The sequence below is a fragment of the Peromyscus maniculatus genome, chromosome 13, assembly GCF_049852395.1.
Source record: "Peromyscus maniculatus bairdii isolate BWxNUB_F1_BW_parent chromosome 13, HU_Pman_BW_mat_3.1, whole genome shotgun sequence".
NCBI lineage: Eukaryota > Metazoa > Chordata > Mammalia > Rodentia > Cricetidae > Peromyscus > Peromyscus maniculatus.
The window spans coordinates 64,425,862-64,497,950 of record NC_134864.1 but is presented as its reverse complement, the minus strand read 5'-3'; the positions used below and the strand labels follow the sequence as shown (position 1 = coordinate 64,497,950).

At 44.6% G+C, this 72,089-nt stretch overlaps 1 long non-coding RNA gene across 2 annotated transcripts; it reads right to left on the bottom strand.

The window, feature by feature from the left end:
- Positions 1 to 38,794: 38,794 nt before the first annotated feature.
- LOC121821937 (uncharacterized) lies at positions 38,795 to 50,016 on the bottom strand. 2 transcript variants are annotated; one of them, XR_013044179.1, is made up of 3 exons: positions 47,495 to 50,016; positions 45,545 to 46,525; positions 38,795 to 40,885 (listed from the first exon to the last, which is right to left on the bottom strand). It is a non-coding gene; the product is annotated as an uncharacterized LOC121821937 (long non-coding RNA). The 2 variants fall into 2 exon arrangements; XR_006062804.2 differs by lacking the exon at positions 38,795 to 40,885 and having other exon boundaries at positions 45,544 to 46,525.
- Positions 50,017 to 72,089: the final 22,073 nt, after the last annotated feature.

The following is a 72,089-nucleotide window of genomic DNA, read 5'->3' as shown; positions in this document are numbered from 1 at the left end:
CCTGCCCCAACCATCTCAAGTTATACAAGGGCATGCTGAGTCCTAGACTCCCCAATACAGAGCCAGTAGCAGTTAGCTGGGGCTGGCACACGGTCCACTAAATCCTCCTGATGTCAGCAGTCACTGTCTTCAATGTTCTTGGACCGCAGTCAGGCTGAGATGAATGTGAGGCTCGGGCAGTTGATGTACTCACAAGGATGCCAGAGCGTGTTACTGCAAAGGGCTTCTTTTCCTTAGTCTGAAGTCTGCCCAATCCCCTTAGTGACCTCTGAGAGATACTCAAGAAGCAGGAAGAAGCCCCAGCCCAGAAACACTTGCAGGTTAAAAGAGGCAGGAGCCCAGCACTTCTGAGCTATTAATGTTGGTTTGAAAGGCAGGAAGGTGTCTTCACACTGTTTCCAGGGCTGTGATCCCATAAACTGACGCGATCCTCTGGAGTTGGCCTTTGTTTGGGAGTTTCAAACTCCTTTATTTGTGGCCCACCAGAAGCCGCCTGGCACACAGACTGCATTCACATGCAGACACTTTGATGGATCTGGTATTCTTCCTGAATGTACGTACCTGAATAGCTCTCAGGTAACCATTCACTATCTGTCCGCTCTCCATGTTTTTAAATAGCAGCTCAATTCACAGACCTTTGAGTTCTCTCCCGAGAGATTCGCTGGTAACTTTGTCAATGAGGAGGACAATGTGATTTTGTATTTTCTGTGAGACTTGCCAGCTTGCTTTGCGCTGTTGAGTGGGGGTGTCTCACTCAGGCACTTCAGATTCCTGCAGCTCTGTAGGCTGAAGTGGGAAATATTCCAAGTGGCGGGTTAACACCCATAACCCCATTTCTGCGGCTGTTTTCACGTGTTGGGCAATGGAATGGGGTCGATGCTGAGGCTTCTGAAGGCCGAGTCAAAGGACTCAGATTAGGAAATGTCAAACTGTAGACAAAAATCCTTGTCTCAATCTTTGCCTCCTGGTACACGCCCCTCCAGTCCATTAGAAGCACTTTTTTTTTTTTTTTTTTTTTTTTTTTACATTTTAAGTGGTTGGAAAAGCAGAAAAAAAATTTTATAGCATGTGAAGAATTAGATGGGCCTCAGGCCCCATTGCCAATCAGAAAGTGTCGCTGGAACACACCCTCCTTTACATGTGGCTCAAGCTCGTTTTTGCATTATTGAGTTGAGTGATTGCTATAGCTGTCCTATGGCTCACAGAGCCTAAAACAGGGGCGATTCATTCATCAAATACCCGCAGGTACTGTTTCTGTGCCAGATACTCTGCTAAGCATTGAAAGTGGAAGGCTATGAAAAACAACCCTTCCTGGAGGGCTCGATTTATCAGTGTGGAGTAAGGTAAATGGAAAGCCCATAATGAGATAAATAATATCGTTGAGACATATGAAAAGTGCCACCGAGAGGGGAGACAGCCTTTCCTGGGGGCAGGGACCGGACAGTCCCGTTGATGGACGTGGGGCTGTTAGTAGCTCTGGCATCTCACACACTGTGCACTTTGTGTTATTTCTCACCAATCTCCCTCCCTCTGCATGCTTTATCTGGTCGTATAGTAGTTAGTCTTACCTGGGGGGGGCAGATGTTCCAGACTCACAGCGGGTGCCTGAAAGACTGGGATATACTCAACTCTGTAGCTACAGCTATGTATCACCTCGTGACAGTGGGGATACTTCCTGGAACGTGTTGCTAGGCAACCTCATCATCATAATACCATTGCAGAGTGCACTTACATAGATTATGATGTCTCCAACACTACTAGGTAGTGTAATCTTTATAAAAAAAAAGATTTATTTGGATGTTATGTGGGTGAGCATTTGCCTGAATGTATGTGTACCACAGGTGTGCCTGGTATCTGTGGAGGATGGAGGAGGGCATTGGATCCCCTGGAAATGGAACTGCAGACAGTTCTGAGTCAGCATGTGGGAACAGGATCTGGGTCCTCTTTGAGAGGACCACTTGTTCTGGACTGCTGGTCCACTCTCTAGCAGCCCAGACTTGTGTGTGGTCTGCTCTGACTGCAGTACCAAATGGCACAGGACTCTGCCGCATTGTCCCTCTACATACTTACACGAAGCCTAGTGTATCAATTACGCACAATAAGAGATCAACAAAAGTAAGTGTAATAAACTAGAACACATAGAAAAACACACCGAATGAAAGTTACTTAAAACATGAACTTTTATTTCTCAATTTTCCCCGCTTAACTTTTTCAGATCGCAGTGGCTGGAACCGTGGAAAGAGGAACGCAGACAGCTGTGCTATGCCGTTCACAGCACAGATAACTTCCACGCTCCACTTGTTTCTCAGCGTTGTGAGTGGGGGGAGGGGTCGTGTTGATGTCAAGTGTCAGTGCTGGACTTGAGGGACTCGGACAGATGCTTCTCTCCTAAGCTTCACTTGCCGGTGCTGGACTTGAGGGACTCGGACAGACGCTTCTCTCCTAAGCTTCACTTGCTGGTGCTGGGCTTGAGGGACTCGGACAGACACTTCTCTCCTAAGCTTGCCTCAACTACGAGATAAGCAAAACCTGCCTGGGAGGGGTTTGAGAAGGTTCAGTGTGTCAAACACTCAATGAAGCCTAGTTAGTACTCAACCCCACAGGAAGACAGGCAGTAAGGGACCACTGACGTCGGCATCGCTCTCCTTCTCTATAGCTTGCTATCTCTTTCCTAGCTCTTCCCCCAGGCAACAATCCACCAGTTACAGGGACAGTGGGTAGAAGCAAAAGAGCCAGGAGCAAAGGTTGATGCTGCTTGGAACTACTTCCTAACACGTGGAGCATGTACAAGAGTACTGAGGCATTGGGTCACAAAGTGTCCCCCACACTGGGTAGATTTAGCAGACTTAGTTACATTTTATTCTATAAAAAGATTCAAGTCTGAATATGGAGGTTGGTCAAAATAGGTCAAAGTAGTTATGATGGTATAAAAGAATGAGGAGGGGCTGGAGAGCTGGCTCAGAGGTTAGGAGCACTGACTAGTCTTCCAGAGGTCTTGAGTTCAATTCCCAGCACCCACATGGTGGCTCACAACCATCTGTAATGAGATCTGGCACCCTCTTCTGTATACATAATAAATAAATAAATCTTTTTTAAAAAAGAAAAGGATGAGGAAAAGAAAGCTAAAACCACGTGACCGAGGCAGGGCTGGAACAGCGGACAGCAATGGTGCCTTCCTACCACGTTCCTGGAAAAAGGTCAGTTGTGTGCACTAACAGACGTGCAGTAACTGGCCCCTGAGTAGACACAGGGGCGATGCTCCAGGAGAGAGGTCAGGACGAGAGTGTTCAGCAAAGGTGCTAAACATCACGTTTGAGAAGGTTGTGTCCTACAGGCAATGATGACACAGAGGGAAAGATCTGAACACACAGCCGATCAGCAAGAGGTTTTATCCTAACAAATGTATTTCTTTGTGTGTGGGAGTGAGGTCGGTGTGTGTGTGTGTGTGTGTGTGTGTGTGTGTGTGTGTGTGTGTGCGCCACAGTGTGCATATGGAGGTCAGAGGACAACTTTTAGGATTTGGTCCTACCTTTCTCCTTGTGGACATAGAATTTTCTTGCCTCTGTTGCACAGAGTAGCCCAGGCTAGCTGCCTGGCAGCTTCCGGCCAGTTCTTCTTTCTCGGCTTCTAGCTTTAGGAGCGTTGGGATTACAGACGTATGCCACGGTATCTGGCATTCAATGGGTTCTGTGAATCAAACTCAGACCATCAGGGTTTTGTGACAAGCACATTTACTCACTGGGGCAGCTCTTCACCCCCAAATGAGATTTTAAAAGCCATGGGAAACAAACAGAAAAGAGAAACCCAGCACGAAGTTGCAGAAGAGCCCAGAGGAGAGATAATCAAGTGTAGAAGTAGAAAGTGCAAGGAAAGACAGAGGGCTGGACCTGAGGCCATTTTACTATTAAAGGAACGGGCAAACAGACACAAGAGATTTGGTGGAGTTTTCAAGATTGTAGCTTTTTTAAAACAAAACAAAACAAAAAAACCAGGATCTTACTATGTAGATGAGACTGGCCTTGAACTCACAGAGTTCTGCCTACCTCTGTCTCCCGAGTGCTAGGATTACAGGTGTGTGCCACCAGGCTGAGCAAGGGTGTAGCAACGTGACGAGCCGGATCCCGGAGCTCCCAGGGCTCATTATACACAGACAAAATGCACACAGAGGACGGATGAGAACAAGAGGCCAGGGGCAGAACCTGTGATCGTGCATATTCTGGTGCGCACAACGGACCATGAGCTAACGAGGAAGGGAGCTGTTCAAAAAGCCGAGGGTGGGTGAGGTGGTGCCGCACACTGTGATCCTGGCACTTGGGAGGTGGAGACAGGGGGATCATGAGTTCACAGCTATAGAAGAATCTGTCTCCAATGACAAACACACCAAGAAATCAACCCCAAACAGGGGCTCTTCAGAGACTGGATGGGTCAACAGAACCAGGGGAGGTAGCTTAGAGGGTGTGGAGAGGAAGAGGATAATTGACTTTCCGTTCATTGAGCACCTTTGAGTGTGAATGTCCTAGCAGAACATTAACATTCTGGTGCTTTTGCAGCTCAGTGGGTAAGAGGGAGGGGAACACCCCTCCAACACTTTCCGTGATCCCAGGGAGACACACTGTTCAGCCATGAACTTGGATTTAATAAGCACCAGCCTAGAGGAAGAACACGGCTTATCATAGTCCCCTCCTCTGGATCCTTGCTGGTTCATTTGCCCAAGGCCCTGGCTTCTTGTCTATTCCCGAGAGAGAAACCAGCTATTACCCTGTGAAGGAACACCTAAGATAAGCAGCTACAGCTATGAACTGTTAGTAAATCATGATCCCAACCAGCGGATGCTACGCCACCCAACTAAACAAAGAGGTAACAAATAGTGCCTCTGCTCTGTGCACCGTGCAGAGTTAAATGTCTTTCTGGCTGTACATAAGGCACCATGAACTAGATAGAATACCCCAGAGGCATTTTTTTTATTGGTTGGAACAGCAAGAAATAAAGACTAAGATAAATTTAATATTTAACTCTAAATCTTTAGTCTCCCTCATTAGCTGACTTGCCCGAAGCACACTGCTGTAAATTAAACTGCCTCCGCTGGTGTGTTGCCAGAACGCACATGCGATGAATGTATGAATGTTAGCCCTGCTCATTCTAACACCCGATCGCGTTAAAACCAAAAAGTAACCTGTTTGCCATCTGGAGAGGTCATTAGGAAGGGTGGTTAGAAAGGTAAGCTGTTCCCTTCTTCTGGAAGTCAGAGTTAGAAGGCCGGTGCTGCCGTCGGCCCCAGGCTGGGCTTCGTGGACTGTAATCCACAGAGCTGAAAGCAGAAAGTGTTCTTTGGACCTCATCTCGGGGAAGCTGGTGTCTGGTTCTCTGGTCAAAGCATCGCCAAAGTATCATTGTCCAGAGGATGAAGGAGATGCCTCTGCCAGGGGAAGCCACTGGAGGCACAGTAATGCCTTGTGTGGGATGCCACAGAAAAGGCCCCACAGGCTGAACTGCAGACAGGCGAGCCACTGTGCCTGGCCAGAGAAAGTCCTCATGTGAGCGAGCAGCTGGTGGAAATCAGGTTTGGTCCTCTCTTCACCTCTAAAACGTTTGCCACTGTTTGCATCTGTATGTGCGACAGAAAATCAGAGCTCTGAGTCTACAACCACTTCCTGGGCAGCGCAGACCGCTTATTATGCAAGAAGAAAACCCTTTGAACGGTACAAAGGGTTAGTTGCATGTACCCTTGTGGGGAATGTTTGTGCTTTGCATCCTGTGCACAGAATTCCTCTATTCAAAAAGAAAAAACAAAGCAAGTGAAAATGCAAACAGGGGGAGAAGTCACGTTGAATTACATCCGTGCTAGAGCGCAAACCAGGACATATTAAAATACCAGAGAGCTTATCTGCACTAATAGGAGGTCACAAGGGGCCAGATGCCATCTTTACCTCAGCTTTCCCACCTCTGTCAGAATGAGGGCACCAGCAACAGATGCTGCGTCCCTCCACCCGCCAACCTCACCTGACTCGATTCTGGAGGTATCAGTAGGCTGAAGTGTTTATCTAAATTGTTCTATTATTAATAAAAAAAAAACTTGGGAGTCAGATATTGGGGTAAAAAACCTGATAGGTCAAAAAAGCGGCAGAGGAGCAGCAGCTGACCTCACTCCAGCTTCCCATGAATCTTTCTAAGCCCCTCCCTATTCTTTCCTGTGCCTCTCTATCATCTCGTGTCCTGGATCCTCCAAAATCTCTATGGCTAATTCCAGTCAGCTAGTCATTGACTCCACCCCCTGATTCGAGGTTGACTTTATTAACAGTCTCGGGGTGTCACAGTAGGATCAAAGATCCTGCAACAGGAGGCTTGCTCTTACTTGAGCTCGGGGATGGTCTGGGCAGCACTAATGTCTCTTAGTGCCCCAGCAACACCCAGACCAAGTACAGCATTGTCTGTACGGCGGCGGTCAGGCATCGGTAGCTTTTAATGCTCCCCAAATGCTTCCAACAGGAACCAAGTACGAAATTCACTGCATTTTCCATCCTGCTCACTGCAGGATTCACCTGGGTGCTTAGAGGGGCCCCTGACCAAGGGAGTCAGAATAGTGTCCAAAAGCTCCCCCAGGTGATTCTCACATGCAAACAAACCCTCTGGCTTTAAACAGACCCTTCAAGTGTGGTTTCACAGCCACCATTAGGAATGGCCATGTCCCTCATTAAATCTCCAGACCTACTCAATCAGAAATGGGATTCCCCTGTGTTCATAAGTTCTCCAGGTGATTCATGTCCTCACAGTATTTGAGTCCCACATCCTAAAACTTCACCTCAGCTCCCACAGAGAGTCCTTTTCCCTGAGGAAGGTGGAGTTTACAGTCCCGTGCACATACAAACACCGTGATGTAATAGTCAGGTTACACTGGGCACAAAGAACATGATTTTGAACAGTTCACGGGCTGTTGGTGTGCGTGTGGTTTGTTTCATGTGCCCAGAATCCCTCTACTACAAAACCAAACCAACCAACTGAAAATGCTGAAGGCAGGGAGAGACACTAAACTGTATTTGGGCTGAAGTGTAAAGCAGGGCATGTTAAAATACAGAGTGGACTTGGACAAACAGCGATACACAAGTTGGGCAGCACCGCACTGCAGGTGGTCTGAGGCCCCTGCCCGAGGCGGGGGGGGGGGGGGGGGGGAGGAGAAGGCTTTCACAGGGGCAGATTGGATGGCTCCTGTGGGGCCATATTTGAATCCTGCCAATGTTCGCTGGCCGCTCTTGATCGGTGAGTCTTTTGCTCCTAGAATATGACTGTTTATGTTGGGATGGGTTTTGTCATGCTTATGTGGGAACCCAGGGCACTGGTGCCGCCTTAGTCTAATGCCAATTAGTTAATGCTAGATACTCTCTCCTAGATGTAATTATTTCATCAGAACCACCACCCATGCCTTTTAATGTCAGGAAGAGTAGGATATGTAAAAGTAGGAAGGAGTCATAGTACACCTAAGTGTTGGGAGTCAGCCTTTGCGCAGTTCGTATTTTCACTCGTGTTTAGTCTTGGAATGATGGAAGCCAATCGGCAGGTATGCCGCTGTCCAGACAGTGACGGTCAGAAAAGAGGCTCTTGCCCTGACCAGGAGCTCTGTAAGGATTCTTATTAAAGGCTCCTCTTGGTGCTCAGCAAGCTCCTGGGAGAAGCTGCTGCACACTCAGTGTGGCCACCAGGTGGCAGCAGCAATCCAGTGTGCGATCCAGTCCCTGTGAAGACTGAGACGGCTTTCCTTTGGTTAGCGTACTGGTCACAGGAAAATGGGCTGCTTTAGACAGCAATCAGCCTATCTTAAAAATCCTGACCACCACAGAGGTTTAAATGGAGGAAAAATAACACACATGTTAAGACTTGACAGTGAATGCAACAAATGTAATCTACAGAAGGGAGAGAAATGATAACATTTCCTGACCTACTGTGTGCTATCTCATTGGAACATTGACCAGGGCTGTGGGTGATGGATATTAATGTGTCCGTTTTGTAGTGGGGGAAGCTATCGTTACAGTTAGATTAGGAACTTGCCTGAAGTCCCAGGCAAACAGGTAGCAGAGACAGAGAATGAAAGAATAGGCAGGATTCAGCCACAGACATCTGTGATCATTGCGTCAGGCGCAGTGGAAATATACTTTGATGGATCACAGTGTAGTTAAGTGCATGTGTGGGAGCAGTAGCTGTCCAAATAGCAGAGTTTTGGAGAAAGAATGTTGTTATTTGCGGGCCTGTTTTGTGTCCCAGGGCTTCAGACGGTCATAAGAATCAAGGGTGCTTTCTGAACTCACGCCCTGTGGATACTCAAGGGGAGTTTCTTGGAGTAGGAGGGGTCTTAAGATAGAGAGCAAGTGTGTTTCTCCTACCACAGTATGAACCTGAAGTGACAGGTTGTGTCACAGAGAGTGTCAATAGGGACACCTTTTTATTTAGTTATTAATGCAAGCTTTCTCCATACTTGCTGCCTCCATATCCAAACTGTACACATGCACCTCTTCTTCGTGATACGGCTTCCCTCTCGCTGGGTAACATGGAATTCTCTCCCCTTAGCTTCCTGTCCTTTCCTTCCCCACACATTTCCGAATTTTGGCTGGCTAGTCTTTGAGTCTATGTCACCAAGGGTGGTTATTTGCATGGTGCCCCACAACTTTGAAAGGGGTAGTTGTGATATGATTGAAGAGGGTTTGCTACAAGCTGAGTGGTGTGACTCATCTTCGTGAACGGTCTTCCTGTGTGACTAACCCTGTGGCTTTGTAAGGTTAAAGGCATGTCATGCCAAGGTCAAGGATGCTTACCGCTAACATGCTCAAAGTCGGGGCCTGTTTGGTATATTTACAGCTGTGTACATCTTCCTTCTCTCCCACTCCCCACCCCCCACACAGGGTTCTATCCCCTTGCTTTGTTATTAGAAAAATATGGCTCTCGTGACGGCTACTCTTCTTCAGATTTAGAATCCTCTGGGAGACACAGCTCTAGGCATGTCTGTGAGGTGGTTCTAGAGAGATTCTAAGTGAGGATGGAAGAGCTGCCCTAAGAGTGGGCAGCACCATCTCACTGGCTGGAATCCAGAACTGAATAAATGGGGGGGGGGGGAAGAAAAGTCAATTAAACAACAGCATTCTTCCCCAGCAGCTTCCTGACTCTGTATGCGGCATGACCAGGTATATCATGCACTTCTTCTGTCTTGACTTCTTTGGCATTCTGCGCCCTGTCCCTTAAATTGCTTCTTGGTAGACGATTGGTCCCAACCCGCATTGCCATGTACTCTGATGTACCCAGCTGAACAGACTGTTGAGCGAACGGCGCACTGTGGACTCCATGACCTTGTCCACACCTGCCACCACATGCTTGCTTCCTTTGTGCTCTGCTTGGCTGGTTTCCTTGCTTGTTAAATCTCAGGTTTCTTTTTTAATTGGATTTGCCTTTTGTTTTGATAAAATACATCCTTAAGTGATTTCAGAAGGTACTGCATGGGGAGGGTATTTTCCAAAGGTTTTTGAGTCTGACTGTTTGTCTACCTGGACTGAAATTTCTCAAGGAACGTATTTTCTTCGTTTCCCTCTTAACTAGTCATAGTAATTTCTTGTTTTTAATTTAGTCATAAGCCATTGTGTGTATGTTATGTTAGTTTCACTGCGTAATTTCTATTTCAATTTAACTTTAATATAATTATTATGATTAGGTGATATTTTGGACAGAGTCTCTTTCTGTAGTCCAGGCTGAAACTCACTAAGTAGATCAGGCTGGCCTTGAACTCACAGCAACCCTCCTGTCCCAGTCTCCTGAGTGCTGGGGTTAAAGGCTAAGTCACCGCACTCTACACACCACACTGGCCAGCTTTCTTTCCTTCTGGGGGTGGTTGGGTTGAAGCGGGGTTCACAATGTAGCCTGAGCTAGCCTAGAACTTGCTGAATAGACCAGACCAGCCTTGAATTCACAAAGATCCTCCTGCCTCTGCCTAAGTGATGACGATACAGGCATGTGCTACCACACTCAGCTCATTCTTCTTAGCCTTATTTATTATTATTTTTAACAAAAGAGATTATGTGATTCAAAATTGTGGCTTAAGTGGGTCTTTTTTTTTTTAAAAAGCTATTTCCTGGAGGTAACACTAACCAGACATCTTTTTCTTAAACATTCTATTTTGTTACTGCAATGCCTTCTGGGATTGTTTTTAAAAGTATTATTCCTGGGCTAGCAAGATGGCAAGTGGGTAAAGGCATTTGCTGCCAAGCCTGGCGATTTGAATTCAGTCCCCAGAGCCTACATGGTGGAAGGAGAGAATCGACTCTTCAAAGCTGTCCTCTGGCCCCCACACACACCACAGCACATGAGCGTCCTCACACACTCCCAACATGCAAATCTGAAAAATGCTAAAAAAAAAAAACACAAAAAAAACCAAAAAAACACCAAACTATTATTTTAATATCAATGTTGAGTACCATTTTTACTATTAGTTTGGAGCAGAATAGTTGATATGAAACTGTGTGGGCTCAAACTGAGTGAAACTCTAGTCTTAGGGCAAGACTTAGAAAACAAAGTCTTCAGTAGACTTAGAAGCCAATCTGCATGGAGACCCTAGACTGACGTAAAGAGCTGGTTGGCTTCAGAACACTTCTTTGTCTCAATAAAAAGGAGAAGATGGTTAAGGTTTTATGGTCATCTTTATGACCTAGTGCATTGTTATTTATAGAATAAAAAGGCTGGTCTTTGCTGGGTGTGGAGGTGCATGTCTTTAGTTCCAGACACAGGAGAAGTCAGATTTCTATGAGGTTGAAGCCAGCCTGGTCTACATAGTGTGTTCTAGGCCAGTTAGAACTATGTAGTGAGCGTCTTAAAAAAGAAAACAAACAAACAAACAAACAAACAAACAAACAAAATTACGAAAACCCGATTCTTCAGCTGATAGAACTAACGATACTTTTTAACTAAAATGGAAAATTCTTCAGGTCATAACATTTTCTTTCCAGTGACTCCAGTGACTGCATCATCCCCTACTGGGCCTGGTGAGCAGAGCATCCCACCGCCCTCCCTGGACCTCCGTGCGCACGCGCACGCGCACACGCACACACACACACACACACACACACACACACACACACACACACACACGAGGGCAGCATAGCTCTGTGGTTAGGATGCGGCTCCAGGGTTGAGGACACAGCCCTATGGTAGAGCCCTTGCCTGGCGTATGTAAGGCCCCAGATTTGAACCCCATCCCTGTGACTTCCCCATTGCTTTCCGCCTCCAAGGATGTGGCTCCTAAGGCCAGACTTCCCGGGTTCAAATTTGGTCCTGGCGACTGCCTGAGTAGCACCGGGCCATGGGGGCGAAACTCCTTGCGTTTAAAGACACATTCCCTTGCTGAAGATGTCCACCTTTCGCGGTGAGGATAATAGCGCATCTATGCTGTAACACTACTGTACAAAATAAAGAGGTTCATCCTCTGCTGAGAGCCAAGAACACTGCGGGGGGGGGGGGGGGGAGGGGGCGACAAGCCCCCCTGTGCTGCAGACATCATTATCCCCTGTACGTATTGTCCCCTCTAGGCAGGCTCATGCCCAAAGAAAGATGTAGTCATTTAGGGTTTATGGAGAGGCATCTCAGGTCCTTTTCTAAAGTCTTGTTATGGGGTAGAGAAAATGGTTTTAAAATGAAAACAAGTGCTTTTGACATGGCCTAAGTGACTACAAAAATGAAAGGGGGAGCCAGGTAACATTTGAATCCACTCAGGTGTGTGATAGGGAAAGACAGGGGGACCTCAGAGAGGTGAAATCTGTATGTAGGGTTAAAAGGATACAAAAAGGAAACCTTAGTAGTCAAGGAACACTCCAGAAGGAAATTCGACTTTTCGCTGGCACATTAATTGTCTACCAGTGCTTTAAATGGACCGGTGCAGTAGTTAACTGGAAGGAAGAATTCAGATCAGCATTAAAGTTTCATCTTCAGAATAAGACATTGCTGTGTAGCAGTTTCCTTCCAGTTAAAATCTTCCCTCCTTAATGGAGGCGGAAGGACCACCAATCCCAGAAAGTTAGGGAAACTTACAAGGCTCAGGACACTTCTTGAAAATTACAGGATTCACAAGCCTTTGTATCCCCAAAGTCACACAAGCAATAAGGACTTTCTATGGCGAGGAGAGTACCTTTGGGCCACGCAGGGAGCTCCAGGAGTGGAACGTTTGTGAGTCATTGCCCATGCTGATGTGAGCTTTCTGGTAAGGCAACCTGTGAGTCACCCACGTTCCTGTAAGCAATCCTTTACCCATATGTAACTCCAGTAAGCTCACCCGTTCACTGAGACCTGGGAAGAGTTGTTCCTCTGGTCTGCTGTCAGTGCCCTATCTGGAGTGAATACATTTGTTCAGAGCTCCTTAGGAAAATTCACACAACAGGCACAGAGGAGATCGCCCGAGGGCTTCTGAAACTTGAGTAGAATTGATGCTGGCTTGATTGGTGGGTGGCTAAGAGTGAAGGGGTGTCCCTGGCTGGCACCAGTCCTTCACACCGGGCCCCAGTTTGCAGGCAGTAAAAACAGGAGTTTTGCTTAATGGACTGTCTGTGCTTTTCCATCATGGACCTCTGAGGTTCTAACAACAACAAGGCTCTCTCCTTTGCTTGTCAGTGTGTGAAAATTAAACAGAGACAGGTGTCTAAAGGAAGCTCAGGACTATGTCCCTGAAAAGATGTGTTCCTCTGTTTCCAGGTTTTAAAGGCTAGATGAAGGAGGGAAAGAGAGTTTAAGTACAGACCCAATCTAGTACCTAAAAAAGAAACTTGGAGGATGGAGAGATGGCTTACAGAGAACCCAGGTTTGCTTCCCAGTACTCATGTCAAAAAGCGTCATCCCCAGGGGATCTGATACCACTGGCCTTGGTAGGCACCTGCACACACACACACACACACACACATACACACACACACACACACACACACACACACACACACACACACACACAATTAAAATTAAACAAATCTTTTTAAAGGCTTAATACTAAGTGAATATCAAGGCACATTCTGCAATAAAGTCCAAGGAGGTCTTTGCATGTTGGTGTGATCACATTCAGAATAATTCCATACTTTAAGAAAGAAGTTCTTTGTTGCTCCATTTCTATCTGAGCGAATAGATTAAAGTTCTTAATACTGGCCTTCAAACTTCTCCTAAGATCCTAGACTTGACTTGTTATTACTTTGTGTTTAAGCAATTACTTTGGGGGATTATCCTAAATTCATTGACCATGAATTTTTATTTCATTAAATTGGCAAGTGACTCATAGACTGCGTATAGTAGACAGGTTTTGAGTAATTCCCTTGAAAACAAATATTTAAAAAGATTGCATTTTCTTTCCTGAACTGAAATGGGCTCAATGATGCATGGGCTTAGAACCATGAATATTAGTGAGGATGGCTTATCCTCAGTGAGATTCCAGCTCAATTAGCCGGCCTCTGGCACTCTTGGTGTGTACCCAGCCGGTTAACCGAAATTCTAGTACTCAGTTCTGCTAAACATAGTTGCCTTTTCATGTGATGATGGGAGAAAAATTAGTAGAAAAAACTACTTTTCTCAAGATCACCCCGTGCCAACAAAGGCTTTGGCAAGCATGGCGCATGACTTGTTCCCTGAAGTTGAATAGCAGAAACTCTGGTTTCTCTATGATTCAAACAATCAGGAAGCTAAGATAACGCCTTCTCTAGACTCTGTCTTTCCAAGAAAACCACAACTAAGGCTGCCCGTGGTCGGGCTATACAAAGACACACTAGGATCACTTTAACTTGAGCCCATTGCTAAATGTTGTCCATTTTGGATATCGTCTGGCGCCCAACGTGGGGCAAGAGTTTCTACCTAAAACCTGAGAAAAGATTCTAAAATGGAGCTAAAAACAGCTTCCTAATTGTGTCTCTCAAATGAGCGGCAGCTGCCGGTTTGAGCTACTTGTGCGTTCCTGGCGTGTGCGCTTAACCTGCAGTAAGGCGGAAATGAGGCCTCTGCAAGTGGCACATTAAGCTGCGTGGTGGATTTAGCCTTTGCTAGTTACAAAACAAAAAAGGTTTCTGGGCTACACGCTGCTTGGATAAAAGCATAGACTCATGATAGCTCCCAGAGCTGGCGGTAAACGTACCACCGCCATGTTGGGAAGCTGAGGTGGGCGGAGCCAGCAGCCATAGTGCTGTTTCAGTCTTACAAATGCTGCAGTTTAAGGCGGTGGATTCACAATAAGACAGATTCAGATGGAACAAGACTTTAAATGCTTTACAATGTGTGTAAAAATGTACATAGGCTTGGAAGAGAGAGGAAAAGGAACATAGACAGTTATATAAAGAAATAGAAAGTTTAAAAAAATAAAGTCTTTAAAGAGAAAGTAAAAGTAATATAAAAAATAAGCCACATAAAAATGGCTATCACACAGAGAATCTGGATTATGTTCTCTTTGATATTTGTAGCTGAAGAAAAACATTTGATTGCAAAGGCTGTTGAGTTATGCCAAAATGTATATTTTAAAGGTACCTTGACTTCAAAATTTAGATGTAAGGATATGTTGCTTTGGAAAAGAGGCTCTGTTTTTGTCTCTACAGAAAGCCAGAGGCTATGGATTTGTTCCAGATTAAGATACATCAGGTTTGACCAGCCAAGACCCCCTGAAAGGTCTCCGATGACACCATGGCCCAGATGATCCAACATCCAGAATCGTTTCAAGGCAACTGGCTCAGACGATACAGTCTCACGGACTACTCCATGAACCTAAAATTTTCTTTGTATCCCCATAAGATACTGCGTCCCCCTCCAGCAGGAAGTAGTAAGAGAAGCTACGCCCTAATTCCCAAATATACCAAGCTGGCTTTAAAGATGTGTGAAAGTTAAAACCTTCCTTTTTAAAAAAAGAAAAGGGGAAGTGCTGTGGGATGTTCTGTATGTCCTGTGGGAGCCCTTCTTCGGTTCTTTGTGGCGTTACCCAGCAGGTCCGCATAGAGGATGATTAGGACCATGGGCCTGAGTGCAGGTGTCTGAGATGGTCTGCACTTGGCTGTGCTGGGGGATGGTCTGTATGTCAAGTTGTTCTGATTGATCAATAAATAAAACCTGATCGGCTGTGGCTAGGCAGGAAGGATAGGCGGGACTAACAGAGAGGAGAAATAAAAGGACAGGAAGGCAGAAGGACTGGCTGCAGCCGCCGCCATGACCAGCAGCATGTGAAGTCACCGGGAAGCCACCAGCCACGTGGCAAGGTATAGATTTATGGAAATGGATTAATTTAAGATAAAAGAACAGTTAGCAAGAAGCCTGCCACGGCCATACAGTTTGTAAGCAATATAAGTCTCTGTGTTTACTTGGTTGGGTCTGAGCGGCTGTGGGACTGGCGGGTGACAAAGATTTGTCCTGACTGTGGGCAAGGCAGAAAAACTCAAGTTACAATCGTCGCTAGCAATATCCCCGAGCACCACAGTGACAGTACAGTAGTTGTGTGTCCCCAAACACTGAGCTGCACACAGGGCCACCTCCCTATCACATCACGCCACTGTCTTCACTTACATCCTCTATTAAAAGTGTTCGTAATGAGTTCCCGCATTCAAAATGGTCTTTATGTATGTAAAAGTTTTCCTTGAGAAAATACATGTTTTGCTCCATCCTGTTTTCCATAAACAACGTACCTTAAAAAAATAGACAAATATTTAGCTAGGCATTGATAAGACAAAATTATAAGAAAGAAGCTGAGTATTGAGATTTTTTACAGCTAATCATCCTCACTTGTGTTTCTAAATTTCATACAGAAGTTGCCAGATTTCTGTAAGCAGCCTGACTTTGTGAAGGCACCCTGACACACACACACACACACACACACACACACACACACACACACACAGTCACTGTGGAATACAGACACACACACACACACACACACACACACGTCACTGTGGAATACAGCCACACACACACACACACACACACAGTCACTGTGGAATACAGCCACACACACACACAAACACACAGTCACTGTGGAATACAGACACACACACACACACACACACACACACACAAACAGAGTCACTGTGGAATACAGCCTGACACACACACACACACACACACACACACACACAGTCACTGTGGAATCTTGCTGTAACTTAGGGGCAAAGGAATGAATGATAGTTCAAGGCTTGCCTATCATGATATATAGCTAGCATCCTTCAAATACTTCTTACATTCTAGCATTATAACTAGCCATTATATCCCTTTAAAACTCTCATTTAAATATACTTATCTCATTCTTTTAACCACATAGAGTCTTTCCTCAAGTATGTATTATTAGATGGCTAGTTGTTAGGAACCAAAGCCAGTGCTGGACCAGGAGGCACAGTGGTGAGCGACAATTCCAGATCCCACAGGACAATGAGTCTGGTGACAGGTAGTATCAGTGACACTGAAGACGTGTTTCCTCTGTAAGAAGGGCTGAAGTAAAAAATCTGTATGAAAGAAGGGGAAACCGAGTCAGAAAATGGCTTAGGGTAAATGAAAGGGAGCTGTGAGCATCTACCTGTACCTGCCTCTCTATAAGATCCAAAGCTGGCTTTAGTAGCAGCCTAGTGCCTTGTCTGGAGATCAAGGCAAGGACACCAGGCCTTCCTCACCCCTGGCTAAGTCCGGGGCATTGACGTCTTACAGATTGATGCCCAAACACAAGGAAAAAGAACAAAACAATAACCATAGAAAAGCCTCTAAGCTGAAGCAAAACAAAATGTCATGATTTGTGCAGTTTTCTGCAAAACCGATTTGTTCTGTGGTAGCAGATAGAGCCTGCATTTGATTTCTACAAGATATGCAGTAATGGGTTATGTACTCCAGGGAAAAACCATTCTTAAGGGAGCAAGAACGTGATGGATTCACTTCCTCGGTGAGGTTTATAATATGTGGCAGTTTTAGTGCGAGCAGGTATTTGGTCTATAAACTTGGAGAGCTTGGCATTAGTGGTAGCTCGTTTCCAAATGAAGAAGAATGCAGCTTTCCCTCTCCCCCTGGTTATTAATCCTTCTGGGGATAAGCAGGAAGATTAAGTGTTTTCCCGATGCCGAGTTTGCCTGTCATGGTAATGTGCACACGCCCCATGGCCAGCACCTGTGTGCAGCATCAGCCCTGATGCTTCTGTGGGTAAGGGAGCAGTTCACTGCAGGCCGGGGCCTCGTTCTCAGCTGAATGGAGTCAGGGTTATTTCCGCTGCTTGTTCAAATGCTCCCTCTCAATTAGATGCTCTACGATTAGCTGCCTTGCAATTAGACGCTGGATTTCTTATTTTGTGAACAGCCAGTTTCTCAGTCCCTTGAGGCCATTTCAAGTCCTCCCTCCTCAAAGCCCGGCTGTTCCGCTTGTTCTGGTTTAAATGGTGCTAAGGAGAAGCAGAGCTGGCAGCCAGCTGGCCTCCCAGAGGGCCTCGGGGACCACCCCCAGCACCGGGGGGCTCTGGGGACGTGGGTCTGGCCTCAGCTGGTCATGGTACCACATGGCATCACCTACATGGGAAGTGGTTCCCTTCTAGGGAGGATAACTCAAGTTAACAGATCTCATGGAGGACTGTCGGATAAAGCGAAATGCCTAATTATTTATTTACTATTAAAATATACTTGTTAAGCAATATATCGATGTCAGCCAGTCCATTCTCTTAACACAACCAAAGTCTGTTTGGGCAACCAAATTATAGATCATGATGTTTCTTGGTGGCAGACTGAATGACTCAGGCATACTGTTCATTCAGAGTCAATTGCTATGTTTCCTAGAAGACAATCTGCATTTTAAAGATAAATTTTATTTATATTTGTGTTTGTGTGTGTGTGTGCATGTGTACATGTGCCTTTGGAGGCTAGAAGAAGGCATTAGATCCCTTGGAGCTAGAGTTACAAGCATTTGTGAGCTACCCAACATGGGTATTGGGAACCAAACTCTTGTCCTCTGTAAGAAAAACAAGGGCTCTTAACTGCTGAGCCATGTCTCCAGAGCCGTGGAAGGCAATAATTTATAATGAAGGAATTTCACACTGATTAAGCATGATATTATTTTTATTCTCCTCTCTCTCTCTCTCTCTCTCTCTCTCTCTCTCTCTCTCTCTCTCTCTCTCTCCTCTAACTCTCCATGTAGCTGAGACTGGCCTTGAACTTCATGATCCTCCTGCCTCCGTCTCCCAAGTGCTGGGATTCCAGCCTGAGATGAGTTTTTGAAGAGTCTCCCATTGACAATGTATCTGGTGGAAGTTTTCCCGTTACACTGACTTAGCTGCTCTCTAATTTCTACCTCCTCTTTGGGAAGACCACACAGCCCAAGGTGTTGCTGCTGTGTCAGCCATTTACAAGTAAGGCTTCCCTCCTTTTTGTTCTTAAAGTCAGCCATAGATGGGCCACCATGACTCACAAAGAAGTTTTGCTTCCTTCTTCTCTAACTCTTCTCTTTCTGTATTTCTGCTTGATTGCATCTTCTGGCATCTTAGAGTATGGTGCACGACAAATGAGGAGGTTGCTAAGTGCAAAGTGAAGGCTACTCTGCTTCTGCTTCCCAAGGATGGAGCCTCACGGCATAGATTAGCTAAAGACACTGTCACCGATCCATTTTGTCTAAGCTCTCGGCCCTGCTGTACTCCTGCCTGATTCAAGGCTGGAGGACTAGTTTTAATTCCACCCTTGGAATTTTGAGTTCAGGTGCCCAACTTCAGTGTAGAAAATTTATTGCAGTTAATATACACGAGCATTAATTTTTTTGTGTGTTGGATTATTTACTCAGATTAAACTCCTGCAACAAGAACTGCTGTTTTTCATGTGTTGGCATAGAGTGAGATTGTGGGTTCTGGAGTATGTTTCTCTTTTCCTTTTTTGAGATAGGGTCTCCTATAGTCCAGACTGGCTCAAATTTGCTTTGTTGTCAAAGCTGGCCTGGAGTCCTGATCTTCCCTCCTGGGTCCTGGGATTAGAGGTATGGGCTACATGGCTTTGGAACTTATTGTTTCTATGCATCAGGGTTGAAACTATGTTTTAAACACCCTGCTATGTATGCATGGAGAGTCTTAAAAATGTTCATAGTACCAACAAAATGTGTGTTCAGCATTTTACCCCTGAAGTTGTTCCCAGAACACTCTGTATATTGCCTAATTTCTCAGCCATCCTATGAATAATATATTGTCACCATCTCCATTTTGCAGATAAAGATACCAAGTCAGAGAAAGACTAAACAATTTGGGGCCATGTAGGTGGAGTTTTTATTGGGACCAACGGCTCCAAAATAGACACATAGAGACTTAATATTAATTATAAATGCTTGGCCTATAGCTCAGGCTTGTTGCTAGCTAACACTTACATTTCAAGTTAACCCATTTATATTGATCTACATTCTGCCACATGGCATATCTCTTGTAGATGGAACATCTTATTAAATAAGAAACACAGAGCCAAATGCAGAGTTAAAAGCCCAAGAGGTCAGAGCAGTAGCTAAGAGCTGATACTAAAAATCCTTTCTTATCCTTCGTTGCCATTGCTGTCCTCCCCCTGAGAAAGAGACCTACTTCCTGTGTATCTGTCTTTTTATTGACTTTCTGTTCTGCCTTCTCATTGGTTGTAAACCCAACCACATGACCTCCTTGTCACTGCCTGTCTATACAGACCTCCAGGTCTTCTATGGTTGGTATTGAGATAAAGGCGTGTGTCTCCATGCTGGTGGTGTCGTTGAACACACAGAGATCTGCCTGTCATGTGATCAGGATTAAAGGTGTGTGCTACCACCGCCCGGCTTCTGCTATGGCTTGCTATCAGCTCTGACCCCCAGGTAACTTTATTTATTAACATACAAATAAAATCACATTTCAGTACAATTAAAATATCACCATAACCTCTCTTTCATCTTACATCTCCTGTTTCCTTTCTGGTTCTGGCTGGCGACTCCCCTGACTCCCCTCTTCTTCTTCTTCCCACTGCCCTTAGTCTGGTTCTCCTGCCTAACCTTATCCTGTCCAGCTATTGGCCAGTCAACTTCTTTATTAAACCAATCATAGTGACATATATTCACACAGTGTAAAGGAATGTTCCACAGGGCCAGGAGATGGCTCTGCTGGTAAAGAAAGCCCCCGATATGTGAACATGAGGACCGGAGTTAGGACATGAACATCCATGGAAGAGCTGGGTGCGGTGGCATGGCCTGTAATCTCAAGGCTAGGGAGGTTGAGGTAAAAGGCTCTCTGGAGCACTTTGGCCGGCCTGTCTTGCTGAGTCAGTATGCTGACTCAGTGTGAGTCACGTAAGGTGGGGTGACAGAGGAAGGCGCTCAACATTGACTTCTGGCCTCCACACATGGGCATGCATGTATGTCGGCATCCTCACACAAATGCACACACAAAATGTTCACATGTATATATCACACATACAAAGAATAAAACCAAAACGAAGCGGCAACACCAAGCCCTGTTTGTGTGGTCACATCACTAAGCAGCTCTAGGTCCAGAATTTAGGTCAGACAGTCTGACTCCGGCACCCACTGTGCTTATCAGGGCTTGTGAACAAACACAGGAGTTCTATGAACTTAGTCTGAGGAAATACAGATGAACATTCATGCCCCTGGGTAGGAGCTGCTGTGGTTTCTAATCATTAAAAAAAAAAAAAACCTCAAGTCTAAATAATATTCTTGGTACCAGGAAGTTACCTGAGGCTTGGCATAGTTACATTCTGGGACCAAGACACTTTAAACATGTTATTCATTTTTTATTTGTTTTTTGAGATGGGGTCTTGCTGTGTGTCCTCCTCTGGCCTCAAACGTACCTTCATCCTCCATCTGCCTTATGAATCTGGGGTTATAGGAGTGCATTTGTGGTTGGGGAAGCATGACTGGAAAAGAGAAACAGATACAATTTCTGCCCATCAGAAGGCAAAACCAAAAAGGAGCCACAAGGGGCAGTGACAGCATGATCACAAGAGTAGTCCCTTCCTCCAAGCGGACGGGAGTGTGACTCCTTCCAATGACACTGTAAATAATTTGAAAGAACCTTCTGAAATATTTTAAAGTTTAACATGTACAAGCTCTGTGAACAATGGTATTTCTGTGAGACTTTGTATTATAGAAAGTAAAAGTTGGACAGTAAACAAAAAATGTAAGAAAAACCATTTTTATAGTATACACACAGCAAGACCACATTTTGTGAAAACAAACAAGAATCTTCCTGTATTTGTATAAAAATTTTTGTAAGCATGGCGAAATGGATGGTTACAAACCAGAATGTTAACGTGAGTGGGGAGCTTATAGGAATGTATATGCAAATATGCACAAACATGAGTTCACACATCTTTTTATTGTTTTATTGGCTACATCAAGCATTTAACATTTAGAAATTAAATTTCATTAAAGAAAAACACTAGATTACAGTAAATAAATATGACCTATTGTCAAATAAAAAGAAGAATACACACACATCTTACATTTTAAAAATAACCTAAACATTTACACCATGGAATATCCCTCAGCAGTTAAAAACTGAAATCCACAGGTAAATGGATAGAGTTAGAAAAAAAAATTATCCTGAGTGAGGTAACCCAGACCCAGAAAGACAACCACGGTATGAATTTACTTATATGTGGATGCGAGCTGTTAAGTTTTTGGCAAGCAAACTACACAACATATAACCACAGAGGATAGGTAGAGAGTAAGCAACTAGGCAGCAGGGATGGACCTCCCTTGGAGTGGGAAATAGAATAGGTAGTTACAGATGGATGAGGTGGAGGCTGGAGAGGGGAGGACCAAACGGGGAAAGAGAGGGATGAAAAGGATGAGGAAGGAAATGTGGAGGATGGCTAAGGACCATTTGAGGGGTTGTATGGAAACCTAATACAGTAGACATTTCCTAAAATATACACATGTATGAGACGATCTAAATGAAAACTCCAAATAATGGGGGAGACCAAGTCCCCACTGGACATCTCTTGTCACCAAATGAAGCTCTCAGTACCGAGAATGGGTTATATCTAATCAAGTTGTTGGCCAAAGGGGCCCCATGGGAACCCCAAAACAACTTAAGCTGTCGCCAAGGCTGTTGGTTACTTTCCACAAACTGATGGTAAGGCCTGTTACTGAAGGCACCGTCTACGTGATTCACTGAACACGGAGAAGTTGAGCTAGTGTCTGCCTAGAGCCTTCACCCTGCACTGACATGGTTCATGGTCCTGGAAAGTACTCCGCAGGCTACCAAAGGAGAAAGGTAAACACCAACCCAGCTACAAACTCTTGGATCTACAGTGATGGCCTGCCTGCAAGAGGTGCTAGTTCAGGAGTGGCACAAACCTTGTGGGAGTCACCAACCAATATCTGGTTGGCTTTAAGGCCCGCTCCTCCACACTCCATGAGGTGGAACCCATTCCAGACACTACTTAGGTGGCCAAGAACCTGAGAAGATAGCCCAGGGACCTAGGGGAAAACCAGACATTGCTACCAAGTTCTGCTAAAGGAATGTAGCAATAAGATGACGCCTAACAACATTCTGCTAGACTCATAGATCAGTGCTTTGCTCAGCCATCATCAGAGAAGCCTCCTCCTGCAGTAGACAGGAACAACACAGAGACCTGCAGCTGTACAAAGTGCAGAGTGAGACCCTGAAACACCCAGTCTTAAATGGCATGTCTAGATCAAGTCCCTCCCCTCAGGGAAACTGGTGGGTGGAAAAAGAGGTGGAAAGACATTGTAAGAGCCAGAGGGTCTGGAGGACACCATGGAAACAAGGCCTTCTAAACCCAGCAGAGCGGACACACTTATGAACTCACAGAGACTGAGGCAGCATGCATAGGTCCTGCCTGGGTATAAGCCAGATGGGGTCCCAGGGCTGAGAGGAGAAGTAGACACAAGCCCCCATCCATAACCCATCCCTATTTCCAGTTGGTGACTGCTTGCAAAGGAAAGAACAGTTTTCTCCAGCGGAGTCTTACTGGGTATACAAACGGCTCTTAGGGGAGGACCCTGTCTGGCAGTAGATGGGCAGCACCAAAGGAACTCAGTGTCGTCTTTGGAGGTTCTTTATCTCCTATGCTTTGTCGGGCTCCTCCTCCCCCTCCTCCTCCTCCTCCCCCTCCTCCTCCTCCTCACTTTGCAGGTCTTTTGTGTATATGTCATGGCTTCTGGTTTTATATTTTTGTGGGATTCCTGTGTGTGTGAACACGTGTGTCTGTGAGTCTCTATGTGTGTTTTCTTTGGCTCATTTTCTATTTGTCTGTCTGTTTTGTCCCTATCCTGGTTTGTCTGTCTTTGTTTTCTATTATTGTTATTCGCCTGACGCCTGCTTTCTAACGAGAGACAGAAAGAGTGGGGATTTAGATGGGAGTGGAGTGGAGGAGTGGAGGGTAGTGGAGAAGTTGAGGAAGGGGAACCATAATCAGAACATATTGTATGAAAAATTAGTTTTAATAAAATGAAGTGGATATAAAGGCAACCTAATGTTGTATACTCATGCATGTGGCTGCAGAGAAGTCTTATAATATTTCAGTGTTCCTGGGGATGTAGCTCAGTGGTAGAGGCTTGTCTAGCATTCATGAAGTCCTGGATTTGATCCCCAGCAGAACATTAAAAAACAAAAGGTTAAGATTACTTTGAGTTATGGAAGTTTTTATTGTTTTCATTGGTCTATATTTTCTGAATATCAACTGCATAGCAAGGAATATAATTTATAAAAAAAATTCCTTGAAGAAACAGAGAAGTCAAAGTGAGGAACTTGTTTTCAAGGAAAAATATAGAATTAGAATTTGGTTTGAAAAAAAAATGAGAGAGTGTGATCAATGAAATGCTGTCAGAGCAAACGGCTGACTGACCCTGAGGATGACACAGTTGAGCGGTTAAGTGCCTGAAAACGTCTTCTCCATTAGAGGGCGACATCTCCCATGTCGTTATCAGACAATCTTGTCGCATTCCAAGACCTAGAAAGACTATGGGAAAAGATGCAATTGGGAGATTTCTTTTGTCTCACAGAGGCTGCACTTTTCATCTAAAATGTTCTGGTTCCTTCCAAAGAACGCTGATCTGCAAAAGGAGAGATAAAGGATTTGAAATAGAAGAGGAATGGGAGAGCCAAAGAGGCCAAAGGGAGCTGTGGAAAGCAGGCCATAGAGCAAGCTGGGAGTGTGACCGCCACCGACTCCTGATGCAGGATGCTGGATACCCAGAGATTCCGCAGCCACACAGTCCCGTGATTGTATCTGTTGGGAGTGCTGGTGCCGTGACTTCTGTTCCTGAGACAAATACCCCGGCTAAATTCCATTCAGGGCTTACAGTGTCGGGTTATTGTCCACCGCTGAGTGACAAGGCAGGAACTTCAAGACAGGCAAGCTTGATATTATTCCAAAGTACATTATTCCCAACCAAGGAATTCACGTCACAGGCAAAGAGGTGTGGTGGGAAGCACGGAGAAGGATGCTTGCTGGCTGTCCAGCAGCCCTGTGTTCAGTTTTCTTACACAGGCCAGAGCCGATTGCTTGGGAATGGTACTGCCCACAGCAGGCTGGGCACTCCGACAACAGTAAACAGTCAAGGCGATCCCCAAAGGACGCACCTGCGGGAGAGTCAATGAGATTCTCTTACTAGACAATTGTAGATGGCCAAGTTGACAGCCAAAGCTAGCCAGGACTACTGGGTACTGAACTATGTGTTTGGTGTCAACATAGGTTCACTGTTTCAAAGGAGAGGCAGCTGGTGCCTGCCACACGTGCCGTTTGTAGAGCTGTGTCAGGTAGGTACCTCCGAGAGGAGTCTAAGGTAGAGAGTGTACGTGCGTTATCAAGCGCCCATGAAGGCAGATGGTGTAGGCAGAAAGATACTTTCAGTTTTCTTCACCTTGATAATTCTCAGACCAAAGCTTCTTTTATACAGAAACCCAGAGACAACGAAGAATGTTAGAGAAATAATTTCTACCCATCACTCTATGTCATAACACCAGAGTGCAGAAGACCAAATACTAAGCTTGCTTTTTTTTTTTTTTAATTTTTTTAAGGCCCCTTCTTGGGAAGAGGACTGTGAGGTGGAGAGAAGAATAGATATCAATTTATTATTTTTCACTGTCTGAGGTGTCAATCGCCCAAGGTTGAACTCTGTTGTTGCGGGGAATGTCAATGGCCCCTCATTGGTCCAGAGGAAGCAGGAGGTGAGGAGTTAGGTGGAGGCTATTGAAGGCTTATTGTGGCTGTTAGTGGTCCTATTTCCTGGAAGGCTGAGATAATGATGAAATAGAATGTCTTTCCCTTTTATGTCCCTTTGTGTCTGATGTTTTCAGTTGTTAAGTCAAGATTGAAAGAGAACAAAATAAAACCCTGGAAATAAAAGCAAGTAACACTCTCCTTGGTCTGTGCTGAATAGGGGAGAAAAGACTTGGGTTTTTCCACACCCGTGGGTATGGGTGTGTTTGGAGGGGCCTCTGTCTGGGCACATATTCAGGGTACACTGTTCCCATGAGCCCCAATGCTGATTTTAAAGGAATGCTTTCTGATTTCTGTTTTCCTTCTTCCTCTTCTCTTAGAGGGCCAGATGTAAGCAGTCCTTGACAAAAGTCATTCAATGCTTCCACTCTCAAGTCTAACCTCACCTATCATGGCCTCCTTTTGCCCACGAGAACCTCCTTTACTTTTACACATAAACAATTTAAGCTACTCCAGCATGGGAAGTCACCCACCCAGCCCACCTGGAAGACTTTCCTTCATCCTGCACTTCCTCTGACTTCTTGTCCTTAAGCCTAAATTCGTGTGAATGTTTTGTCTTGTTCCCCCTCACCGTGTCTTCATCCTCTCTTGGCCCTTTGACTCCTCCTCCCTTGGCCCCTGCTCATGTCTTCATCCTCCCTTTGGCCCTTCCTCCTTTGGTAGACTTTGTTTTGTTCTCAACTTTTGGCTCAGAGGTCTTCTGCTTCCCTTGTAACTGGTGTCTCTCAGGTTCTGCCCTTCTCTGTTGTTTCTGGCTTTGTCATACTAGAGTGGCTTTATTTATTTATTTATTAATTTTTTTTATCATCTCTGGTACTAGGCTAAGACCAGGCACAAGCATGCCCAAAACATCACCTTCTATTAGACCATAATAGAGACAGTACCAAATATTTCTAAGCTTCAAATTTTTTCATACAAGAATGGGCATATGGACCATGAGGCCTAGATCTGCATTTCCAGTTCCCTCTAGTCCATCTCTAGCTATAAATGCAATGTGACCCAAAGCAAAAGCCTCAGCATCATGGCTCTCAACCTCTCCCTCGATCAACAGTGCGGTGAGCATCTCTCTAGTGTACACATAGCAGGAGGCATGGTATTAATCCCCTTGCTTCCCTCAATCTCTCCATCTCATAGATCTGCAACTCTATCTCCTATCTATCAGGAATAGCGCTCAGAACCGTCAGTGCTCACTGCCCTCCAAGGCTGCCCCACTCACCCAGCAAACACTGTTTTAGCCTTTGCTTTCTTCCTCTAGGCTCTGCACTGCATTCCTTCTCTAACCCGCTGCCTGCATGAGCCTCTGAAAACACCAGTCTGACCACGTCTTACCTGTCCTAGAAGACACCAGCAGCTCCCCTGTCTACCAGGGCAAAGCTCAACCATTTGAAAGACACATCTGATTTTGTCTACACCCTGTGTACTCTGCCTCATGCTGACTCCTCTCACCCAGGTGCCTCTTCTCTTTACCACGTGCTCTCCCGAGTGTTCCCTGTGAGGTCTCTGTGTCTTCTGTTTTCAGTGCTTCCTCCCTTCTCCCCCACAGGGCAACATCCTCCTGGGTGTAAAACACACCCCAAGCTTGCGTCTTCACTGACTTTCTTTGGTCTTTTCGGGGACAGATCTTTTTACCTCACCCACTCTCAGAACGTGGAGAACGCTGTCCCCTTCTGTTAGAAGTCTTATCGCATTGCATCCTAGGCATTCCAGAGCTGCCTCATGATTGAGCAAGGAAGGGCTTCTGCTCAGCCTCGAAACCATCTCAATAGCTTATCACACAACACCTTGACCAGAGCTCAAGAACTATGTATGGCATGAAGGGGAGGGGCGCCAGGAGGAGGTCAGCAGGACCAGAGTTACAAGGCAGAACTAGCCTTGTGTGGGTGTGTGAAAGCGGTATTTGTTCGGGAACCCAAAAGACTCAAGATATTGATTACTATGGCATGAAGAGGAGGGGCGCAGGACCAGAGTTGCCAGGCACAACTAGCCTTGTGTGGGTGTGAGTGTGAAAGCGATATTTGTTCGGGAACCCAAAAGACTCAAGAGAGTGATTACTGTAACCATTTCTAAACCACCAACTTTTTGACTGGAGTGTTCCAGATGAACAGATCCGCTTGGGGGCAGCAGAGTCACTCACACCTCTACCAACGGGTGTATGATCTGCCTGGTCTGGCCAGATTGCTCTTTCGCTTTCATTGGTAGCTTCTCTCTGTCTAGGGCTCAAACTGGAGGTCCCACTTCTTCAGGGATTTAATGTTAAGATGAATAAAATGAATAAAAAAACATATGAAGAAAGTTAATCAAAATTTGTTTGTGCCTGAACACTGGAGGAGGTGTAAATCTCTCAACAGACTACTGAAAATGAAGATACTTCCCATAGCAACATTATGCGTGAAGATGGGCGACACCTCTTCCTGATATTTCCTGGTAATGTGAGAGGAGTCCTGAGGAAAGTCATGCTTGTGCTTCCATGATCTCTCTGCTAGTTTAGGACAAGGGGGTGGTTATTGCTCTCACTGAGCTTTAATAGGAGTCCTGATTTTTCTATATGTATGGTCTCTCCATCACATTCCTTTTTGAGCAGGCAGCTACAGTCCGATGGTATGGCTTGTGGTTAGTAACACCTCTTTAGTTAGTTTGTGAGAGAGACTCAACTGAGATTTTTCTTGTTCTCTGTCTTTGAAAGTAGGCATTACTAAGCAATTCAACTTTTAGATTCTCCGAGGAAAATTCTTTCCTAGGAGAGGTAAGTGGCTGAAGAAAATGTCGCCAAAATTAGTTTCATTTTGGGCTCTGCAGACCCAATGGTAGCCACAGCAACAGATGAAGGCAGTAACTTAATGAATGGCTTCAGGAACGAGCTCTTCACCGAGATGTGAAGGAGTGCTCCGTGAATCTTAGTTTATAATTACAGCCTGATTCTTAGGGGGCACTTTCCAGGTGAGTATCTCCAGGCTTCATTCCTCAGGTGAGCCTTCCGCTTGACTCTGTTCCGTCTGCTGCATGCCCTGAACCCTCGCCCTGCGGTTTATTTGCTGATGACGATTTAATTATACATGCCAGGCTTGAGAGATCTCAATGATGAAGAATTATAATACTTTGTTCTATTAATCTTCCTAGTCTCTCTCTCATTTAAGGAAATCAAAATGTTTCTTGTTAATTCTCAGTATACCTACAGGAGCTTGGCAGGGAATGTTAGAAGGAAATAGAGTTATAATGATGGCAATCGGCCGCCTCAGTAAGCAGCAATTAGGATGAGCATTGGGAGGTTTGGGTGGCTTGTTATGCTTAGTTAAGGTTAGCTTAGACCGTAAGCCTGACCTCTGTTGTCTATTTTAAGGCAGGCACACCTGATCATTCCTTGTGTTCATCAGCGTATATTCAGGAAATATTGTTCCCCCATCTAATGTGCAAGGAGCAAGAACAAACTTTGTTCTACATTTTTGGAAATGTATATTATTATTTTAAATTTTGTGTATGTGTGTGCATGTCCACTGGGTATGTACATGTGAACGCTGTGGCTGAGAGGCCAGAGGAGTCAGAACCCCTGGAGTTGGGGCTACAGTTGTTTGTGAGCTGCTCAACTTGGGTGGTGGGACCTGAACTTGGGTCCTCTAAAAGAGCAGTATGTGCTCTTAACCACTGGGCCATCTCTCCAGCTCCCATATATTTCTCATTAATCTGTGAGATGACCGCTCTTTCCACCAAACTATAGGACTCATCAAGATTCACAGGTGAGTGGGTGGCCCAGACCGTGGAGATTTGGAGCCTAAGGTTGTTGGCTTTTCCTAAGAAAGTCTTCACTGTAACCAAGGCTGCAAGTTCTACTGAAAAGGAGAGAAACAGGGAAAACTAGAGCAACAGTGGTGGTCTGGAGTCTGATTGATGCTGCCCACAGCTTCAGTGTCCTTAGCAATGGGTTCCCCGTCTCCGGTGAATGACAGTGATAAGAGTTTTATTGAACTGGTCTTTTACGGAGCTGGGAACTGGGAAGGCAGCAATGAGGTGGGGAGGGACGGAGGATTATGTGAATGCATGCCTTCCCAGGATGGGTCACAGAAAAACATGTACCTGCAGCTAAGGTAAGTATCGGACCATGAGGACTCGGTGGAAGCAGATGCCTTCTCTAAAAACAGCAAAATCAAGCCAGTGGCCATGGGCCCGATCTGTTTCTAATAGTTGTTCTGTGGTAAGCCGAGGTAATTGGGTCTGTATAAAAAGGGCGGCGCCAATCTCATTAGAGCAGTCTGAGGAGAGTTCGTGTTTGGAGGAGACTATGTTCTATTTTCCGTGCCCTGGAGGTTCTCCGGCATTGTTCAGCTAAATTTAGGTTGTGTCTTTTTAATTACCACTTTCCCATCACGACCCCATTACTGCCTCTGAATGATGACTTTATTCATTTTTCACTTAAGGGTAATGAACTGCTTGCTTAATCCAGCTCCGTCATTCAACTTTGTCCCAAGGAGTTTCTTTATAGACAATTTCCATTTTAATCAGAAGTGAAAGGGACTGTTGCCTTTAAAGTGGACCAACCGTGGGCTTACTAGGAATTTTATCAGCTTTGATCTTTATCCAATTTAACTTTCTACCAAGGCTTCCAGTAAAGTTCTTTAGCCTGAAGAAAGTAGAATTCACAGTGTGGCAATCCTCCAAAACTCCCCAAGAGAAATGTTGGGGAAGCCAATTGAGAGGATAGAAGATAAGAAAAAGAGAGACTAAACTCCTGGTCTTGGTCTATGTGGCAGTGGGGAGCTGGGAATACCTTCCAGAAGCATCTGGAACAAATCCTCAACATGACTTCATGTTGACACATTCCTTTGGCTAGCCAAGGTAATATTGACAAACAGTCTTGCCTCACTATCTACAAGCTCAATAACAGCCGGGCTGAATGTGATTGATTGGCATGCAGAAGGCCCAGTCAGTGTGCTGGGCTGAATGTGATTGGCACAGAAAAGACCCAATCAGTGTTCAGCCCTAAATAGGCCTAGCTGCATCTATGGTGATATTGACAGCCAGTGTAGATGGCTGGGCAGCAAGCAAAGCCTTCTGTTGTCCAGATTGTGCCGATCATAGTCTGGGCTTGGCTTTTACAGCTTCCAGATTGCTTCTCTGGCCTTTGAATGTTCAATTAGGATGCCGGCAGCCCTTCTGTATTTATGGACCATCCTCCGCTCTGACCAGAGCCCTCACCTTCCTGTTCTCTTAGTCATCCTCTCCAGTTAGATTTCCCAGAAGCTATCTTTCCATATCTCCAAACTCCCCCAAGATCCTCGTCTGTTTCTTTCCTTTCCCTTCAATAAGCTTGTTGAGATCTAATTACATAGTAAATGTCACATACTTAAGCGTAGAACGTCAGAAGGTTTGACGTAAGCATTTACTCAGGGAGATTATCAGCTCCATCAAGATAGTGAACCTATCTCACCCTGAAAGGTTCATGACACCCCGGGTAAAGCTCTCTTTGTCTTTGCCCAGGTCTTCACTCTGGGGTTTTGTGTAAATGAAAGTTTGTGTGTGTGTGTGTGTGTGGGGGGGGTCTGGTTTATTTCACTCAGCACAAATACAATATTTGGAGGTTCATCCATACTGTTGTGTGTATCTAAGATGCATTCTTTTTTATTGCTGAGGGCTAATCCATTTCTATGGGTACACCATACTTTATTATACTTATTTATTGAGCAATCGTTCCTTTTATTCAATAAATCCATAGTTTTAAAAGCTGGGAGAGCTTTCAGATCTCTTATCCAGGAAGATCATTGTGCAGATTAGTTATCTGAATGAAGCCAGACCACTCTTCAAGACTTTGCTTGGTGGTAATTTATTGACTTCCAGTAGTAAGACTGGCCCTGAGGATGCATACTTGTCATACCAGTCTCTGAGAACTCTAACCCAGGTAGATTATGTACATGAAGAGACTGAACCAAGTAATTTCTTTTTTTAGATATTTTTTTGTTATGTAGCCCAGACAGCTCCAGCCTCATCAATGCTGAGATTATAGTTGTGTGACATCATGCCCCCTACCCCAACTAATTGAATATTTGTTCAAGGTCATAGAAGGTTAGGATGTAAATACTATTTTTGAATTTTAAATTCAGATTTCCTTTCCCTACATTGTGTTGATACTGTAACATCAGACCCAAGAAGCCTGAAACCATCTGTAACATGAATCACTTTGCCTTCTAAGGAAAAGACAATGTTCCAGGCTGTGATTCTGAGCTACACTAATAGCAAGCCCCTCCCCCTCCCTATTTCTTTTTTGTTATTATTACCAAAGTGTCAGTATCAAAGGCAGCACAGTAAAACAGTCCCTTGAGATTAGAATTACTTCACTTTAACAAATAGTCACGCCCACCCTCCAGATTTCTTGACTTCATTGTATTTTAATACAACTTTGACTAAGAGTGCTGTCACTAGTGGTTTCTCTGTCTTAATTTTATGAATGATGGCTTTGTCTCTGTGACCTCAAATTTTTAGATATACCTAGAGCCAAGCAGGACACACAGAGCAGGACTCGCAGGGACAAGGGCACAGCGACCACAGATGCTATTCTGGTAATCTTTTCCAGATCTCTTTTCTTTGGTATTTGGGGAGGAAGGCACGATGCCTAACTTGGTGTGTTTCCTCTTCAGTTATAATTTCAGTGGGGAGGAAGCCACGACGCCTAACTTGGCCTGCTTCCTCTTCAGTTATAATTTCAGTGATCTTGGTGTTGCCATTCTCCAAAACTGAACATCTGAACTCAACCCGGATGAACCAGTTGACATTTGCTGGCTGAGAATACTGCTTCCACAGGGCAGAACTTGTGAGAGACCAAGAGCCAGAATAGCCTTTGAAAGAGGAGGGGATTATGGCTCCAGAGCACCCAATCAAAAACAAACAAACAAAATTTTAATTCCCTTAGATAATGTAGGCATTTTCTTAACAATTCTTCCCATATTTCAATGAGGCGATTTAAATGTGCTACCTTTGAAGACCTGGAATGAAAGCAAGCTTTTGTCTCAGTGGATGAGACGAAGTCAGACTTCTGGCATCCCTGCACAGAGCTGAGGGAGGCTGCACCACACAGGTGGACCTCCTGGACTCCTGGTCACTGGACATGGAGTCCCTTGCTCTTCTTATTAGATCCTCATTGTGAGCTACAGGGTCTAAAGCAGCCTCTGCCATTCCTGTTTACATTTCAGCATTAACAGTGGCGTGAAGGCCTTTGTCTTGGAGTCACAGGCTTGGCAAAGAGACGGAAGTTCTAGTCTGGGCTCATGTAGTGCTGGTGGACCCTTGGGCAAGTCATTTAACCTTTCTGGGTCTATTCCCTCGTCTGTAAAATGGTAGTGATGATAATAACATGCACACTTGTGAGTGGCTGCAGGGTTTACAGATGGTATCAATAAAGTGCCTGGTCCATAAATGGTGATGGAATGCCAGACTTGCAGGTGTCAGGAGTGCTGGGCATGGAAACTGACTTCTTCAGTGCAAGTGACCAGGGGCCACACAGCCCACAGGGATAGGTAGGAAGCTGTCCCCTCAGCTGGGGTGGTTCTGTGTTTTCTGCCCTTGTACTTGTACCTCATGTCTGCCAGGCTTGGCTAGTCTAATCATGGAGCTTAGGTTGTTGGAGCATTTTTGAGAATCACAAAGCTAACCTGGTTGGGTGTTGACTTGAGAAAGGACTCTGCCCTATCTGTGAGGCTAGCTGTTTAAACACTGCTGTATTCGAGACACAGTTATAGAAGATGTACATGCACAGGATGACAAATCGTTTCCACAAATGTGACAAGGAAATTAATCTCGTTGCTTTATGGTCACACTTCTATGACAATGTGGTTTTACTTTGCCAAACTGTATATCTGTGTTTATGCACATATACATGCTCCTTGATGGCTTATTTCTGTGCCCAACCAAAGCCAAGTACAATAAAAAACTGTCTCTTTACAATCCAGTTTGTTATTTCTCGCTCGTGTTGTGACATAAGCACTCACTGTGATTTCTGCTCTCCGGTAATGAGGAGCTGTGACAGACATTAGCAGAAGAGGCTTCTGTGGAAGGCTCCCCAGATTTTCTCACGCCTCCCTCCAAATTTGATCTGCTGCAATGTTTTTAGTCTTGTTATTACAGTGTTGGAGTGGAGAAGTATCATATAGAGAAAGAAGAGAGGACAGCTGTCAGGACAAATTCAGAAGAACGTTCCAATGCCCGGGGAGGTTCAGCGAGTTCGCTCTTGGCCTTGTTGCCTATAATCAGTAATTAGCAACTCATTGATATGGCATTTGCTAAATTCCTCCATTATAGGTAAGGACTATTGAAACTGCATTTAGCCAGTAGGAAAACACTGCCGTATTCACTGTAGAATAAATTTCCAGCTCCAGGAGGAGGAGGAGGAGGTTTGCCTGAAGCTAACTGGTTCCTGGGAATCAATAGTCTCATTAGACCCAGAAAACTGGATCCCTAGGTTTAGCAGAGTGGTATAACTGCTGCTTCATCCACCCGTAGGCACCCACCTTCGTGGAGAGATGAAGGATTTTATTGTTTTTTATTTTATTTTTATTTTCTCGGTGCTCAAATCTGAACTCATTCAGAAGCTGTCTTACAAATGCTGGGCTTATCACTGAAGTCTCCACTGCCCCTGACCTGCAGCTTTGCTGAGGTCCCCTCCCTATTAGTCAGCGCCGGGTTAATCTGGTTAGTTTTAGAAAAGAGAGAAGGGAAATATGTTTAGATTCACCAGGACCTCTGTTTTCCAGCCTACAGCTGTGGTATCCAGAAATACATAGCAAAACACATGCAATTTCCTTCCTTTCTCCAGTGCCTGCCTGGAAGCCCAGTATCTGCAGTTTCTCAAACCCAGGAAACACCACACTGTGCATCTGCTCCAGCGCCGACGGCCAGGTGTGCTGGGGACCTTAGCTGGTGAGGCTGCTGGAAGGCGGCATGTTCCCGTGCAGAAGAGCTCAGCTTGAGCAGAAAATGGATACAAAGCCTGCACTGGGAAATGACTCAGCATCTGCAGAACTCAGCTCAGAAGGCATCCTTCACCTCGGCCCACCGGCTTCTTTTTTTCTGAACCAAAATATTTCTGGAATTGCTGGTGGTCTGAATAATGCCAATAGCTCAGGAGAGCTAGAAGTTGGGCCAAGGATATTGACGTGGTTGTGAGGAGGACTTGGTCAGTAGCTCAGGAGAGATAGAGAGTGGGTCAGAGATACTGACGTGGTTGTGAGGAATTACTTTTGAAGGGCTAAGAGAACTAGTGACTACAACCTTGATAGCTTACAATAACAGAAATTTGTTCTTTCATGATCCTGGAGGCTAAAATCTGAAATCAAGGTGTTTGCCAGGCCATGCTCTCTCCAGGGGACCCAGGGGAGACACCCCCTGCCTCTTCCAGTTTTTAGTAACTAATTTTGTAGCTAGGTCACGCCCATCTTGTTCCTGCCTTGACATGGCTCCTCCTCTATTGATGGTATGTATCAAATTGATTTCTGCTTAAAAAACATTATTAATAAAGATATTTGTCACTAGACTTATGCACTGTTCAGTCAGTCAAGGAAAATCTCAGCTGAAGAGCCTCAACTGTATTTGCAAAAACCGCTTTCCCACATACAGCTGCACTAACAGGCTGATTACAGACCTTGCGGATGCTTGTTTGGAGGCCACTGTAAGTCGGCGTAGTGACCTGGTGAAGGTGCTGGTTGAGGCAGACCTAGCAAGGATGAATCCTAAATCCTCCAAGAGCGTAGTGAATGACGTTGTGGTGGGCAGCGCCTGGAGAGGGGACATCAGCGGGGACGCTGTTCTTGCCATTTAGTGCTGGACACCAAGTTCAAGCTACAGCTCAGAGAAAGCAGAGCTGTGACCTTGCCATTTTTGTGTCACATCACTCAGCCTCGAGATTTCCAATAGTGCCATCATGGTTATTCGATTAGGAGTCATGAAAACGAATAAAAACCTACAGCTTTATCTGAGCTGGGCTTTAGATTATTATATCATCTTTATAAAAATTTTACCTTAAAATGCTTCAGGATAAACAGTATGATTTATGAAGGAAATTAATTTTTCATTTGTATCCTGGCAGCACTTAGTGTTTGAAGTATCGTGATCAGAAATGTGCACTCCAGGCACGATTACTGAGCACTTCACAATTTTCTGTGAAAGCTGCTCTTGAGCATTTGTTAATTAGTATGAGAGATGTAAAAATAACTTTTCATTAATGAATGAGTGTCAAGTCCCACTGGCTTTGCATGGGAACAACTTCTGGGAATCTGACAAGGTCAACCACATGCTCTCCTTGGAGGAAACGCTTGGGTGAGAATTCCTGTAGAGTCCACAGTTCACAGAACACCTTTGCTGATCACAATGGTACCTGTTTCCAACATCCAAAGTGGTGACCACTGACTCCGAGCAGGCCAGCCATGCAGAGCATGTTGTTGCTATTCTGAGGGCAGAACATGGAACTTTCCCCAGTTGAACAAATGAGATCGACTGAAGTTGTGTCTGTTTCCTGATACACATATGAATATTTGCCAAATCTGGCCTAAGACTCGGGAAATTGTAGGCAAGCTGAGGTAGACTCTTCTACCACCAAACCAACTATGTTTACCCTGAGTTTTGAGTGTCTGTGGAAAGACCACATTGGCTTCAGTAAATTTGCAATAGAATCCTTCAGTTTTTGAACTCAGATTTCCGCAAGGATTGGCAATACAGTTCTAGGTGTCCAAGAAAGGAGACGGATCTGTGGACTTCCATAAATCCATAGGCTGTGTGATCTTTTCATCACCAACCTGAAGTCCATGATCTGCCTGAAACGATTGAAACTGCTTGTACGATATTTTGTTTGTGTTCTGACAAATAAAGCTTGCCTGGAGATCAGAGGATGGAGCTAGCCACTAGTTAAAGAAAGAGAGGCCACGGCAGTGGTAGCACACACCTTTAATCTCAGCACTTGTGGGGAAGAAGCAGGAAGATTAAGAGTTGAAGGCCACCCTGGGCTACATGCAATTGATTCAGTCTAAAAGAGAAACAGAGCCAGGTGGTGGTGGCTCACACCTTTAATCCTAGCACCTGGGAGGCTCATGCCTTTGATCCCAGCATTTGGGAGGCTCACACTTTTGATCCCAGCACTAGGGAGGTGGAGACAGGAATACAAGGCGGGTGGAGACAGGACCTCACCCCCCATTTGGTCAGAGGATCTGGGGAGACTAATTAGGATCACATTTCAAGGTTGTATATGGAAGCAAGTGGAAGGATCAGCTCTTTTGAGAGACATGCTTGCAATTAAAAATGCATGCACTGAAGTGGACTGCAGTGCTGTGTATACAACAGACTCAGTGATAGATGGATATGTGTGCTTGTCATGCACAGGTGCCTCGATGAGGGGAGACAGCTTTGTGGAACTTCATAATGATCAACACTTGAGGACTAGGGGCTGATGAGGTGGCTTACTGGGTAAAGGCGTTTTCTGCTAAGCCTGATGACCTGAGTTCAATCCCTGGATCCCACATGGTGGAAGGAATAAAAATCTCCTCCTACAAGTTTTCCTCTGACTACTACATGTGCACTGTGGCACAAGTGTGCATATATGTGCATGCACACACACAAAATAGATGTAGTAAAAACTGAGGACTGAATTATAATTATTTGGAATTTGCCTTATGTTAATGCTGTTATTAATGATAACATTTACAAATCAATGGCATGCTTGATATTTCAGGTAACAGTTATTACCAGAAAAATAATGGTTTTCTTAATTTTGTGTGATTTAAAAGCTTTTAATAATGTTTCACGGATTTAGAAACTATAAAAGGAGGGGTCTAATAATTTAACCATAAAGCTGGTTTTACATATCTTAAAATCACGTGCATCCATATTTTACTGCAACAAATGGAAAAATTATGAGACCAATGGCAATATGATAAATATATATTATGAGTAAAACTCTCTAACTAAAACATTTTATGTTTCTATGATTAAAATTTACATATAGAAGAGAAAATGGCTTTCATAAATGAGGCAAATAGGTTGGGTTTAGGAAAGAATGTAAAATCCTGGCTGCCTACTTTATAACAGCTAAGTCTGGTTTTTCACTCTGTCCAGTGAAAGAATTAAAAACTTGGTAGAAGCAAAAAACATAGTAAAACTTTTTACTGCAATTGTTCTTCTGCAGAAGTTTGTATAGAAACCAAAAGCTCGTCATTTGAAAACAGAGCTAGTAATCACTAGGAACAGACTCACTGGGTTGCCAGGGTCTCGGGTGTACAACAGAAGGGCCAGAAAAATTCACTTTCATGAGAAGAAATGGGAGGAATAAGAGAAGAAAGCGTGACAAACAGAAACCAAGCCAGTGAGAAGACCTAGGTTTTGTTTCTGTTTTAAATGTTTTGAGACAGGGTCTCACTGCAAAGCCCTGACTGCTTTGTAGACCAGGTTAGCCCGGAACTCACAGAGATCTGTCTGCTTCTGCCTCCCCAGTTCTGAGGTTAAGGGTGTGCACCACCACACCTGGCCTGAGTTGTTTTCTTTTGATCATGGATGGTAGAGTCTCATCAGCTGAGGCTCTGTGGATGTCCCACAATTCTGTTCTCCAAACTTTCACATCAGCAGGGACTGTGCAGTCGGCCCTAGTCCACTCAAGGCAGCACTTTTAGTTCACACTGCTCTAGCTGTGTCCTGTGTGATTTCACACTGAGCAGAACTTCTTCTCTCGGGGACTGATGGGTCTTAGGTCCCATCAAAGATGAAAATACCTCATCTCCCTTTTGTCCTGACAACTTTTGAAAAGCCTGAAGACTGCTTCCATCTTCCTTTCCTGTCTTAAAGCGCTAATCCTGAGAGTCTTGAGTCTGAGGTTTGGCTGGCAGGATTCTGGACTGTTCGACAGAAACTCTGTCCAGATGGTTGAGGTGGAACAAACTCACAGTCTGAAAAAGACCTTCCTGACATAGATTTATTACTTTCTTTGTCTTATTCTGTTTGATCAAAGACTTAACAATAAAGGTTCTAATGCAATTTTCCAATGCTTTGTTCTCAAGTGAAAGCTGAATAAAATCTGACTGTTGTGATTTGTACCAAACTTTTAAATAGCAATTTTAATTAATCATTAGCTCCAACATATAGCCTTAGTTTTACGACGCAACAAAGAATAAATGAGAGGTCCACAGAAGTTTTGGCAATGCTTAGGTTAAACGACAAGGGCCTACTGAATGTTGGATATTTTATTTTTAGAACTGTAGTGACAGTCTAACAGAAACTTGCACTGCCATGGCAAGACTAGAAATGACCTGGTGAGTATCCTCTGGGGCCATCTGCTTGTATTACAGTTAGAATGAACACCCAGGACCAAGTCTAGAGGAGTCCCAAGAGTTAGTCACCTTTCATCATCCAGAAATGGTGGGAGTGGCTGCCTGATGGAGAGATGGACTCAGCCCCCAGGACAGCTGCTTCTATAAGTCTGGCAGTTCCTTCTCACACCTTGATAAATACCAGCAACTTTGCCAAGGGGTATATTCTTGGAAGTCTGTTTATGCATATTAGAAATGTCTTCATGAATCCATTGATAAAATTGGTAATGGTAATGTTAAACCCAGAGTCTCCCAAAGACCACCAAGAGACCAAATCCGATGCAAAAGCAAAGAGTCTTTTTATTGCAAGTTGACTTGGGACTCTCTGTCCATCTGACGCAGCAGCAGAGCAGGAGAGACCCCGAGTAACAATGGGGCAGGGTTTTTAGAGCAAAGGGGGCTTGGGATCTACAGACTACACAGGAACAGACTCAGGATTGGTTTATGGGAGTGGCAATCACGTTAGTAACTTTTAATTGGTTAGTTGGGGGTTACAGTTACCATTTTTGGGTAGGCCTGGATAAGTCCCAGACTTTGTCCTTGAGCTGCCATGGAGGCTGGCTGGCCTAGCACGTACTGACTGTGGGGGTTGACTCAGTGGCCCAGGCTTTCACATTGGCCTATGCACGCAGCTCTAAGTTGGACAGTAAACAACTGGCTGAACCCTGATGGGTCAGAGTACGTGCAGAAAGGGAGCTACTGCAAGGACTATGTCTTTTGTTCACGGCCCTCCCAGAAACTGCTTACTCAAGTCTCAGGAAACTGAACTCAAGGCCTGACGTCTGAGGGAAGACTGAGAGCAGCCTGTTACAGCGTCTGCCTGGTGCTCTCAGTAACTGGATCTGTTGCATGCTTGTCTAGGCATGGCTGCTTTTGCAGGCACAGGGTTCACGTATCTCAAAGGTTCAGATTCAAGGAGCCATCAGAGGACCCCAAATGGGTGGAGATCTGACATCGTCGGGTTTCCAGAACAATCTCTATGACAACTTTCTGTGCTTTCCTTCCTGGACATGTGGCATATTTCTACCGTCTTACTCAGCTTCCTGTCACTGTGACAAACTATGGGAGACGCAGTATAAAGGAGGTCAGGGTTCTTTGGGCATGTGGTCTGAGCCCCAGGTCAGCTGGGCCCACTACCTCTCACCTCGAGGTGAAGCAAATACCACAGTGTTGAAGGCCGGTGACACAGAAGCCCTTTGCCTCGTGGTTGTCAGGAAACAGAAACACAGGAAGTGGTTGGGGTTCCGGTATGCTTCAAAGGCACAACCCCAATGACCTACTTGCTTCAACCTGAGCCTGCCTCCTAACGTTTCTGTCATTTCCCGCTAGCTCCCCCAGCTAGAGAACAAGCTGCTTTCACACATAAACCTCTGGGAGATGTTCCAGATCCAAACCACCACAGCACCATCTGCGACTCGCTCGCATTGTACCGTTATATCTGGTAGCGAGAACTGAGAGGGGAAAAAACCCAGCCCTAAGCTTCTGACCGACCTCTCGTTGCTAAGGGTGTGTGACTGGATTATTGCTCACAAGTGCCAGGTTGCGTACCCTTGCCTGTCCCTCGACTTGGACGACAGACGTCCTTCAGCGCGTTCACGACACAGATGAGGCCGGGCTTGTTTTGTGAAGCGTCTCCTTGGGCATCTCTGCTAAGATGGCGATAGAAACATACTCTGTGGGCCTTAGACAAACCTAGAACAGACCATAACCAAGCTGCTGCTTAGAGTCACTCAACTGAAATCAATTGTGTGGATTTTATTGTTACTTAAGGTTTTTGTTGTTGTTGTTCCTGTTAGGTAGTGGTAAATGACTGCCATATAGACCGCCAACGTTCAATACCGCTAACACCCGATGACAATGAGTCTTGAGTCACATTCGGTCCCCCACACTTTGTAAATAGGATCTTTTCAGTCCTTACAACTAACCTGGGAGGAAAGTCCCTCTACACCTACTGTAAAGGTCTATCAGTGAGTGCTGCCAGATGAAAGTCATTTGGCCTAGATCCCAAGCAGGGAGGGACAGAACCTGAGTTAGTGCCACCCCGTTTGTAGAGTCCATTTTCCATCTTCCGTTTTCCCACGATGCTCAGTCTGGCTGGCTTGCTCAGCTGAGCTGAACCTTAGCTAAAGCTCTGTCCACGTACTCAGCGAGAGGGACAAAGTGAAGTGCAATCCAGCACCCGTGCCTGTTCAGCATGCATTAAAGAATGCTGTGTACCACCAGTGCGTCGTGAGACATCCCCAAGAGGTGACGGTCAGTCAGCGCGATCCTCACTGTCACAGCCTCCTGTTCCTCCTTCATCATGGGTGTGCTTCATACAAACACGCCTCACATCTTGTTCGCTGTCATCTCACCCCGTGTGTGCAAACAGCTCTAGACAAAGGAAAGATTTTTAGAGACACGAACACCTTTTAGCGTGCGACCATAGCCTTTGAATGCGGATTTTTTAGACCTGACAATTATTGAAATGTCAGTAACAACTACTTTCAAAAATAAAGTCAGCTGGGGGCTAGAAAGATGGCTCAGCAGTTAAGAGCACACACCATGTTCTTCCTGAGGGCCAGAGTTAGTTGCCACGGTGACCCACAACTGTCTGTAACTCCACCTTCATGGGATTCTGATACCCTCTTCTGGCCTCGTCAGATACAGATACACATAGTTTAAAAAGTCTTCTAAAAATTCAGTTACTAAGTCAATCTCTGTGGCTCTTCGGCAGTGAGTGCCACAGTGTTATAGGTCGGAGAGTTTGAAAAGAACAAAATCACTTCTACTCCTGTGCAAGGGAAAAGCATTGGGATGCAATCATTTGTATTAATAAATATTATTAAATTCAGACCATTTCTGAATTTTAGAATAAAAGTAATTAATCTACTGAAAGAATGGCAAACCAGAACAGATTAAAAATTGTAATTAAAGAATGGGAATGACATTTGGTATCAGAGGCATCTTGCAGACTATCTGAGTGGTACACTAAACAAAGTGAGTTATTTCTACCATAATAACAGTATTTGCTATAATACAATGGCAAGCTAGAAATCTAATTGCAACCTGTCAAGGATTTAAAAAAAAAAAACCATGGTTATAATGTGGAAAATGCAGAAAGAGTAGATATGATCTTATTTTTAAAAGAACAGGGTAATGCTGCTGTATAGTTTCATTTCCAGATATCAGGATTTAATATAATAAGAAAAGACAGAGAAAATGAAAATTGGGGAGACTTTGAATAGGAACTTTAAGAAGGGGATTTGCAACCGAATGGAAACAGGCTGATTTTGATTATATTTCAATGTGAGATAAGTAAAGATGGGTAAATCCAAAGTAAAACATAATTATAAGTTTCTTCATAATCCCTGGCAAAGATTAGATCCCAGAATTGTGTTAGTAGCTCTAACAACTTTTTACCATTCATGGGGGACCCACTGTACATTAACCATGGTCAGAAGACAGATAAAAATGTGCTTATAAGTGGAAATAATCATAAAGGTGTTTAATAAGATATCTGGAATTCAAAGTTTTTCTTTCTTTTTTGGAAATGAAAAAATCATAAATAAACTCATAATAGAAAATAATCTCATCCACAGCAGAGTAGGAGTGAGGAGGCAGACTGTGAATCCACTCCGACGCAGAGAACGAGACGCCAAGCACAAACTACTTCGTCTAATGAGCATCATCGGTCTTCCATGCTGTGCACAGCGCCTTGGTTTCTCTTCACAGTGTCCACCATGAATGCCAACTAATTCCCATGAAACACATTTTGATGAGAACACAGATGATCTCACAGAATCGCAGGGGCTAACTGACCAAAACTGCAGACAAGCAGTTCTGTGTTCACAGCGGCTGGAAAGGATGCATGCTGTTCATTTTAATACAAAAATGACCCTCTCAGGGGTGGCAGAAGTCACAACCCTTCACGTAAACACCACGTGGTTTTTGCCCTACTGATACATAGGTGAGATTAACAGCTTCCTTTTAGGTGAATGTCTGAGATTTGGGAATACTTGATTGATTATGAGGGATCTGAAGTTGACCAGGTAAATATTCATAGAAGATACTCAAAACATGGCCACTCTGCTCTGAGTCTGAGAAAGCAACTGTGGGATAATAAGTCTGGTGATTCCTGTGTCCTTTCTCCTGCCTACTCTAACACAGAGGTAAACGGACACGCACAAGAAACAAGATCTTAGGAGCCAGATGCTCGGCAAAATGTATTTTTGTAGGTTACATATTGCAGAGAGAGATGGGGGAGGGAGATTGAGAGGGAGATTTTTAGAAATTACAAGGTGTTTTTGTTTTTTGTTTTTGCAAATGAAATTAAAACAATAAAAAACAAATAGAGAGCATTGGTAAGAAAATTAAGCAAAAATAGCATTTCTCCAGTAGTGCCATCTTTGAAGAAATTGCATTAACCTTTTCCATCTCAGAGCATTTTTTTCTGAAATATATAATTAAACAATGGTATTAGCCGTTTCTATTTTATTAAGTACATTACTTGATTTTTCCCATTACTGAATTCATTATCACAGATATTGACATGAGTTACTAGATCAGAGGCGGCTTCTATGTAGAAGCCATACATACAGCTATGTATGTATTATTCTTTAAGAGAATATTCATTTTATTCATAATTACAGTAGTGGATTGTAAGTAGTTTGGATAAGAAGAATCATAAGGAGAAAAATTGCACAAATCTATTCTCCTGTCATACAGATTATACTTATTATCATTTTGTATATTTCCTTCCAGAATTTTACTCTTTTAAAATTTTATATAAATATATATACTATAGAAATTTATTTTTCTTAATACTAATCAATACTTGTTTATTTGGTAAAAGTTTCAAAGAGTATCATTTATTTGCAGTTCAATATGCTATCATATCAACCAATGGACTCTATCTTTAGCATTTGTTTATTTATTTGCCTTTGATTTTCAATCACTTTAGAGCATAGTTCCTGGTGATTTTTCCTTCTGGGAATACCGATGAGGTACATCTCTCAGCTTCCTTTACCAGGCTCTCTGTGTCCAGGAGTGATTTTTTTTCCCTAAAGAAATGTGTGAAGAAGTGAAGAAGTAGCATGAGATGTTTCCAGATTGGCTCATGACCACCTTTCACAAGATTTTCAAATCTCTCCCCTTCTCTGCTGTTAGTTGAGGCTGAGTCTAGAAGACATGTGTAGAAGACAACTAGCATGATTCAGGCCGTTGCTGAAGGATTGTGGCACCCAGTGTCCCTGACTGCTCCTGCCTCCAGTTGTTATAGGGATGAGAAGCGATACTCCAGCCTGCTGAGCTCCTGAGAGCTGGGGTTTCTCGTTCATTGCTGGCATAATCTGAACTATTGGAGAAGACAGTGGTGTTGGAGAGGCGGTCCTAGCCGCTCACAGGATGTGATCTGTAATGTGTAGGCTGGCAGTGGGTAGAGAGGAAAACAGTAGCTGGATGGGAAGATAGAGTCATGTGACGAAGCAGGAAAGTGTTGGAAGCTGTTACCAGAGCTACCTACAGACAGACAGACCAGGCACTTACAGAGCTCTAGGCAAAGACAAGGGAAATAAATCTTATGATGTGTGAGGGTTGTTAGCAGGTGGTATCAGGAAAGTATTGGAAGAAACACTGAGTCAGTAAACAGCTGGGTGATTTTTTTTATAGCATAAATATAAAGAAATACACACAGAAAAGAAGTTTGGGGTATCTAAGAGCTTAGAAAGCTGTCTGTTTCTGAACCCTATCAAATGGAAGCCAAGCTGGAAAGCCCCTCAGGGAAGGTCCAGTGCTGTGATCTGATTCAGAACGTTGTCTTTTCTCAGGAGTGTGGTGGTGATGACATCATCCCATGATCACATGCATGTGGGAGATGCTTAAAGACCAGAGGAGGAGGAGGAGGAAGCAGGGGTAATAACTGTGCTTATGGGGGAAGTTTGCATGCGGCTCCTGGCCTGCAGCTCCAAGTGGAGAGGACTGGATCAGAAACTAATTAGAGGAGGACTAAGAACCTTTCACCCCCAGAGACTTAGAATCATCCTGGAGCCCCAACCTGGAATGAGCAGAGAACCGTGGCCTCAGAAGCCCTGCTCACTACCTCTAGATCTGCAGACCAGGTTCCCTCGGCTCATAATCTCTCCTTAGCTGAATCAGAGGGTTTTTTTTTTTCTTTTCTTTTTTTCCTCCCTTTGAAAGTTAAGGAAAAACTGTTGGGTGTGGTGGCCCATGCCTGTAATCCTAGCACTCCGGAGGCTGAGGCAGGAGAATGGAGAGTTCCAGACCAGCCTGGACTACACAGTGAGATCCTGTTACCAGCCAAACCAAACTGAAACAAGATGCTAAATCCCATCCCCCCAGTGTTGGACAGTAAAAAGGAACCAGGCACTGACGCATGCTTCAACGTGAACGAACTTTGACAATACACCCAGAGAAAGAAACAGACACTGAGGACACGCAGTGTGAGAGCCCAATCATATGAAATCCACGAGAGCCATAGCTGTGGAGGCAGAAAGCTGATTGGGTGGTGCCTGGCACCAAGCTGGGGTGAGGGATGGTCACAATGGGTGCCAGAACATTAAAGGAATGTGGGAAGTCTTCTAGACTTGTAAATGGACTTAAAAATCATTGAAACAAATGCCTGTCTAGAGAGGATCAGCACATTAGACTATTTCCAAACACGGAACTGGCCTACAAGAGTTGTCTTTCCATGGAACTTCAAAGAAAAATGTTTTGAAGCCTGGTATGGTGGTGCATGACTTTAATCCCAGGACTTGGGGAGGCAGAAGAAGGTCTCTGTGAGTTCAAGGCCAGCCTGGTCTACATAGTGATAGTTTCAGGACAGCCAGAGCTACACAGTGACACCCTGTCTCAAAACAACAACAACAACAAAATCCAAAACAAACAAACAAACAAACATGAAAAAAGAAAAAGATGTCTTGAAACTAAATTTTTTTTGGATTTTTTTTTTAAAGAAACTTTTTTTATTCATTTTACATACCAACCACAGATCCCCCTCTCATTCCTCCTCCCACTCTCCCTCTCCCAACTCACCTCCATCCCCTCCTCCAAAAGGGTATGGGTTCCCATGGGGAGTCAGCAAAGCCTGGTACATTCAGTCGAGGCAGGACCGAGCCCCTCCCCACTGCATCAAGGCTGAGCAAGGCACCCCACCATAAGGAATGGGATCCAGGAAGCCAGCTCATGCACCAGGCATAGAACCTGATTCCCACTGCCGGGGGCCCCTCAAACAGACCCAGCTATGCAGCGAGCTCCTCAACCAGCGAGGAAGAACGACTACCACGTGAGGATTCTTCTCAGATCACACTTTATTGGAGCACCTCTTGGTTAAGGGAGAGCGGGAGGTGAGGGGCCCTGAGGACTAAAATGCAGCTGCTTATATAGGGAATCAGGCAAACGTGCCGTACTGTGATTGGGTCCCGCCAGAATGCGAGCACGGGGAGCCACGGGATAGGCTGAGGACATGGAGTCAATTACCATACTCGCGCATGCGCAGGCCTCGGGACACATAGTCCTAGGAGCATAGCCAAATATGGAGTTGTTTACAGCTGGGCTACCAGGAAGCCAGCGCCATCTTAGAATGGCGGCTCCCTACTCAGCTACACAACTGTCTCCCATATGCAGAGGGCCTAGTCTGGTCCCATGCAGGTTCCACAGCTATTGGTCTAAAGTTCGGGAGTTCCTACGAGCTTGGTTCAGTGGTCTCTGTAGATTTCCCTGTCATGATCTTGACTCCCCCACCTGCCCTGCTCATATAATCCTTCTTCCCTCTCTTTGATGGGATTCTCTGAGCTCAGTCTGGTGCTTGGCTGTGGATCTCTGCATCTGCTCAGTTACTGGATGAAGGCTCTCTTGGTCCAATCGGAGCTGGCAGAGTCTGTGTCTCAGGGAGCAGCTGCCGTCTTGGGGTATGGGTGGGTTTGGGGGACGGAGTGGGGCTTGTAAATGACAGGGTCCGATGGGGGATGGTGGTGGTCAGGCCTGTCTGCAGGAGTCTTGCCTGCTGGCCTGCAACTGTGAAATTAAAATACTATTATATCATTTCCCCCTCACCTCTCTTCCCTCCAGCCCTTCCCATGCACCTTCCACACCTTGTTCTCTCTCATTCATAGCCTCTATTTCTTTGTTTTTACACACACACACACACACACACACACACACACACACACACACACTCCTAAATATGTAAATACAACTTCCTTGGTCTGTATAATGTCACTTGTATGCATATGATTTTGGGGCTGACTACTTGTTTTAGATAACCAGTTGGAGGGCTCCTACCTGAGGAAACTATTTCCCCTGCTCTCAGCATTCCTTAGTTGCCTATAGTTCTAATCTTGAGGCCTCAGGACCTTTCCCCTTTTACATTAGCATGCCTATTGATGTAGTCTTTGTTCAGGTTTTTTTTAGGCAGCCATGTTGATGAGACTTGATGGTGTGTGTAGTTTCTCTGACATTTCTAGAAGACAAAAATCTCACAGCAAACTCCCTGTTCCTTTGGATCTTACAGTCTTTCCACCCTCTGTCCCACAGCGATACCTGAGCCTTAGGAACAGGCATTGTGTTGTAGGTGTATCATCTGGGGCTGGGTACCACACAGTCTCTTGTCCTCTGCGTTTTAATCCATTGGTTGAGGATTTCTGTAATGGTCCTGTCTGTTGCAAGGAGATGTTTCTTTGGTGAGACCTATACTTATGTGTAGGTGTAAGGATAAACTTTTAGAATGTAGTTAGGAATTATGCTGGTTTAACACAGTTGTGGTAGGAGGTTCTCCTCCAGGATCCCTGACTTCACTAGCCCGGGCTAACTGGTTGGGTTTCTGGTCCCAGCATGGGTTCCCTCTTGTTGAATGGTCCTTAAGTACAATTAGAGAGCTGTTGGTTTTTACCAGAGTGTGCATGCCACCACTCTACACTCTACCCTAAGGGCTGTCTTGGCATGTTGGTCTTATTTTTTTTTTTTTTAAGTTCATAGGCAACATACCTTGGTAGAGGTAATGGTTGCTGCCTTCCGTTGGAAGCAGGCATGCATGGTGACTTCCAAGGGGAGTATAAAAGGTAGTCTTCAGGGAGAAGGCTTTCATGTCAGAGCCGCCTCAGATCCTTGGGTCCTGTGTTGGAAATAAATGGTGTCTTCAGCGATGGGGAATACCTTTAACCTCTGGGAGGCAAACTGGGCAACAGCAATAGCCTACAATGTTTCATCTGGCAGTCCTGGACAACCCTGACAAAGAGCTGAAAAGGGGCTTCTCATACCTAGTATTAGGGTTTTTGTTAGTCTGGGGCAGGGTTAGTATTGTCAGGCTTCCTTGGAAATCTCAATGTATTTCTATTGAAAACTAACAACAACAACAACAATGTAGTTGGAGTGTGGTGTTTATGCTAGGGACTCCTATGTCTATAAAAACATGAGGGTACCCTGTGGTCTGAACTTTGGCATTTCCTTTCCCTCCAGAATTATGTGTTAAGAGATAATTAATAAAGTGTTCATTGGGGGAGGGACCTTTCAGAGGTGATTGGGTTCTAAGGAAGATTGCAACCCTCAGGGGTAAGGTTAGTGCCCTTTGAAAAGGAGAACCTAGAGCTTTCTCCAGAGGAGGATGTGGTGAGAAGACCCGGATCCTGGATACCAGGAAATAGTCCCCACTAGAATGTGCATCTCCCAGCATCTTGACTGTGACCTTCCCAGCCTTCTGAACTGTGAGAATGACTATTTCTTTTCCAGAAACCATCCAATCCATTATATTTTTCTATGAATAAGGTAACTTGGATGGAATGAGACAGGGTAGAGTTACCAACTTCTATTTCCCCTAAAATATAGAAACTTTTTGGCCATCACATATCATAAGGCAAAAACCAACAGAGACACATCCACTTCTAAAATCAGGTTATCTCAGAGTTCAGTGAGAAACTTCATGCTGTGGACTTACATTTTCATGTGTGTAGATTAGTTGGACTACATACAGAGATTGGCCCTCTCCAGTTTAAAAACAGTTACATTTGTATGTGTGTGTAACTCATTTGATATCAAGTGTCCCATTTTCATAGTTTGATTTAACATTAATGGGCAAAATCTTATAGTTCATCTCTAACTAACTTGCCCAATAGGCTAATTTTAGTTAATAGGTATTGCCCAAACTGAAGTCTGACCTGTTCTGGAGGAGAGACAACTCCAATATATAACACAGGATTGCACAAGGCCCCAGGAGTTTTAAACAAAACCGGCTAATGTGGGTTGATGTGGCCTGAAGTAGTGTCTGCCCTTCAGTTCTTACTCTTCATAATCACCTAAACAAAACAAAAACGGGTTTAAAGTGTGATTCCCTCCAGGAAGTAAAGACAGAAAGAAAGTAAATGTTTAAGGAATTGTGCGGCCGGCGGCTTGGGGGTGACAAATGTGACCCTAACAGCTGTTTCTTACAGTACGTTACACACGCGTTTCCCGAAGGGACGTACGCTACTTGGTGGTAGAAGCCGAAATCTAAAGTCCTTCTCTGCGTATTGATCAACCAAACACAGGATAAAAATGAGCAACTCATCACACCATGTATCACTGTTTTCTGAATAGATTGCCGTCTCTACTGGGGGCATACAACAGAAAAAACAAACCCTATTAAATGGCAATGTTTTCATGGCTTCTCTCATTAAATAGTGGGAGGAGAGCCAAGTGTTAGCACTGCCTTGTAGTCATTCTCCAAGAGGAGCAGCAGTAGCATATTGTCAGGGACTCTAAACTCCAGGTCATGTAGACGACAGCCATGGAAAACCACGAATTTAAAACGACACAACCTGAACTTGTCAGGCGGTGACTGACAAGTGGGTAATTAAAATTATTTGGAAGTGATGAATATTCATGCCAGCAAGAACACAGTGTATATTTATGAAGAAGGGGGAGATATTTGCACGTGAAGCACATGATAGCAACTGCCTGAAAACCAGAAGTACCTGGGGCCATCTGAGAGGTAGGGTCCTGGACTCTGACTTGATGTGAGGGACCATGGGTCCTTCAAGTTGTCTGGTAAGGAGAAGATTGGGGGATTGTCTTGCAGTTTAACACAGAAGTGCTCCAAATTTTATACATGCTGTATCCAGAGTTGTATAATTACCTTCAACAGGTTGCATCCCCCTCGCTTAATGTCGTACAAAAGCCCTCCCCTGAGAGAGGAGGGCAGAGCTCAGGGCTCACGGCCAGTGCCACACTGCTCCCTTCTTCTCTGACATTTTGTCCCCTAGGACAGTGAGTCAGAGTTTTGGATGCCTGTAGGGATTGCCTGGGGAGTTTGAAAACGGTGTTCTCTAGGTCTCACGGTCAAGAAGCCGGAGTGTGGCTTGGGCATCACAGCTTTCAAGTGCTATTGATTCTCAGCTGTCTTAGAAGCACGGCTCAGACATTTCAGTGAGTAGAGCTGGGGCTCTAGGAGAGAACCCGTGGCCCTGACTTTTCTGTGTTCTGTGGCCGTGGCCCTGCCTTCTACCTTTAAAGCCACGAATGCAGTACCCTCAGAGCTCTCCAGGACTCTGGCTTCCCTGTGGTTGTCACGTCTCCTTGTAAGGATCACGTGATTGGGCCCACCCACAGTCAAAGACCAGCCAGCAATCGGGGGAACCTCTACTTATCCTTCCTAAACAGATCAAGAAACAAAAGGAAGCCTGTGTGTTAATCAGCTTTCTATCAGTCTAATGAAGTGCTGGGTATAATCAACTTAGAAAGAGAAAAGATGCTGACGGGCTCCAGTCCGTGATTAGCTGGCGCTGCAGCTTTGGCCCGCGAGGAGGCAGGGTGCTGTGGCGGGATGTGGGTGAGAGTGAAAGCAGGCAGCGTGTGGCCTCTGCAAGGTGAGTTCCCGTCACTGGGATACACCGCAGTGACCAGAGGCCACCCACCCACAGCACAGACGCAAGTGTCTGCTTGAGAAGAGCACTCAGGGCAGGGAGGTGTGGCAGCAGGAGGCTGGAGGAGGAAGCTGGGAGGTCACATGTCAGCCTCACCCCAGAAGCGGAAACAGAGACCTGGGAGGAGTGCAGGGAGGCTGTGGACTGGTAAAGTCCGCCCACCGTGACATGCTTCCTCCAGCAAGGCTCGCCCCCTAAAGGTTCCGTTGCCTTCCATCACAGCTGCGTTGATAGGGACCAAGTGTTTGAACATGTGAACCTAGGGAGAGCATGCCACATCCAAAGCATGGCAGCCTCTGAGACACAGCAGAGAGGCAGAGGCATTGGACAGGCTGTCTGACAGACCAGCTTGTGCTGGCCTCCTGCTGGTCACCTGCTCCAGCTGCAGCCGGGGGGTCATCTGCTTTTAGATACATGACCTCATGCCCATTTTGTTTTCTATGATTTCAGTTACTCGAGGTCAAATGCAATAAAAATTATTAAATGGGAAATTTCAGAAATAATCTAAGCATAAGTTTGAAATTTTGAACCCCTTTGAGTAGTGTGATAAAACCGCCTGCCATCCCACTCTGCCCACCTAGGACATTCGTCTCCACATTTTAGTTAATTTACGTGGACTTCTTTCTGCAGTAATAGCATTTACCCAGTTCTTCTGTCTCGGTTGTTACTCCTTTTGCTCACACTGGTGTTCAGCAAAGACAGAGGTAAACTTTACACTCTTGGACAATTTACTTATCACTTGCTAATGTTTACAGAAGTAGTTAGCGCTATGAAGTTACTTGAGGCTGTGTAACTGCTTTGCTAGGTCAGTGCAGTGTGTCTACATTTGGTATGATGTCATACGATTGATTTTCCTGGAATTGTGTGTAGATTATTGGGATTTTCAGACAAATAGAAGCTGATCTCTCCTGAGTTTAACGACACATTCATCCAGTGGGGATTGTGATACAATGGTTTGAACCAACTTTGAAGGTGAAGCCAGTGCCACGTTAATGTTTTTGGATCCCACTCTTCCCGGGTTGGCAGTAAATAAATGAAAGTTAGTTTCCTCTATACTTGGGGTTTAAAGTTGGGTTTAAGGACAACTTAAATTAAAATCTCTTTCAAAATATAGATACAGTCAAGAATGGAAGGAAGATAAAGAATATTAACATACTAGAAAAGATTACAAAGAATAATTTTTTGTGAGGAAAGAAAAAGAATGTTAAACTTTTATAGCATGGTTAGGGAGATTTCAAGTGGTGTGTGATGATGTATCAGCTACAACAGAATTAAGAGACAATATTCCTTTTATTCACTGTGGTTTCCATTATCTGTGGTCAAAATTATTAAAAGTTATCTGAAATTATTAAATGTAGCCTGAATTATTAAATGCAAAATTCCAGGAGCAGGGGTATGGCTCGTTGGTGGAGAGTTTGCAATCCCTAATACCACAAGCATCAACTGGGCATGGTAATGTAGGCCTGTAACCCCAGCACTTGGGGGAGAGAGGTGGGGGGATCAGAAGTTTGGCTATCTATCCAGTTTGAGGCTAGCCTGGGATACATGAAATCCTATCTCAGAATCAACCAACTAATCCAGAAATAACTCAAAAAAATTCGTGAATGCCATCCTGAGTGGTGTGACAGACACTTGCCCCAGTCTGCCCCTTTCACCAGAGACACCACCTCTCCCTTTGTCCTATGCAGCCACACTGCATATGCCTGTCAGTCACGTTGTAGCCCCGCCCCATTACATCACCAGGCTCCTGATCATTGTGCTTGTCTTATTGTCTTGTTTTATTTAATAACAGCTGCAAAGTGCACAACAGGGATGCTGGCAGCTCGGCTGCACCAAAGAGAAGATGCAAAGTACTTCTTTTAAGTAAAAAGATGAGCATTCTTAATTTGAGGATGGGGGGGCGGAATGCCATGTACTGAGTTTGCTAGGATCTCTGGTGGGAATGAATCTTTGGTGAAAGTGTCAGGAAGGGCCCAGGAATCTATGCTGGCTTTGCGGTCTCACCTCAAGCTGTAAGAGCCACAGCCATGTTTGTGCCAGTGTGTAGTTAAGAGAGAAAAGACGTCTGACTTGTGGATGGAAAACGTGACCTGGAAATGTGTCCGGACTGACAGTTGTGGCCCGTGCCAGCAAGCACTGAGCTACTCTGAAGGGCTGGACAAAGGATGTTGAAACAGTACTGTCACCAAGCCATTTCCCGAAAGCAAGGGATGGATGCTTGCACAGATTCCAAGAAAGACATGAGCAGAAAGACGAAAAAAAAATTACTGGAGAGCCTGTTAGTTAAATCCTTTACTGTGTCTAATTTATAAATTAAACACCACAGGTATGCGTGTATGTGAAGAAACCTGGTACATACAGAGCCAGGTATTGCCCCCTGTTTAGGGAATTCACTGGGAATGCTGGGAGATATTTCCAGTAGGTGATCATGGAGTCAAAATACCATTCTGCTAGCTAGTGTTTTGTGCGCATGTGTGGTGGGCACGCTATCCTGTGTGTGAATGTATGGGGGCTGGAGGTTGACTTTGGGTGTTTCCCTCTATTATTTTTCACTTTATTTATTTGTTTATTTACTTATCTCTCATTTATTTACTTGGGGCAGGATGTCTCACTGAGCCTGGAGCTCTCTGTTTCAGGGAAACTTCTTGGCCCAGTGAGTCTCTGAGATCTGCTGCTCCACTCCCCAGTGCTGGGGTAACAGGCGTGTGCCATCACTCCTGGGTGCTGGAGATCGGAACTCTGGCCCTCCGGCTGCTTGCCTAGCAAACACCTTTATTTCCTGAGATGGCCCCAGTCAAGCTGTGGATCTTGGTAATTCTTACTTTTGTATCCTAGTGCCTGGCACACAGAAAATACCCAATCAATATTTTGGAATAAGCAGTGACTCTCAGCCTTTCTTCTTCCTCAAACCCATGTGGAGGGTTGTCTTCGTTAGATTTTCATTGCTGTGAAGAGACCACGGCAACTCTTATGAAGAAAACATTTAATTGGGGGTGGCTCACTTACAGTTTCAGAGGTTCAGTCCATTATCATCATGAAGGGGAGCCTGGCAGCGTGCAAGCAGACTTGATGCTGGAGCTGAGAGTGCTACATCTTGCAGGCAACAGGAAGTCGACTGACTGTCACACCGAGGGAAGCTTGAGAAAAAGAGACCTCAAAGCCCGCCCCCCCCACAGTGACGCACTTCCTCCAACAAGGCCACACCTCCTAATAGTGCCCCTCCCTTTAGGGGCCATTTTCTTTCAAATCACCAAGAGGGTGTTACAGCAAGGCTGTGAGGCTCTCCCAAGAGGCTCTGACGTGGCCGACTTGGGTGGTCCAAGGAGGTGTTTCTAACCGGATGCCGGGGTTTGCCCGTGTAGCTGGCTGGGAGCCACATTTGTAGTCAGTGAGGGGATAAAGCTCTAGTGCTTTCCTCCTGCAATGAACCTTTGTTGCCACGGGATAAAATACTTGCCCCAGCTTTGAAATACTTTGTCACCATTTCTAGTTTCTTCCCCTTTAAAAGTGCATCTTTTAGAAACTGGAAAAGAAAATCGTGTTTCTTGATAGCAGCTGCTGCGTTGTTTATTTCATCTATGTGAATTCTCTAGAGACAAAACAATCGAGGGGCAAAGGATCCCCGTGGGCAAGGGAATGCTTCAAAACCTCTAGCTGCCCGGGGTCACGATCTGACGAAAACTGTCTCCCTTTAACCTTGAGGTTGCAGTTTGCATTTGGTTTGATTTCTCTGGCTCGGCTGCTTAGTTTCTTTGTCCTACTCCCCAGTGGATAAAAATATTAAAATCAGGCAGGCGAGATGGGTCACTGGATAAAAAGCACTTGCTGTGCAAGTCTGATGAACTGTGCTGGATCCCTGGAGCCCACACACAAAGGAAGGAGAGAACTGGCTCCACAAGCTGTCTTCTGGCCTCTGCATGCATGTTGTGGCATGTGCACCCCCCACACACTGTACAAACATGTACATACACATGCACACACACACACAGACCCACACTAGTTAATTATTTTAGTTAGAGGAAGGTCTTCACATGCTGTTGCTGAGAGCATGGCATGATTAATATGGGTAAAAATTAGTCAGTCATTTGTCCTGGACTTAGGAGAGATACATTTCACCATACAAATAAATATAACGCTTACCTAGTGTATACTCCGGAAGTTAATTGTGTGTGTGTGTGTGTGTGTGTGTGTGTGTGTGTGTGTGTGTGATGCATGCACATGTCAGTGTGTGTTACCCAGGCTAACCTTGAAATTTTGGCCCTCTTGTCTGGGCCTTCAAGTAGCCGGGCTACCAGGCCCTTGCTACCAGGCCCTTGCTACCAGATGAGCCAGAAAATGATTTGTGAAAGTAGCTGACTGCTCTGATCTAGAGGATCACACACAGGGATGATGGCCTCACACCCAGCCCATGAGATCCGTTACACACAGGGATGATGGCCCTCACACCAAGGTCATGAGATCCATCACACACAGGGATGATGGCCTCACACCAAGGTCATGAGACCCATCACACACAGGGATGACGGCCTCACACCAAGCCCATGAGATCCATCACACACAGGGATGACGGCCTCACACCAAGGTCATGAGATCCTTCACTCTCGGGCACAGAACCCATGGGCAGAGCTCACCCAGAGGGCCCAGATTGCCTTTATACATTTTTTTTTCCAGTCTAGGAAATCTTTCTCTGGGTTTCAGGATAGCTTTCAGTGTCTGATAAAAAATTATGAGTACCCTTTCATAAAATATTACTTCATACTTTTGAGTTTGGATATAGTAATAGTGTCACATGGCAAAATCATAAGAGGTATTGATTTGATTTATTGTACTCTCACAAAAGGCTGCATAGAGGATTACTAAAAATATTTTTATAGGGCTAGGAAAATTTAATTTTGTGTACAGTGCCGAATTTGACTATATTTCTGGGCTGAAAGGAGGCGCCTTACAAGCAAAGAATGAACTCTTGCGATGAGCAGCTCTTGCTCCACTGTCCATCATCAACAACGTTTTTATTGAACACTTGCTGTGTGCACCGTCGCGTCAGATCATTTTCTATGTTCAAAGTTTTCTTTCTGCAGTTCTTTTTTTTACTTCAAAAGATATAAATTGCTAAAACAAATTCTGATGTTATCACCGTAAACAAGCACATTGTAGGTAAAAGTTCATTAGAGTTTGCTTGGGATGTACAGACCATAAACACGCAATTAGGTGGAACTGAGGAAGGCCTGCAGCTCTGCCTCATCAGTCCGGACACAGGTATTTTCATCATCTGGAAAGATCCTGAGACCACCTTCTAACCAGTTCCTCTTTGCTCTCGAAGAGCCACCGTTTGGGTTTCTTTCCCTCATGTCTGGCTCCCCTTACTCAGCACAGCTTCCAAGATCCATTTCCCCGAGTGCCAGCGTTAGTTCCTGCTGATCAGCATCCGGGGAGCACGCAGCAGTTCCTGCTGATCAGCATCCGGGGAGCACGCAGCAGTTCCTGCTGATCAGCATCCGGGGAGCACGCAGCATCCAGGGAGCACGCAGCATCCGGGGAGCACGCAGCATCCGGGGAGCACGCAGCAGTTCCTGCTGATCAGCATCCGGGGAGCACGCAGCAGGCGAACCTGTTTTGTCCCGTGGAACTTTTCCTGACTGACTGCCGAGACAGGATCTGGAAACTGTTCTTTTATACCTTCTTCTTGTTCTAATGTGAGCCTTATTGAAAGACCCCAGCATACTTGCTTAGCCTAACACCATTTTGAGCAAGGCCTGAAAAGTACGGGGAAGTTCAGTTAGAGGACATGGGCACAGGAACAAACAGGGTATCTACGGTCGGCCACCTGGCCCCAGAACAGGGTACTAAAGGTCAGAAAAACAACTTGGAAACAAGTCAACAGGTGTGTCGAGCTCGGGGAAAAACCACGAACTGTCCTGAGTTTGAACCTGGCCTCATATGAATCGTCCAATCAGAACCCTGTAAACCGTGCTTCTCGTGCTTCTGCTGCCCGACCCTATAAAAACCCTCCACTCCAGCCCGTCGGCGCGCCAGTCTCTTGAGTCTCTTGAGTGACTGTGTCGCCCCGGGTACCCGTGTTCCTGAATAAAGCCTCTTGCTGTTTGCATCTGACTTGTGGTCTCGGTGTGATCTCTGGGCGAGGGTCTCTCCAGAGGGAAGACTACCTTCGGGGGTCTTTCATTATTATTGGAGGGTGTTTGGTGATTCACACTTCCTTATTCATTCAATGTAGAGGCTGAAGCAGGAGGATTGCGATGAGTTCAAGGGTCAACCTGGGCTATGTAATGAGCTTCCAGAGGAGCTGGGTTTGGCCTGGGTTTGGTTTTCCATCCACATCAGGTGGGTCACTACCACCTGTAATTCCAGCTCCAGCAGATCCAACATCCTCTTCTGGCCTTTGAAGGTGCTTGAACACAGGTTTTACACACACACACACACACACAAATGAAATAATAAAAATAAATCTTAAACAGAATTATTTCTCAAGCCATTTTTTTTTTCTTGAATCGCAGTAAACTTTGCCTTTATCCAGAAGGAGGGCACGAGCTGGGTGTGTAGCTGTCTGATAAGTGCTTTCCCAGGAAATGGCAAGTACTGAGCTTGATTGCGTCATCTAAATGGGCGTGGCTGTAATTCCAGCACTCTACAGAGGAGGCAGGAAGAGCAGGAACTCAGGGTTAACCTTTGCAACATAACAGATTCTAGGTCACCCTGGCCTGTAAAAGCCCCGGTTTCAAAAGCCCAAAGTAAAACCAAACGAAACAGCAACAACAAGAGAGGAAGGGAATATCCCACTTTTAGTTGTAAACTGAGTAGACCTGCGTTTACATAAAGGTTCCGGGAACTGATGTTTCCAGCTGGCCCTCTCTTGGACAGGAATAACTACCGCTTTACCCAGGTGTCTTACAAAAATACCAAGGGTTAAGGGAGGAGACGGAACGAGGAGTCACTTTGCTCCTGATAATGAATGTTGCTGGACTGTAAAGGACAGCGGAGTGCGTGTGAGAGCCGAGAAGAGCAGGTGTGCTCCAGAGAGGCCAGGCCTGACTAATTAGGAGGCAGCCAGAGCCCGGGGCTAGACCAAGCCATTTTACCCTCCTGCTCTGGCAGAGGCGTGGGGGTCGGAAAAGAAGAGGTAAACCTGGCCCAGAGACAAGCCCCTGTGAGACCCCGCCGTCTCAGCTCACCCAGGGGTGAACCCGGCTGTCTTTGCCTTGCGGTCTCCCACCCCTGCCTCCCAAGGGCTGCAAGCCTCACCCCTTCCCTGCTTGCTGCTTCCCAGCAGAAATGTGAGCGCGGTGCAGAAGGGATAGACCGGCGCAGCAGGGCTCCTGAGTCACAGGTTGAAAGCACAGCCCAAAGGAAACCAGATCTTCCCTCCATATGGTGATGAGGGGCTCAAATGCCAACATGATAAAAAAGAGATAAATAAGAGCTACAAGCTGTGCGCCGCACCCAAAAATATCAGGCGGGTGCCACATGCTGTCTGGTGCGATGTTGTGGATGATCTGTCTGGGGGAGGAGGGAAAGCATCTACTTTCCGTTTATTCGATTTGTTCTTTGTGAGGTTTACTCCTTTCAAGCGCCCGAGCTGCCGTGAAAGGCTCCATCAAGCTGGTGACATGTCGGCCTATCTCCAGCTTGCAGTTGCTGCTCAGACGCGGCTGCGCAGATCAACAGCCGTCTCAGATTCCAGGAGCCTTTGCTCACTGTGTCATCCGGCGGGTCTCCTGGGCTGCCACCCAATGCAGGGTGGGGCTCCATGTTGACAGGTGAGGCCTCGCTGTAGCTAGCCCTCACCGGAACCCTCCTCTTTCCCCAGGGACTGGGGAGGGGAAGGGAGAGGAGGGGACCAAGGCTGGCCACTCCTTTTCTCCTGCTAGAGAATTTTGACCTCCTAGGTACCTGTGTTTTTTAGGGTATGGTATGTACCAGATATCATTGGTGAGAGATAGTTTAACAAAATGAAAGCGAAACAGAAACAACCGAAACAGGAAGGCCACTTTGCCTTTATCTGGTTGTTGGAAGTAGTAGTACAACTATTAGCAGGAATTTGGCCGGCTTTCTTTTACTGTGTACTATTGAACCAGGCGTGGGGCCTATGACTGTAATGTGGCACTTAGGAGACTGAGGCAGAATTGCTGAAACTTTGTTACATAGTGAGCTCAGAGGCCAAGCCTGGGTTACAGTCTCTCTCTCTCTCTCTCTCTCTCTCTCTCTCTCTCTCTCTCTCTCTCTCTCTCTCTCTCTCACACACACACACACACACACACACACACACACACACACACCACAATTGAAATTATTGTCTGTGTTATATCATGGACTCAAAGTCATATTAATGTTGAGACTATTAAAAATCACAATTTTCACAATGAGAAAAAGGAGATAAACATATATTAAAAGTGGGTTTTGGGGGGGCTGGAGCACTGGCTCAGTGGTAAGAGCTGCCCTTGCAGAGAACCCACTTTGGGCAGCCCACAACCACTTGTAACTCAGGGCACCTGACACTGTCTTCTGTCTTCCCCTGGCCCCTGCACAAACACGGTACACGTAGACAGATTCAGGCATACACGTCTAAAATAAACCAAATAAATGTTGAGGAATAAGTAGGTTTAAACTTGATGGTTCTTGGAGGAATCACTGGCTGTGGATGTGCTGTAGATAATGCTGAGGTGAGATTATCGTACTCAAAGGTGAGGTTGCTGGCCGTTGGCCCAAAGAGGAGATTTGGCCATCAAAAATAATAAAAATGGAAAATGATTGAAAAATAGTAGGTAAAAAAAATCCTCGAATCTACAATGGCTCTCAACAAGAAAGCCAAAGCAGCAGCCTCAGCTGGTCCCTCTTGGAGGGGACCCCCCCACTCGAACCCTGAGCAGCCTGTGGTAGAAGGAAAGAATGGAATCATCTGCCTGTCTTATGATAAGCTTTATTGGCAGAAAATAGTCCTAACTGATAAAGAGAAGTTTTGATCACCGGTGCCTTATAGCTAACAAATGAAGGAACATCAGGATTAGAAAAAAAAAATCTTCATTTTACAAAATGTGATGAAACAGTTTAGGAAGTAAATCTCAGAGGCTGTTAAGACTGAAAAGTACAGTATCGATGAGGAACTGGACTCTGAGCAGTCAAGAGCCACCCACCAATTGGGGTCAGACAATCAGCACAAAGGTCTACTCGTTGATACTAGCATTGCTAAAAGCAGTACAAAAAGATGTTTTGGACTTCTAATGTGAAGGGCCCTAGAAAGCATCCATGCCTCAAGTATTTGCCCTATTCCTTTTTTTTAAAAATTGAAAATAGATTTTCTTCATATAATACATTCTGATTATGGTTTCTCCTCCCCTAGCTCCTCCGACTCAACCAAATCCTCACCCTTTCTTTTTCTTTCTCATTAGAATACAAACTGGCATCTACAGAAATAATACTATAAAATAAAATAAGAAAATAAAAACAAACACACTGAAACAGGATGAAGCAGATAAACTACCAGGAGAAAAAGAGCCAAAGAAAAAGCTGAAGAAACTATTCATCCCACCGAGTGAGAGTAAAGACCATCTTCTAAGTCCTTTTAGTTGAGTTAAACAAGCTTTATTTTCTATCAGTCAGGGCTATTTCCCTAAAGCAGGATTTGAGAAAATGATGTAAAACACTGGAGAAGGTGGGGTTATATATCCCCCCAAAATCTCTGCAAAACTAGTGTTTCCCAAGTGTTGGGGGATTTCCAGGGGAATTTTGGCTATATAGAAACTTGGCTGGACATTTCAAAATTATTTGGCAGAATATCTTATCTTACCAGGATGGAGGTTAGTGTGTAGGGTGTGGAACATGCCAAATTCCAGAAAATGGGTAAATTCAAGTTCTACAGAAAACAGAAATGAGCCTTGTAGCAAGATGTTCTTAATCTTCAGATGGGGTCAAGTTGGCTCAAAACAAATACAGATACAGAGACACACACATTCACAGACACAGAAATCCCATAAAAACATAGCACTGGAAACCATAATGTACACACAAAAGACCTGTAATGGAGGGGAAAGATAGGAAGAAAGAAAAAAAAATGATGCCCACACAAAGCATTATAAGACAAAGATCCCCCTCCCCACCAAATGCCAGAGTTTGTTTGGTGTTGGCCATCTGCTTCTGGTAATGGGGCCTGCCCTTAAGAAGAGTTTGTGTACTTAGTGAGATTTCATTGTAGGAAACTGTCTCCTTTCTGAATAGTTGTCAACTGGAGATAGCTTCTGTGTTAGGGATGGGGGCTTGTGTCCACTTCTCCTCTCAGATGGGACCCCATCTGGCTTACACCCATGCAGATCCTGTGCACGCCGCCTCAGTCTCTGTGAGTTCACATGTGTGATAGCTTTGCTGTGTTTAGAAGGCCTTGATGCTGTGGGATGGTCCATGTCAAATTGCTCTGATTGGTCAATAAATAAAACACTGATTGGCTAGTGGCCTGGCAGGAAGTATAGGCAGGACTAACAAACGGGAGAATTGAGAAAACAGGAAGGTGGAGGGAGTCACTGCCAGCTGCCACCATGACAAGCAGCATGTGAAGATGCTGGTAAGCCATGAGCCACGAGGCAAGGTATAGATTTATAGAAATGGATTAATTTAAGCTATAAGAACCGTTAACAAGAAGCCTGCCACGACCATAACAGTTTGTAAGCAATATTAGTCTCTGTGTTTACTTGGTTGGGTCTGAGTGGCTGTGGGACTGGCGGGTGAGAGAGATTTGTCCTGACTGTGGGCAAGGCAGGAAAACTCTAGCTACACCTTGTTTCCTTGGTGGCCTCCACCCCCACCCCCCCAGCTCTCACAATCTCTCTGCCTCTTCTGCAGGGTTCACTGAGCTCTGAGGAGAGGGAGTTGATGGAGACCTGCCAATTAAGACTGAGTGTTTCCAGGTCTCTCACTGTCTTCACACTGTCCAGCTGGGGGTCTCTGTGTTGTTCCTGTCTACTGCAGGAAGAAGCTTCTCTGATGATGGCTGAGCGAGGCACTGATCTACAGCAGAGTGTGGTTAGGAGTCATTTTGTTGCTATGTCCCTTCAGCAGAAGTGTTGTGTTTGGTTTTCTCTGACCTATCTAGTCTTAGGTTCTTGGCCACCTGAGCAGTACCAGGCCCGAGTTCCATTTCAGAGTGGGCCTGACGTCCGATCGGGTCGTGGGTGGTTACTCCCACAGCTTTGTACCACAGTTACACCATCCTGTCTTCATGCCGGCCACTGTTGCAGACCGAAAGGTTTGTAGCTGGGTTGGTGTCTACCTTTCTCCTCTGGTAGAGTGCGAATTTCCTTCTAGTACCACAAACTCTAGTCAGTAAGGGTGAAGCCTTTAAGTAATTAGCTCTATTTCTAATCAAGCCTTTATATCTAATTCTAGGTAACCCAGTCTGTTGAGAATATCACTGATTGACAAAAGGGTCATGTGGGACTGGAGATATGGTTCAGCGGTTAAGAGTTTGCACAGAAACTACAAAAGAGCTTCCGAGTTCACCCCTGAAGGCGTCTCAAAACCTCTGAGCTCCACAGGCACCGGAACTCTTCACATCCCCACACAGAAACATGGACACATATACACAATAACAAGTAAATCTTTTTTTTTTTTAAGATTTATAATTTATTATGTATACAGTATTTTGCCTGCATGTGTCCCTGCAGGCCAGAAGAGGGCACCAGATCTCATTATAAGTGGTTGTGAGCCACCATGTGGGTGCTGGGAATTGAACTCAGGACCTCTGGAAGAGCAGTCGGTGCTCTTAACCACTGAGCCATCCCTCCAGCCCCACAAATAAATCTTTAGGAGAAAAAAAGGGTCATGTGGGAGATGATCATGATGGATAAAAGAGACGTGGAGATCTGCCCTCTGCAAGAAAAGCTCCTATCTTGAATGTGCACGTAAAGTCTCACAAAACAATGTGTCTAATTTGTTGACTGGCATATTGCTTCTCTTTACCTCTTATGAAGCATGTAGGTGGCATGGAATTCCAACTTCTCTCTCCATAGTCCCTGTTTTGTATCTGCCCTTCTTGCCTTCACTGTAATCCTAAAGGGGCAAGCCAGTGAAACCAAGCAGATATTGGGGCATTAAAATGACAGGAGTTCGGGCTGGAGAGATGGCTCAGTGGTTAAGAGCACTGGCTGTTCTTCCAGAGGTCCTGAGTTCAATTCCCAGCAACCACGTGGTGGCTCACATCCACCTCTAATAGAGTCTGATACCCTCTTCTGGCATAAAGTTGTATATGCAGATAGAGCACTCATCTACATAAAATAAATAATAAATAAATAAATAAATAAATCTTTAAAAGAAAAAATATTAAAAAAAAAAAAGACAGGAGTTCAAAACAGAGCTTGTCTGAAGTAGTCCTAGATCCTGGGGGGTTGTAAGAACCAAATGCTGTAATAAAAACCAGATAATTTTGTGACCAATAATAGTGGTTAAAGTTACATGTACTGAGATAAAAGGTAATCAAATTTCATGCTCTAATGATGGAAGTCAGGTGCTGTTCTGGGGAGGACTGTGCTGCAGGAGTCTACAAAGAAATCTCCCTCTAACTGTGTACAGAATATTAATAGCTGATTAGAGCTCTCTCTGTCAAATATAGGTATTTCTAATGGGAACAGTGGTCCAACATACAAACTACATTTAATCAGGCTCTTCTACTTCAAATTCAGAACTTAAGTATGTGTGCTTATCCCCCTCCAGGATCATTTCACTTATAGTTACAATGTCAAAACCAGTCTGATTTCTTTTTGCAAATTTTATATGGATGAGGTTTTAGTCAACAGTAGCTAGAGGTGAGTCAAATCCAAGTTAGTGACAGATAAATATACTGAAACCTTTAGATGAATATTACGGTACAACAATAGTTGATAAATTTAATAGACTATTTACCAAGATGAGCATTCATGTATTTTATTTTCCCTCATTTTCCCTTCCTAGCCCTTGGGCCCTTTGAGTATTATGAATCATCAGGATTCCCTCTAGAGAAAGGTACAGACATGAAAAAGAGTATCCACACTTTCGGAGGGCTCCTGCCAGCTCCTTGAGGGTGGCTGGCTGTGTCTTCCTCTTGTAACCATTGTCAGAACTCTTCTGCAGTGTGACTTGTTGCTGTCCCACCAGGTGTTGCTTACAGGTGTTCCCAGTAGTTTGCTAACCCAGGGAATGTGGCAGAAGTTACATTCTGGTGGATGGGGTGGGCAGATGGTGAGCTGATCAGCAGGCAAAGGCCCTTGCTGCCAAGCTTGACAACAACCTGAGTTTGACCCTAGGACCCAAGTAATGGAAGGAGAGAACCTACTTACCCACCCCACCCCCAACACACACATTTGTAGCAAACAATTTCCAAAAAGGTGATGTTTTGTGACTCCTGGGCTTAGAACATAAAAAGGCTTGAATAAATACAGAATAATTTATGGGATTTTAGACCACTCACTCTTGGTTCATGCCCTGCTATGGACATAGTTACCATGTCATAAGGTTATAAACTAAAGGGAGAGAGCATTCACAGTCACCTGGTTGTTACACTCACAGTTCACAGTCATCAGTGAGTTATGTGGGAGAGCCGACTCACAGTCAGTGAAGCCAGCAGAGGACTTTGACCCCAGCCGGAATCTGACTACAGCTGCCCCAAGGAATCCGGTCAAGAATTTCTCATCTAAGTGGAGTTAACACATGACCACGGGAGTTAATACCCAATTGTTGGTTTAATACACTGTGTTTGGGATGATTTACTACAGAGAAACAGAACCATAGCACCTGTCCACCCTGTTCAGAACCACTGCTCTCCACGATTTACTGAAAAAGGAAAAAAGGAAATTAATTTCAGGTAAAAAGTCTTAAGACCAAAAACTCTCCCCTTCCCTCTCCTCCCGTCTCTTCCCCTCTCCTCATCCATTTATACATAAGCTAACTTGTTACTACTACCATGTCATTCAGGTGTCAATACTTCCAGTCTCCTAATCCCTCACCAGACAACACTGAGAAAAAAAAAAACAAAAAAACATTTGAAAACACTATCTTATAAACTCTGACCCAGAATACTGTGCTTTTAGGTATGTTTTCCTTAGAGATCAGTGGCTAATTAGAGATTTAGTTATAAGGATGTTCACTTTAATGTTACATTTAGTAGGAGGAAACTGCAAATAACCTAAATGAATATCAATGTAAGAATTAAATGATGGAGTTCCCGTGTTTTGAAATACATTGCAAAATCTGTTCATACTATTATGACAAGATGTTCAGAATATAATGTTCCATTAAAAAAACCAAACTGTTGGGCCTGTAGAGATGGCTCAGGGAAGGTGCTTGCTGAGAAAGCATAATGGCCAGAGATGGATTCCCAGCACTTACATAAAAATCTGGGTTTGGCAGCGTGTGCCTGTAACCCCAGCACTGGGTGTGAGGGAGTCAGGGGCAGGCAGATTCTGGGGGCCACTGGGAAACAAAAATTAATAAAATACTCTGTAGCCTGGAAGCCCTTGTTTTCTTTAAATGTTTTAAAGAGGTAATGTGCAATCTTTCAGTGAATCCATATTTTCATCCAGAAGACTCTTTCAGGGGATTCTGTCTTCCTCATTATACCCTAATAACCTCTTCCTGGTATCATGACTTCTAGCATTTACAGCATAGAACTTCATTACTATAGAAATCATGTTTTCAGAGGTTCCCAGGTAAACATCTTTGTGGTCTACATCCTCAGCAGATGCAAACTCCCCGTTTACTGTACTGTCTTCTCTACAAATGTCCATGGGCTAATTTAGAATTTCAAGCATTGTGGATTAATCAACTTTGATTAAAACACCATGCTTATATAGTCCCCAAACCAAGAACAGTTTTAACATTTTTACCAATTTAAAAAGTAAACAAATACTCCTAACATTCTGTAACTCGTGATAGTTACCCGAAATTCACAATGCAGTCGACACACACACAGTTTTGCTAAGTGGTGGATCCAGTGGGTCCTTTACATATCGTCAATGGCTGCTTTCATGCTAGTATGCCAGCCTTGTAACAACGGTGATATAGTCCACAAAGACAAAAAATAGAACTGTTTACCGGTTGGTTCATAATATGAAAAAAATGACCCGCTCTTAAATTCTGTATTAAGCGTATAGAAGAAAGTACAAAAGAAAGATTCTTTTCAAACACTAATCATGGAGGCTTTTTTAGTTCAGGATGGGGCCAACCACAACCGTGTCCTCAAGTTCTCACTCAGAGTCAAGAGTCACCAGCAAGGCAGGCACCGTCCACATCCCTGCCCTGATGTCTTCTGGCTTGGTTGTCATACACTTTGGTCAACCAGATAATAGGAGATGTAAGGCAAGTGAAGCCTCATGTGCCCTTGAGAGGTTTGGTATGATGCCTGAGCTCTGTGATCTACCAGGAGGTAGCAGCCAGCCACTCTGGTGACTATTGCACCTAACATGCCCTCTGGTGACCATTGGCCCTAGCATGACAGGCGTTAGAGCAGACTGAGCAATAAGCAGTCAACTGGACCACGGCAGGGCCTTAAAGTGAGAATGGTTGCATGCTGTTGGAGTCGTCATTTGAATTGGGTTTGTTTGTTATGCAAAAACCTGGCTGATGGTGTGTGATCCATCACCCAATATTTATGTGATATTTATATAGTTTCTGCTCTGCCCAAACTACAGAAACTGGAAATCTCAGTAGGCCTAAAAGACGTGACATGAATTACCCCAGGTAACCTATATTAATACTGATATATTAATACTGCTTTATGAACATACCTTAAGTTTGAGAAAGCCAGTCTTTTTCACAAAGATATTTGAAATCGCTTCCACAGTAAAACTATTACTCAATATTATGAAAACAACTTGTTTGTTTTCATGTGTCTCCATACTTCCACTCCTGTTCAATGCATGACATGGCACTTAATTATCTGTATGTGATTACTAAGTCTTGAAGGACAAATTCATTTCTGTCTACAAATGAAAATATTTTATTGATGAAAAACTTGGCTATAGTATTTTAAGCATATATCAAAGTGGTGCTTTTGCATCAGTGTTTTAAATCTGATTGCTATTCGTGAAGGTGTATAATATCTTCCAATGAAGAAAATGTCTTTGCTGTTATTATCTTCTGCATTTCTGGGGATCAAACCCACAGATTTGCACATGCTAAATGACTGTTCTCCATCTGAGTTATATCTGAGCCCTTGCATTTTAAGACAGTCTTGTTTGGCAGTCTAGACTGGTCTTGAACTTAACACTCTGCAGCCTCAGAATCTTGCACACTGCAATTATAGGCATGTCCTACCAGACCTGATGAAAGCAAGGGTTCTTAACTTTCTTATCGCTTTTTTCTAGATTTAATTTCTTTGATAGTGTGTGTGTGTGTGTGTGTGTGTGTGTGTGTGTGTGTGTGTGTGTTGGAGTGTGTATGTACGTGAGTGCAGTGCCCATGGAGTCCAGAAGAGGGCGTTGGATTCCCTGGCACTGGAGGTGATTGTGAGCTGCCTGACAGGGATATGGGAAAGGAACTAAGTTCTCGCCAAGAGTGCTTTGTGCTCTTAATTGCTGAGCCATCTCTCCAGCCCCAGCTTGTTGATCCTCTTGACATTTAGGCTAGCTGATTATTTGCTGTAGGGAGATGTCCCACGCATATTGTGACGTTTAGCAACATCCCTGTACACTAGGTGCCTGCAGCTTCTCCCCAGACTGCACAGCTCTCTGGCTCTACAGTCAAGAACATTGAAAATACCTTTAGACATTTGCAAATGTCTTCTGGGAGCAAAAAGGCTTAATGAGGGAGTTCTAATGCAGTTGTTTTCATACCTGGTTACCACTGCAATTAATAATTTAGTAATCTTTGTTTTTATAAATTTTATTTTGAATAATTCTAAAGTTGCTGAAAAATTACAATGCTTAGAACTCAGCATTCTCATATGCCATGTGGTGATTCTTGCCACATAAGTCAATTCTTTATATAGAGACAAATACCTTTTTTATTGACTTACTTAGAGCCAAGATGAGTACAGAACTTCCATTATTCCTTACTACTCAGGATATACTTCCTGAGGAGGATGACATTCTCTGTATATCCTGTTATGACTAATTAGAAAATGTGACATTAGCCAGTGTTAGCACCCAATCCATAGTCCAGATTCAATGTTCTCTCTTACTAATGTTTTCACTACATTTCTGGAGCCCAGTGAAAGGATACACACTTTGTTGACATTATCTCCTTAGTTCTTTCAAATCTAGAACAGTTCCTCAGCTTTTCATTATTATTTTTTTTAATAGCCTCAGTTTTTTTCCAAGTGTGTAGGCTAATTCTTTTGTAGAATGGTTCTAAGTTTAGATTTGCTGTTATTGCTTCATGGTTCAGTCAGGCCTAGCGACTTCCTTAAGGAACAGCAGTGAGTGACGTAACTTACCAACTATTTCCGGCGTCATTTGGTGAAACGCAAGTCCCTTATTGGTAATATGGATGCTGATTATTTGGTTAGGCTGGTGTGTTAATTTCTTGTTCCTGCTGTAACAAATTGACACAAATCGAGGGGCTTTGAAGAACAGATTTTATTTTCTCTCTCACAGTCTGAAGGTCAAAAGTCCAAAATCAAGGTACCACTGGGACATTATGCCCTCTGCTGGGTACAGGAGAGAACCCAGCTCTGTGACAGCTGGCTGCCGGCCTTCCTCCTGGCTGCCCCCTCCAGTCTCTGCTTCATCAGACAAGTGTCCTCTTCTTCCCGTGTCCAGGTCTCTCCTTTATGTGTCTTAGGAGTTAGGGTCCACCAGCATAATTGAGGGAGGTCCCATCACAATGTCTGGAGCTTAAATGCATTTTAATTGTGACGATCTTATTCCTGGAATGGCCACGTTCTTTAGGTCCTGAGGGTGAAGGTATATGTGATTTGGGGCCACCACTTCAGACTAACAAGATTTTTTTTCCACCATAAAATTACTATTTTCACTTTGTTAGGAAGCAATTTGTGAGTCAGATGTGGTAGCACATGCCTTTACTCCCAGGCAGAGACAGGAGGATCTCTGACTTTAAGGCCAGCCTGGTCTACAACATGAGTTTAGGTCAGCAGAAGCCACACAATAAGATCTTGTCTCAAAACCCAAAAACAAATGGACAAACAAAAAGCAGTTTGCAGGTCATACTTTGCCTTGATGTAAAAACACTGCTCCTTGTCAAACATGACCCAGTAGCTTCAGCTACCTCTGAGGCTCTCCCCAGTTGTGACTGTCTAAGGCCGTGAGTCTTTCTACATTCCTCTCACCGCTATATGTGGTTTTCCATTTAACATGAGAATATAATCCGTTATTTTTATGTTCAAATTTCCTTTACGTGGAGAAACATACTTTCAAGCAGGCTTCAGTGTACCTGGACCTGATCCCTATCACTTGAGGAATAGAAAAATATTTTCGTTTTTATCTTCCCACCCCAGTTCTAGAGTCAGCCATCCTTCAGTGAGAAACGATATTTAAGAAAAGAAGATCAAGCCAGGTGTGGGAGACCTCTCCGACACACATGGACAAATCGAGTTGGTTCTGACCAGGAAGCTGCCTCCTGCTGGCTTGCTCGTGTAGTTTGGAGGGTGCCATGCAAGCTGTTGGAGGGGAATACCAGCAGTCTTACCCAACTATGGACCCCAGGGATGACAATAATGACCAGCGTGGCAAGATATGCTCCTAAATACAACAGTGGCACAGATCAGATGCTGTGTCAGTAACCGGCTGCTTTCCCAGTGACTTTAGGGAGGAAACACATGCCCAGTTCTATGAATCTGGCAACAACCTATGGCCAGGGACCTCACAGGTCCCAGGAATGAACCTCTACTTACTAGAATACTTACTACTATTTTTCTAAACAAACACAGTGTCAAACTACCCTCTACTTTATTTTTTATTTTTTATTTTTTGAGACAATATTTTTTATTTTTTATTTTTTGAGACAAGGTTTCCTTGTGCAGCAGCCCTGGCTGTCCTGGAACTGGATTTGTAGCCCAGGCTGGCCTCGAACTCACAGAGATCCGCCTGCTTTGCCTCCCCAGTGCTGGGATTAAAGGCGTGCGCTGATGATGATGATGATGATGATGATGATGATGCCACTGCCGCTGCCACCACCACCACCTGGCTGCCCTCTACATTTTTATCTCTCTACCTATAGATTAGTGCAGCTCTCAGACCAACCTCCCGCCCCCGCCCCCCAGGGCATGGTGGTATACCAGAGGAGTGCTCACCCCCAGTGGATGGTGGTATGCCAGAGGAGTGCTCACCCCCAGTGGAGTATCTGTATCACATCCCTCCCCCGAGACTGAGGAACTATCATAGAAGGGGACAGGAAGTAGGAAGGTGGTAGAGCCAGAGGTCAGAAGGACTGAAGGGTAATAGTGTCCTCTGACAGAAAGGGACCATCACACCCATGAGCTCCCAGCTGTCACTCTCGCCTATCACAAGACCTGCCCAAGATCCAGACAATCCATGTTCTCTGTGGAGGAGGGTGGAGCTCATGAGCCTCCACCCCCAGCTGAGGAGCTGTGGACAGTGGATGGCTTCTGGAGAAGAGGGCCAACCATGCTCCAGCGGCTGGTCCACCCTGTGGGCAGCAGGAGTTGGATTTGGTGGGTCATAAAACAATTAAATAAATAAGAGGTCCTGAAGTTGGAGTGAGGGGGTGGATTTTAGAGGAGCCAGTATAAAGACTGTGGAGAGGTGGCACATGCCTTTAATCCCAGCACTTGGGAGGCAGAAGCAGGCGGATCTCTGTGAGTTCGAGGCCAGCCTGGGCTACCAAGTGAGTTCCAGGAAAGGCGCAAAGCTACTCAGAGAAACCCTGTCTTGAAAAAAAAAAAAAAAAAAAAAAAGACTGTGGAGAGAGTGACTACATTAGAATACAATGTTTGCATGTATGAAAGTCTCAAAAAACTAACAATATACTATATTTAAATATTTGTTGTTCAAACAACAAATCTAAAACAAAATTTAGGTGTCTGAAAAGATTTTCTACAAAAAGAGATAGATAGATAGATAAATAAATAAACAAACAGAGTCCCATTCTCAGAGATTGCAATTCCTAAGTCTGGAGTAGGGCCTAGAAGGGGTGTGTGTGTGTGTGTGTGTGTGTGTGTGTGTGTGTGTGTGTGTGTGTATAAAACTATAGGTAGATCTGTTATGTGAGAGTGTATGAGAACTACTTGCTCTGTGCTCTGTTATATTTAACCATGTTTTAGTATACATTAATTTTTCGAAAGCACATTTTACATCTAATGGACAAATGATTATCTCAGATCTTAACTTCTGGACACCTGAACACAAACAAAATAGAACCAACAATATTTGATATAACTTAGTAAACACGAGATACCAAAGATGGATATGTGAGATAGAAAATATGTCCTCTAGTGCATTCTAATGATGAAATCAAATCAATTAGATTCAAGTATAGGTATAATTATAATCTCAGTTAAAAGAGAAAGTAGAACTTTTACTTTTAAATTGCATTCTTTTGACTATAATCCCCGCCATGTCTCACACACTGAAAAATGCATCACTTTGAAGGAAGGGATGTAAGGAACACACAGGTTTTCACAATGGAATAGAAGAATGATCTGTTGCAGTATCTGATGCTTGACTGTCTTCAATAATAGATAGCTCAAAGAAGGAACAAAATTACTTCAGGGAAGCCACTGTACTATTGACTAACTGTATCACATTTGGTACTGAGCAAGAAAATGCATTTTTCCCATATGAAATTTGAGTTAATTTCTTTTTTTTAAAGAACTTTGCAGGCCCATGAGATGACTTGGTGGTAAAGATGCTCACTGCCAAGCCTGATGACCTGAGTTTGGTCCCCAGAACCCATACGGTAGAAGGAGAGAACCAAGTCCTGCAGGTGGTTGGTCCTCTGACCTCTACATGCATGATGCGCCCCCTTCGCGCACACCAACACACAAAATAAATAATGAAAAGCAATTTGCTGTGGATGATTGATTGATAAATAATTGATAAATAACTGATCGGCCAGGCAGAAAGTATAGGTGGGACTAGCAGAGAGGAGAACTGAGAGAACAGGAAGGCAGAGGAGATGCCAGCCTGCTGTCCAGGGAGCATCATGTAAAGGCAGCAGGTAAAGCCACGGAACATGTGGCGACATATAGATGAACAGAAATGGGCTGAGTATAAGAGTAAGAGCTAGACAATGGCAGACCTGAGCTAATGGCTGAGCAGTTTAAGTAATATAAGAGTCTGTATGTTTAGTTTATAAGTGGGCTACGGGACTGCCGGGACTTGGTGGGACCCGGAGAGAAAAACTCTAGCTACAGCAATTAGAAGAGCTCTCCAAGGATATCTGGATGAAGAAAATTTTTTTGTTCTATCTAAGATGATCTCTCTCTCTCTCTCTCTCTCTCTCTCTCTCTCTCTCTCTCTCTCTCTCTCTGTCAAATGCTATGACATGTGTTTAGAGGAACACTTTTGGGAGTTGGTTCTTGTTATGGCTAAAGAAGCTCCATTTTATGCTAGGCATTCATCTTAGTACCCACCAGCCAGTTGGTCTCTGACTCCAGTCCTTGGAAGATAAGTTCCCAGTAACCCCGACTCAGTGACCCCCGCCCCAGAAATGTACCGCCATGACTATCTACTTGTTATAACTGCTGTTTTTGCTTCTGTAACTTGCTTGTGCAGATACCCTAAGGTTGTTTTGAG